At 39.5% G+C, this 72,089-nt stretch overlaps 3 protein-coding genes and 2 pseudogenes across 6 annotated transcripts; 1 reads left to right on the top strand and 4 right to left on the bottom strand.

Annotated features, from left to right (window-relative positions):
- Positions 1 to 11,728: 11,728 nt before the first annotated feature.
- Positions 11,729 to 16,559, bottom strand: LOC109864931 (uncharacterized). The gene is made up of 6 exons (XM_020453018.2): positions 15,924 to 16,559; positions 15,315 to 15,659; positions 14,472 to 14,813; positions 12,229 to 12,345; positions 12,039 to 12,091; positions 11,729 to 11,915 (listed from the first exon to the last, which is right to left on the bottom strand). The coding sequence occupies exons 1-6, from the start codon at positions 15,964 to 15,966 to the stop codon at positions 11,787 to 11,789; spliced, it is 1,029 nt and encodes a 342-aa protein (XP_020308607.1). The 5' UTR covers positions 15,967 to 16,559; the 3' UTR covers positions 11,729 to 11,786.
- Positions 16,560 to 23,109: 6,550 nt separating this feature from the next.
- On the bottom strand, positions 23,110 to 27,311 carry LOC109864930 (uncharacterized). 2 transcript variants are annotated; one of them, XM_020453014.2, is made up of 6 exons: positions 27,219 to 27,311; positions 26,560 to 26,907; positions 26,050 to 26,409; positions 25,752 to 25,868; positions 25,527 to 25,588; positions 23,110 to 24,737 (listed from the first exon to the last, which is right to left on the bottom strand). In XM_020453014.2, exons 1-6 carry the CDS (start codon positions 27,262 to 27,264, stop codon positions 24,606 to 24,608), a joined length of 1,065 nt encoding a protein of 354 aa, XP_020308603.1. In that variant the 5' UTR covers positions 27,265 to 27,311; the 3' UTR covers positions 23,110 to 24,605. The 2 variants fall into 2 exon arrangements, with proteins under 2 accessions (XP_020308603.1, XP_020308604.1); XM_020453015.2 differs by lacking the exon at positions 25,752 to 25,868 and having other exon boundaries at positions 23,113 to 24,737.
- Positions 27,312 to 43,385: 16,074 nt separating this feature from the next.
- LOC109864932 (uncharacterized) lies at positions 43,386 to 52,950 on the bottom strand (annotated as a pseudogene).
- A 12,455-nt stretch (positions 52,951 to 65,405) lies between these two features.
- LOC116355006 (uncharacterized) lies at positions 65,406 to 68,792 on the top strand. 3 transcript variants are annotated; one of them, XM_031797682.1, is made up of 6 exons: positions 65,406 to 65,588; positions 65,986 to 66,336; positions 66,572 to 66,931; positions 67,182 to 67,292; positions 67,876 to 67,934; positions 68,180 to 68,792. In XM_031797682.1, exons 1-6 carry the CDS (start codon positions 65,546 to 65,548, stop codon positions 68,255 to 68,257), a joined length of 1,002 nt encoding a protein of 333 aa, XP_031653542.1. In that variant the 5' UTR covers positions 65,406 to 65,545; the 3' UTR covers positions 68,258 to 68,792. The 3 variants fall into 3 exon arrangements, with proteins under 3 accessions (XP_031653542.1, XP_031653544.1, XP_031653543.1); XM_031797684.1 differs by having other exon boundaries at positions 65,438 to 65,588; positions 67,876 to 67,957; positions 68,180 to 68,753; XM_031797683.1 differs by having other exon boundaries at positions 65,438 to 65,588; positions 67,185 to 67,292; positions 68,180 to 68,752.
- A 507-nt stretch (positions 68,793 to 69,299) lies between these two features.
- Positions 69,300 to 71,828, bottom strand: LOC109910183 (Ig kappa chain V region K29-213-like; annotated as a pseudogene).
- Positions 71,829 to 72,089: the final 261 nt, after the last annotated feature.

Genomic DNA, 72,089 nt, shown 5'->3' with positions numbered 1-72,089 from the left:
AGTCTTGGAGTGTGGAGTCAGCTTGGTCGGACCAGCGTTGGACAGACCTCAGCGTGGGAGCTTCTTGTTTTAGTTTCTGTCTGTAGGCAGGGATCAACAAAATGGAGTCGTGGTCAGCTTTTCCGAAAGGGGGGCGGGGCAGGGCCTTATATGCGTCGCGGAAGTTAGAGTAACAATGATCCAGGGTCTTTCCACCCCTGGTTGCGCAATCGATATGCTGATAAAATTTAGGGAGTCTTGTTTTCAGATTAGCCTTGTTAAAATCCCCAGCTACAATGAATGCAGCCTCCGGATAAATCGTTTCCAGTTTGCAGAGAGTTAAATAAAGTTCATTCAGAGCCATCGATGTGTCTGCTTGGGTGGGGATATATACGGCTGTGATTATAATCGAAGAGAATTCTCTTGGTAGATAATGCGGTCTACATTTGATTGTGAGGAATTCTAAATCAGGTGAACAGAAGGATTTGAGTTCCTGTATGTTTCTTTCATCACACCATGTCACGTTGGCCATAAGGCATACGCCCCCGCCCCTCTTCTTACCAGAAAGATGTTCGTTTCTGTCCGCGCGATGCGTGGAGAAACCCGCTGGCTGCACCGCATCGGATTGCGTCTCTCCAGTGAGCCACGTTTCCGTGAAACAGAGAACGTTACAGTCTCTGATGTCCCTCTGGAATGCTACCCTTGCTCGGATTTCATCAACCTTGTTGTCAAGAGACTGGACATTGGCAAGAAGAATGCTAGGGAGTGGTGCACGATGTGCCCGTCTCCGGAGTCTGACCAGAAGACCGCTTCGTTTCCCTCTTTTTCTGAGTCGTTTTTTTGGGTCGCTGCATGGGAACCATCCCGTGGCGCTGGTTGTAAGGCAGAACACAGGTTCCGCATCGCGAAAAACATATTCTTGGTCGTACTGGTGGTGAGTTGACGCTGATCTTATATTCAGTAGTTCTTCTCGGCTGTATGTGATGAAACCTAAGATGACCTGGGGTACTAGTGTAAGAAATAACACGTAAAAAAACAAAAAACTGCATAGTTTCCTAGGAACGCGAAGCGAGGCGGCCATCTCTGTCGGCGCCGGAAGTTGTGAGTAGGTGATGGAGTTTGCAGGATGGAAATAAGTAGCTTTCTGTGTGTGTACCCATATTTGTATAAGTAGGTACACATTGGTATCAGTGAGACTGATCATGCATGTGTGTGTCCCTGTATGTTTGCTGTTGGTGTGTAGAAGTGTGTGTTGGTGTGTAGGCGTGTGTGTGTGTCAAGCATGTTCCAAGGTTGTAAGTTTTGTTTAAAGTGTAAATATGCAGTTCAAAGAATTACAAAGTGGTCACTCCACCACTGAGGGGTATCCTACAAAGCAGGTTTGAGGAGTTAGCGAGGTAACTTTGGTCAACTCTGAGGAATATCCCTGGTTAATATTCCTTCATCTCAGGATAGCCAGTGAAATGAAATTGCTCACCTTTTATCCAGGTAAATTTCTAACGCAACGAATCCTTCAGAACTAACTTGCTCGGGGTCAGTCTAACTCACGGTGAACTCCACTTACTCTAAATGAAATGACTGCGAGTTGAGCTGCGAGTTGAGGACCAATGAAATCAGATTCCCTCCCTCTTGCAAATATTGCTTCATCAGTCCCTTCATTTGAGGAAGAAAACGGATTAAATATTGTATTAATTACATTTCTAATCTCAGTAATTTAATCTGATTACTTTCCGTTACTTTTGGATCACTTTCCCTTTATTAAGAGGCATTAGAAGAAAACAAAAGGATCCTTCAAAGGTATTTAGTGTGTCATCATATTGGTCTCTTACCTGCGTTCAGACTCGCTCAGCTGGAATAAATGTAAAAAAAATTCAAAGCTGAATTGAACGTCATTGAGAAAACAGAAAGGTTTCAGTAATTTTTTTTCTCGCAAACATCCTTTCAGAATTTTTCATTCATCCAACAAGTAATCATCTTGTTCTATAAAAGTATCTGTAATCTGATTACAATATTTTTTAAGGTAACGTCACTGATTATAGTTACCCATTTTTATAACCAGATTACATGTAATCAGTTACTCACCAACCCTGTACAGAAGAGAACACGAACATGACTCATGTGGACTGTATGACCAAGCATCTGTAATGATCTGTAGGGCTTTGTAACATTTCCTTTGTTATTTATCTAAATAAAATAATGTTTGCCTTTGTACGAATGTGTGTATACCTGCATGCATGTGTTTGTGCATGCATGCATATGTGCATTAACAGTCATGAGGACCAGTCAATATGAATCAAACCTTGCTGGCCATTACAATATACTTTTGCTCTTTTGTTTTGCAGCAGTGTTGCTGGCATGTTTTGCACGCCCACGCTTGCCAAGTGGTGAGCCGGTTCACAGTGGTTTAGCTCGTAGGTGTAGGTTGTGGTGGGCCATCTCTGCACTTTGGACAGACCTCTGAGCTGTTTACTCACTACAGGCCTGTCTTCGCTGCCTGTGTGTGTAGCCACAAGATGCACAGCTATGTTTTGGCTGTGAGAGACTTTGACAAACAAGCTCATTTTAGCAAACTTGTTAACTTGAGAGTTGTAGGGCCAGCTTCACAGACATAGAATAAAGCTTGGAGTGAGCCTTGTTCTCACTCAGTAAATCTCTAACATTTACCCTCAACAAGCCCTGATCTAATGTAAGTCTAATGTTTTTACTTGAAGGCATACTTTACTGACAGTTAGTAAAAGTCCTCTAGGAGTCCATCTAAAACATGTTGCAGTGTTCAATGCAACATATGAAAAACTGGTCATGAGGTTCCTATACATACATGTTCGTTGATGTTTATGACATTGGAATGACATGTCTTACACTCAAGATGTGCTTTCAACTGATATTTGCAGTGTGCTTGGCCTAAGTATGGAACATTTACACAGGGAGGCTGTTACAGAAACACTGAACACTGAAAAGCCCCCCTCAGCTTCAGCTGCTTGGCCAGGATGACATGTCTGCTGAGGGAGTGTGATTGGGTTAATCAGTAACTCTCTGAGACTCACCACGTTGATGTGACCTATTTTCAGACAGTGCTGTTTCTATGACTTACCGGATGTAGAGACAGGCTCCCTGTTCCCTACTGTATGCGGTGCACTACATTTGACAAGGGCCATAGGGCTCAGGTCAAAAATAGAGCACTATATATGGAAAAGGGTGACATTTGAGACATCTGTTTTTAAATAAGCTAAAATCACACTGGCAGATGAAGTTAGACCCATTCAAATTAGCCCACAGTGTATATATAAAATGAGTGACTTCAGCATAGCCCCAATTTTTAACACCATCTCTTCAATTATTATTGGATAGTCTTATAACAAATTTGATTTTTTTATATTTGATGTCTTCAATTATTCTGGATTATGGTTCATCCTCATGTTGACAATTTTGAAGCACAGAGCAAAGGCTTTTTAGATGATCATGATGATATTGATGATGATGAGGATCATGATGATATTGATGATACTGATGATTTTGATGATGATGATAATAATAATGATGATGATGATGATGATCATAATAATGGTGATGATAATGATGATGATAATAATGGTGATGATAATGATAATGACAATACTGATGAGGATAATGATGATGGTGATGACAAGGATGATGATATTGATGATGATGATGATAATGGTGATAATAATGATGTTGATAATAATGATGATGATAATAATGGTGGTGATAATGATGATGATATTGATGATGATGATGATGATGATAATAACGGTGATAATAATGACGATGATGATAGTGATGATAATGATGATGATCACATTCAGAATGTTATTTTCTGAAATCAAGACTCTCATAGTTTATGCTAATATACCTAAATCCAATGACATGGTGACATTTGTTGTTGATTTCAAGTTGAATTCACGGTTAGTTGACAACTCAACCAAATGTAAATCAAAAGTACTTGTTAAACTGACCCAGTGGGTGAACCTGAATGTCTTTGTTGAGCCCCAATAAATTCCCCAATAGGTTCCAAAAGTATTGCTGCTACTCTACAGAATATCTGAATGACATGAAGTTGTGTTATGCCTCATACAAACACACAAGTACAGTCAATCAATCAATCAATCAATCAATCAATGTATTGTATTTATAAAGCCCTTCACAAAGTGCCGTACAGAAAGTCAACATCATGTGGTGTGCTCAATAAAATATAAATCCAGCGAATGATGTACAATGGCACATAATTGTTGTTTGTTAGCTGGACTCAAACTCATGTGAGAATGTGATGGTCTCTCTGATATTTTTCAGACACTGCATTGTTTGTCTCTGGACATTTTTTGTGTTTGTTGGTTTCATTGCGGATGGCTAAAGACACAGTGGAAAAAGTCATAGCCCTCTCATTCTGGAAGCTCTACCTCCTTATTCAAGCCAAACACAGATGGAACCTCTTGGTCTTATTCCCCTGAATGTGACACCTCACCCTTTTCACCATGTACTTCTCCCTATTAGGAATAAGAACTTCAATATACCTCAATACGCTTGCAGTTAACCTCAAACAATTGGATATGTTTGACTACAAGGTATTGGCTAAGGAGTGAGTTTCAGGCATTTGTGAAAGCACCCTTAGAATCAAGTATGTGTTTTTATTCATTGATCAATTTTCTCTGCTAGTCCACTCTACCACTAGTTTTGACAATAATGAGAACATTATAGGCCAAAATAGTAATTTGAGTTGCATGCACAAAGTGCAATATGCATGAAAAATATGGTTAACTGGGTTCACTTGTACCTTTCTTTTCAAGTTGTATTTTATTTGAATTTTGAGGGGTCAAGTCTCTCACTACTTTTCCAGCTGCTAGCTAAAACAGAATGAAACATTATCTCATGTTAGTAAAGGCATATTTGATGATTTAATTGTTTAATGAGATACAACAGCGAAGGCTAACAAAATCAATTCAATTAGTAGCATTAACTTTGACCAATAGACTACAGCATTTTAGCAGTATGAAGAGATTACACCTGAGAGAAAACATTGCCGTGGTTCATAATTGTATTTAACACCACATTGACCTATGGTCAGACTGTGAGACTGGTAAAATAATTATGTCCTAAACTAGTGAAACACCGCCATCTGGTGAAAGACTACCAGAGTACCGTCATGTAAAATGTTCCTTCCTGATGCTGTATCAATTGTAATGTCATTGACAGAACTGTGACCGTGTTCATGTTACACAACTCTGTTATGTCTTACAATAGTCAAGTGTGCTTTGTATCGCTCTATTCAGAGCTAATTTAACCAAGCTGTCAATAATTTTTTATTTTTTTAGAATTGGGATTTTGTTTCTTTTCAGAAAAGTAAATACACAACTTTAAGGACTGTAAAAGCAACATTTTGAAACCACTCCTATCACCACCCCATTCCATTCCTTTTTTTTACTAAGCCTTACTCAAACGATACAACCTACACACACATGCTGCTCCCAAACTATCAAGACTCCCAGGAACAATCTCTCCACGGGAGATGTCAAAGGCTGGTCCAGTGGTTCTCAAATACCCCTGGATAATATCTCTGGTTAATACCCCTGGATAATATCTCTGGTTAATACCCCTGGTTAATACCCCTGGATAATATCTCTGGTTAATATCTCTGGTTAATATTCCTGGATAATATCTGTGGTTAATATCTCTGGTTAATATCCCTGGATAATATCTCTGGTTAATATCTCTGGTTAATATCCCTGGATAATATCCCTGGTTAATATCTCTGGTTAATATCCCTGGTTAATATCCCTGGATAATATCCCTGGTTAATATCTATGGTTAATATCCCTGGTTAATATCCCTGGATAATATCTATGGTTAATATCCCCGGTCAATAGCCCTGGATAATATCTCTGGTTAATATCTCTGGTTAATATCCCTGGATAATATCTCTGGTTAATATCTCTGGTTAATATCCCTGGATAATATCTCTGGTTAATACCCCTGGATAATATCTCTGGTTAATACCCCTGGATAATATATCTGGTTAATACCCCTGGTTAATATCCCTGGTTAATACCCCTGGTTAATATCCCTGGTTAATATCCCTGGTTAATATCCCTGGTTAATATCCCTGGATAATATCCCTGGTTAATATCCCTGGTTAATATCCCTGGATAATATCCCTGGATAATATCCCTGGTTAATATCCCTGGATAATATCCCTGGTTAATATCCCTGGTTAATATCTCGCCTTCAAACGAAGACACATGAAAAGCATGTCCAATATAGTGGTGTGGTGAAGAGAAATTATTCAGTTAAAATGCTATTCTACTTTTTCAATTGTTTCAAGGACATGTCATCGCAAGCTTTCTGACAAAAACATTCACTCTCTTTCAGTGTTTTTTACGCATTAGTTTGTCTGGTTTGAAGGAACCCTAAACTGATGATAAGCAAATAATTCAACAATGAACTGGGCGACCGATGAAAAATGAAATGGACATTAACTTTACAAAATGCCATTGTTACAAGGAGGTTGTCATCTGAGATGCACATTCCATAGAAACCAGCAGACATAGGGGACCTCCAGGACCAGGAATTGGGTAAATACTGCCCCTAACACTTCCAATCAATTCCTGCATTGACATAAAACAACACTTATATCAATAAATACAATTAAATAATACAAAAAAATACAAATACATTGAAGGCATCCATAAATGAGGAATCACATGTCAACGCAGGCTCCACAAAATGGTGGTCTGCTCCAAATACATTCATAGTAAGACCCTGGCCTTACTGTTGACCTTTTCATTCCCTACAAGTTCTGTTATACCATCCATATCTGACTAGAAAATGTGTATAAGTTTTAACATTGAACATTAAGTAAAATATGTAGTCATCAGTTGGGACGCTGTAATGGCACTGATATTAAATTTATTTTTTATTAAATTGAGATTCAATTTTGTTTATGATGTTATGTAAAACAAAAGTTCAGAACTTGTGGGAATGACTTTTGGGATCTGAGGGGTTGGTGGTCCTGCTGGGTTGATTGTGATTGGACAATTTGCAAGGACTTTGATATGGGATAGCTAATCATAGAAAATGTGACTTCTCTTATGCTTGTATTTATTTCTGATTTCAACCACATGTAGGATTACATTTCTCTCTTTCTCTTCTGGAATAACCAAACACATCCACTGTCATTGTGATGATGATCAAATAGGAACACTACATCTTTGCTCAAAAGAAAACATGAATCATCAGCGTACAATGAAACCTTTGTTTTTAAGCCACGGATTTCTAATCCCTTAATATAGTTGTTGGATCTAATTTTAACAACTAACATTTCGATGGCAATAATAAATAGTTATGCCGATATAGGACAAGCTTGTTTTACTCCTCTTGACAGTTTAAAGCTTTCTGAGATGTAGCCATTATTTAATATTTTAAACCTAGGGTTACTATACATTACTTTAACTCATTTTATAAGAGATTCTCCAAAATTGAAATATTCTAGGCATTTCTATATGAACTCCAGTCACACTTTTTCAAAAGCCTTCAAAATCAGATATGAAAACAAGGCCTGGTATCCCCAATATCTCATAGTATTCTATTGTTTCCAGTACTTGTCTTATATGATCTCCAATGTATCGTCCAGCTAAAGTACCTGTCTGATTAGGATTAATAATATCTGAAAATACCTTTTTAATTCTATGCGCCAAGTATTTTGTTGGAATTTTTGCATCAAAACACTGAAGTGTAAGTGTAAATGGACTGGATCCTTATACAGTTGAAGTCGGAAGATTACATACACCTTAGCCAAATATATTTAAACTCCGTTTTTCACAATTCCTGACATTTAATCCAAGTAATAATTCCCTGTTTTAGGTCAGTTAGGATCACCACTATATTTTAAGAATGTGAAATGTCAAAATAATAGTAGAGATAATTATTTACTTCAGCTTCCATTTCTTTCATCACATTCCCAGTGGGTCAGAAGTTTACATACACTCAATTAGTATTTGCTAGCATTGTCTTAAATGTTTTTAACTTGAGTCAAACGCTTCATGTAGTCTTCCACAAGCTTCCCACAATAAGTTGGGTGAATTTTGGCCCATTCCTGGTGTAACTAAGTCAGGTTTCTAGGCCTCCTTGCTCACACACGCCTTTTCAGTTCTGCCCACACATTTTCTAAGAGATTGAGGCCAGGGCTTTGTGATGGCAACTCCAATACCTTGACTTTGATGTCCTTAAGCCATTTTGCCACAACTTTGGTAGTATGCTTAGGGTCATATTCCATTTGGAAGACCCATTTGTGACCAAGCTTTAACTTCCTGACAGATATCTTGAGATGTTGCTTCAATATATCCACAGAATTTCCCAACCTCATGAAGCCATCTATTTTCTGACTTGCACCAGTCCCTCCTGCAGCAAAGCACCCTCACAACATGATGCGGCCACCCCCGTGCTTCATGGTTGGGATGGTGTTCTTCGGCTTGCAAACCTCTCCTTTTTTCCTCTGAACATAACAATGGTCATTATGGCCAAACAGTTCTTTTTTTGTTTCATCAGACCAGAGGAAATTTCTCCAAAAAGTATGATCTATCTCCTCATGTGCAGTTGCAAACCGTAGTCTGGCTTTTTTATGGCGGTTTTTGAGCAGCGGCTTCTTCCTTGATGAGCGGCCTTTCATGTTATGTCGATATAGGACTTGTTTTACTGTGGATATAGATACTTCTCCCAAGAAGGAAACCAGACTTGTGTATGTCTACAATTGTTTTTCCGAGGTCTTGGCTGATTTCTTTTGATTTTCCCATGATGTCAAGCAAAGAGGAATTGAGTTTTAAAAAATAAACAATTTAGGTTCCAGTGGAAAGAGGTTTACCAAGATAACTCTGGAGCAGCAGCTAGTGTCTGAACCAGTCTATCCAGGAGACTCTGTGACTCTACAGTGTACAGTACTCTCTGAGACCGTAACAGGAGAACACAGTGTGTACTGGTTCAGAGGCGGATCAGGAGAATCCCACCCAGGAGTCATTTACACCTCTGGGAACTGGAGTGATAAGTGTGAGAAGAGCCCTGAGACTCCCTCTCCTACACAGAGCTGTGTCTACACCCTCTCCAAGAACATCTTCAGCCCCTCTGATGGGTTAGTGACAAATTAAACAATGTACCAGTAGCACTGTGTAGAATCATTAAACCAATGTATCATTAAATATTGTCTGATTAATCATATTATTTTAACATGTAGCTTTTAATAATGGTAAAAAATTTTGCTTTATGTTATGAGGGTTGATTTGTTTGTATGCAGTATCTGGCTTGTACTGTTTTGTTTCTTTGATTATTTCAGAATCAAGTATTAATACATGTGCATTATGTTTTATTTGTTGTCAATTTCGAAGTTTACACCTTTGAGGACAGTCACTCTTTGTACCATTATTAAAGCTCAATTTTAAATAATACGATACATCAGGCAATGTTTAATGATAAATTGGTTTAACAATTCGACACAGCACTACTGGTACATGCTGGTACATTATAGCTATAATTACAGTACGCTGTGTGAACTCAATAAATACTGTAGAACGTAATTAACCTACATTATATACAATATTATAATATAATAATATAATACCTCAATGTTTGTTTCATGGGTTACAGTAAATACCACAACAATAATACATTTAGCTAAAATTATTAAAACAATAAAAATAGAACCATAATACAATTATACATTATTGCAAATAGAAAAATGACTTCAAATGGGGGCTGATCAACTTTATGGGGGCTGATCAAACTTTACAATATAACATTAGGAAAGTAATTAATCCTTGTTCGAGACAGAATGCCTCATAGCGGCAGGAGCCTATCTCCCGATTCTATAGCGGTATGCAGCTTGATGTACAAGTACACCTCCTGGACAGGACACTTAACCCAATCCATCTCCTTTATACTGAGTGCCAAACAGAGAGGCATCCGGTCCCATTTTTAGAGTAATTGGTGTGACTCGATCGGGGATCAAACCCTCAACCTTCTAATCTCAGGGAGGACACTAAGCACACTGCCACTGAGTTGGCTCACAGTTAAACAGTATGTCTAAGCAAAGGGCTGATATACAAGAGATACAATACAAGAGGATGACATAGAATCACTAAGGAAGTCTAAAATAACAATACAATCACAGATTAAAGGCCAAACAAAAAAAACTGGGTTTCTCAGGAGTGATTTAAAGTCCTCAATGGTTTCTGGCCCTCTACCTGACAGGACAAGCCATTCCATTACAGTGTTACTCTGACAGAGAACGCTCCTAGAAGAATTAGCTTCCTACATCAGTGGAGGCTCCTCAGAGGAGGAAGGGGAGGACAGTTCTCAGTGAATTTCATAAAAAATGTAATAGTGAAACATTTAAAAAGTTATACTTTTTAGATTAAACGATACAAAATATATTAATGTCACCAAGTAATGGATTAAAACACACTGTTTTTTAATGAAGGTCTACAGTAGCCTCAACAGCACTCTCTAGGGAATGCATGATTGTGTAGCTGGAGGACAGCTAGCTTCCGTCTTCCTCTGGGTACATTGACTTCAATACAAACGTAGGACTCTCATGTTTAATTACATAGTAATTGTGACAGCTTCCGGGGGACATCTTCGAACTCATCAGAGCTCTTGTAGCATTAACTGAAATTTTGTCCACCCAACCAACGGATAAGATAATTAATCTATTACTGAAAGCATAAGCTACAGCTAGCTAGCACTGCACTGCATAACATGTGGTGAGTAGCTGACTCAAAGAGAGAGAAAGACAATAGTTTAACAGTTTTAAACAAATTACTTTCTTAAAAAATGAATGATGATTGGGAGAGAGAAAGAGAGATATATTTGTTTTTTGTTTTTCACTTTCACTTTCACTTACTTAGCTAGCAAATGCAGCTAGCTAGTTTTGCCTACTCAAACACCCAGCTCAAATAGAGGGATGCTATGTTAGATAGCTGGCTTTAACTATGCAAAATTGGAACTCTTTCAAGTAAAGGTAAGCTTTTGGTTTGACTAATTTGGTGTAAGTGCTAATCTGCTTACTGACTGTACATTGTACTGCATCATTGTAGCGGGTGAAATATCTTGTTAGTTCTATTAGCTATGCTGACTATGACGTTACTTTAACTAATATGATGACAACGATGTGTGAGGTATGTAGCGGTTATGACATGAATGATCGGTTTGGAAAGGTTTTTCACCTGGTCACAGACAGCTGATGTGTTGTGCATTGAAGTCCATAAGCGAAGCTAAAAGGTGAGAGGAGGAGAGAGCGTAGATGCGAGAAGGAATACAACAAGCTGTTTGTATGTGGTTATGAAAGTGAGCTGTTTGAGTGTGAACGGTGGTGTATTCATTCCTCAGATTCTGTTAAAACAAATCTTCAACGGATGCAAACGGAACGAAACTATAATAAATTCAGGTAATAAATATACCTGAATTTTTCCAGTTTGTAACTGTTGGACTAATGATGACACACTAGATCCGCTAGATGCAGGCAAAAGTGTGCAAGGCGGTATTGAATGTGTCCCTTTCTGTCCATGTGTCAGTGTCTGTCACCTCAAATCTTTATCTGGACTTGTGTGCACCTATTTTGTAAACTTTCATTCATAGGCTAGGTTGTAATAACCTCATGATGGGTATAGGGACAATTCTGCCACTGTCTTGCTTGACAGAAAATGTCACTGTATCATTAAGGGTAAAATATCATGACTGTTTAAATACATTATATATTAAGAAAAGTTTATTGCCCAAACTACATCCATTCCTCTGCACATAAACAACGTTCAGTCCCAGTCTACTCTGACATCAGAGTACACACTCTCCTGTTGTGTCTCTCTCTTCTTTCTTCCTCTTTTAGTTTTCCTCTCAGAGAAATGCAATGCAGCATAATTCAGGGTATCTGGGTCATGATCCTGTAAATAATGTTGTTGGTTTAAAAAATGTAGTCATAATAATAGTCAGAAAATTTGAGTATCAAGTATCATATCACAAATGATCTACCAACAGGCCAATATTATAACAATTGTATTTATTACCTGATCATATTCAGTGGTTGAGTTGTCATGTCTAATATGCTGAGCAACACTCACTGTTAACATGAATAAAAACAAGCATCAACATGACAAAAGGTAAAGACAGAGGTATTATACTTGATGACAAGTATTGTGCATTAATCGTAAAATGTATTACGTGTTCAACTACAGTTTGTAATACCAGAGGACTCACCTTTATAATGTTCAGAAATTGGCTTTGTAATTCTGCTGAAGATGAGTATAATGATCACAATCACACAGAAAACTGATGTCACTCCCAGTCCAATGACTACATGATCCAGTGATCTTTCTAAAAGGAATAAAAATGTAATAATGAGAGTCGATATACATGTATACCACCGTTATATTAATATCAAATAGGAAGAGAGATATAACTACCCTTGAATTATAATAAAATAGTAAGAGAAAAATACCGCCCTTATATGAAAATAAAACAGTAAGAGATATATATAAATATATATATACCACCCTTATATTAAAATATAATTATAAAAGAGATATATGCCACCATTAAATTAAAATAAAATAGTAGGAGAGATACATATCACCCTTATGTTAAAACAAAATAGTAAAATAAATATATACCACCCTTATTTTAAAATAAAATAGTATGAGAGATCTATTTCACCCTTATATTAAAATAATATAGATAGAGGCATATATACCAACCATATAGTAAGATAAAATAATAATAGAAATACATACCACCATTACATTAATATAAAATAGTAAGAAATATATAACACCATTTATATGACTAAAAAAATAGTAAGATATATATAGATACCACCCTTATATTAAAATAAAAATGTTTCTGAAGATGGCAGAGGAGGATCAGTGTCTGTTCCTAACAACTGTTGATTTCTGGTGACTTTCCCTGCACTTTCAGCAACAGTGGCAACACCCAGGTGGTTGCTACATTTTTTGTAATGGAGAACCAGTACCGACAGAAAGGAGCGGCTTCCATGGAGGAACTGAATGCAGGAGAAGTATGTGTGATGTTCTGATGAGGGGCTCTGTCTTTTGTCTCTATCCTGCCTTTCCAGCCCTACCTTCCTCAACACCCTTTTCCTAGTATGACTGAGGACATTCAATCTCCAACTGCATCATCCTAATCTGCCTAAGGACGTTCAATCTCCAACATCCTAATCTGCCTAAGGAAATTCAATCTCCAACATCCTAATCTGCCTAAGGACATTCAATCTCCAACATCCTAATCTGCCTAAGGACATTCAATCTCCAACATCCTAATCTGCCTAAGGACATTCAATCTCCAACATCCTAATCTGCCTAAGGACATTCAATCTCCAACATCCTAATCTGCCTAAGGACATTCAATCTCCAACATCCTAATCTGCCTAAGGACATTCAATCTCCAACATCCTAATCTGCCTAAGGACATTCAATCTCCATCTCCATCATTCAAATGTGACAACGGAAATTCAATCTCCATCTCCGTCATCCTAATCTACCTAAGGACATTCTATTCTATCTCCATCGTCTCAATTTATATTTGTTGTGTTTGTCATTTGATTTAGCTTTTTAACGCTTTGAGATGAATTTTGTAATGAAAAGCACTATACACATTCCATAAAATTGGTATTATTATCATATGAAAGATGTGGATTGATTGTAGCCACATTTTGAAGGAGAGATTTGTCAAAATATTAATTTTGTATTTCTTTAAATAAGTTATTAGCAGGTTGTATTTTGTTTACAGCATCTAAGAATTTTCAGCTGAACATTCATTTCTGGTCAATGATGAGAATATTGTTATAGCAAAAGGCACATTGACCTCAACCACTGTGCTGAACACTGACTGTATAAAACATTATGAGAAGATGTTCTTTCCTTGACAGACTGACCAGGTGAATCCAGGTGAAAGGTATGATTCCTTATTGATGTCACTTGTTAAATCCACTTCAATCGGTGTATATGAAGGGGAGGAGATAGGTTACCGAACGATTTTTAAGCCTTGAGACAATTGGATTGTGTATGTGTGCCATTCAGAGGGTGAATGGGCAAGACAAAATATTTAAGTGCCTTTGAACGGGTTATGGTAGTAGGTGCCAGGCGGACCGGTTTTAGTGTGTCAAGAACTGCAATGCTGCTGGGTTTTTCACGCTCAACAGTTTCACGTGTGGATCAAAAATGGTCCACCACCCAAAGGACATCCAGCCAAAATGACACAACTGTGGGAAGCATTGGAGTCAACATGTTCCAGCATCCCTGTGGAACACTTTCGACAACGTGTAGAGTCCATGCCCCAAAAAATTGAGGGCAAAAGGGGGTGCAACTCAATATTAGGAAGATGTTCTTAATGTTTTGTACACTCAATGTACATGCACCACTTTTAATATGACTAAACTTTCTTCTGTATTTTCAACATTATAACACATAATATTCATTACTTACCAATATTTAGGTTTGTTCCGTTGCCAAACAGGATCTCCCCACATGTGGCCACAGCACAGTAGTAAGTCCCAGCATCAGAGAGACTGAGGTTGTTCTTGGAGAGGCTGTAGACACAGCTCTGTGTAGGAGAGGGAGTCTCGGGGTTCTTCTTACACGCATCACTCAAGTTCCCAGGGGTGTAAATTACTCCTGGATGGGATTCTCCTGATCCGGCTCTGAACCAGTACACACTGTGTTCTCCTGTACAGGTCTGAGAGAGTACTGTACACTGTAGAATCACAGAGTCTCCTGGATGGACTGGATCAGAAACTAGTTGCTGCACCACTGTAGGGTGATTGTGTCCTATATTGTGTCATTGTATTGAGAACATAATCATTCATATGCTTGTAAAGTGGAGAGGTCATAGAGTTTTAAATAGCAAACATTCCTTTAGGCACACGGCAGTTTTGGAAACAGCGTTTTGCTTGCTAGTAAAGAGAGGTGCAGTTTCTATTTGTCAGTAATTATTCAAATGTATTCACCCCACAGTCAGCCAAGATGCTTAGCCAGGCATCTTAAGAGTTGTTTACAGTAAAAGTGAGTTAGCTACTGTTTCTACACTCTTTTGCTAGCTATACCATAACGATGTCATTTCAAAAACCTGTCTCCAAAAATGACAAGTTGTTTTTACATTTAACCATTATGACACGCATCCATGAATATCCACTTTCTATGCATACTGCAGCAAGATTGTTTATACTTTTCTGAACATCTACTGTACATGGCAGTGTACATCTACTGTATGTATAACAATACACAAAAACACTTGGTGAATATTGAAATGCACAATTTAAATTAAATTACCCTTCACAGCCAAAAATGTTGCATGTCCATAGTTCATCCCATATATTGTCCCCATTCCACAAAAGTATGTTGCCTCATCTAATGTGCTGATATTTCTGATAATGAGATTATACACATATTCAGATTCCTCCACTTTGAAACGTGGGTTCTTAAACTCTCCATTAAGTACAGGTCCTGATGCATAGGATACAGATGCGACAAGATGGGGCAGTTGGCCAACAGTTTGTCTGTACCAGTACAGGAATTGTTGAGATTCTGCTTTAGGACATGGCAAAGATATATTGTCTCCAAATAGACGAGTAGTCACTGGTATTGGTTGAGGAGCATCTTCAGTCTGAATCAGGTCTGCCAAAATGTGAATGTAATCAGATGTCAAATTTAAATGAAAATGGACATTGTTCAACCTTTGAGTAACAGTGTTTTTTCTTAGTTAAGACATCAAACTACTGCAATTTAAAATGTCTGAAGATATATCGGTCACATTGCTGTCCAAACTGAATATATTTCATTACCTTCAGATATGACTTTCCAATATGAGAGTCTTATTCTTTTCGATTTTCAATTTTACTGTTCAGTAAAATACTATGTGAGATTAGGACATGCACTTACACACTTGAGAGAGAAGTCCCCAAAGAAGGCAGATTCTGATCATCCTGATATGGACTAACTGTAGCTTTAACAACTGTTTTTCTTTGTTACTATGAATGACTGACTGACAAAATGAAAAGAATTGTGGGATGTTTAAAATCTAAGAATGACTTGATTGGTTAGGGGAAAGACATGCATCACTTCCTGTTGAACGTTTCCATCCGTATTCAGCCATGTACTGTAGGCAATCTAAAGATTTATGGTGTGCACTAATTTGTTGGCCTACATTACAACCAGATATTGCTCAGTGATGCAATATATCCAAGACTCAGATTAAGCCAAGATCACGATTCAAAACATTCTCAGTAGAGTTTTTACATTGAATGTGTAACGAAGACACTGTGAGTTGAGAAGCAGGTGCAGGTGAAACGTTTAATAAAACAACAAACATGGAACGAAACAACATAACAGCAGCATCTACGCATGAACACAGGAACAATACAGACTGGGGAAGGAACCTAAGGGAGTGCCAGGTATAGGAGAGGTACTTGTGTGCCTCATGATAGACGTACAGGTGCGCTTCCGTGGCCTCCAACTGCTCTTAAACGCTAGTAAAACCAAATGCATGCTTTTCAACCGTTCGCTGCCTGCACCCGCACGCCTGACCAGCATCACCACCCTGGATGGTTCCGAACTTGAATATGTGGACATCTATAAGTACCTAGGTGTCTGGCTAGACTGTAAACTCTCCTTCCGGACTCATATCAAACATCTCCAATCGAAAATCAAATCTAGAGTCGGCTTTCTATTCCGCAACAAAGCCTCCTTCACTCACGCCGCCAAACTTACCCTAGTAAAACTGACTATCCTACCGATCCTCGACTTCGGCGATGTCATCTACAAAATTGCTTCCAACACTCTACTCAGCAAACTGGATGCAGCTTATCACAGTGCCATCCGTTTTGTCACTAAAGCACCTTATACCACCCACCACTGCGACTTGTATGCTCTAGTCGGCTGGCCCTCACTACATATTCGTCGCCAGACCCACTGGCTCCAGGTCATCTAGAAGTCCATGCTAGGTAAAGCTCCGCCTTATCTCAGTTCACTGGTCACGATGGCAACACCCATCCGTAGCACGCGCTCCAGCAGGTGTATCTCACTGATCATCCCTAAAGCCAACACCTCATTTGGCCGCCTTTCGTTCCAGTTCTCTGCTGCCTGTGACTGGAACGAATTGCAAAAATCGCTGAAGTTGGAGACTTTTATCTCCCTCACCAACTTCAAACATCTGCTATCTGAGCAGTTAACCGATCGCTGCAGCTGTACATAGTCTATCGGTAAATAGCCCACCCATTTTTACGTACCTCATCCCTATACTGTTTTTATTTATTTACTTTTCTGCTCTTTTGCACACCAATATCTCTACCTGTACATGACCATCTGATCATTTATCACTCCAGTGTTATTAATCTACAAAATTGTAATTATTCGCCTACCTCCTCATGCCTTTTGCACATAATGTATATAGACTCCCCTTTTTTTCTACTGTGTTATTGACTTGTTAATTGTTTACTCCATGTGTAACTCTGTGTTGTCTGTTCACACTGCTATGCTTTATCTTGGCCAGGTCGCAGTTGCAAATGAGAACTTGTTCTCAACTAGCCTACCTGGTTAAATAAAGGTGTTCTCAACTAGCCTACCTGGTTAAATAAAGGTGAAATCAAAAAAATCAAAAAAATAAATAAAAGATTGATGTCAGGTGTGCGTAATAATGGATCCCAGGACCGGTGTTATGTATACCAGCGACGGCGAACACAGGAGTAGACGTGACAGAAAGAGCTTAGTCCATGACTAGGCTTAATCTACATTCGGAAACTATTCAGACCCCTTGAATTTTATTCCATTCTAAAAATGGATTAAATAGTTTTTCCCCCTCATCAATCTACACACAATACCCCATAATGACAAAGCAAAAACAGGTTTTCAGACATTTTTGCAGATGTATAAAAAATGTAAAAGTATTCAGACCTTGTACTCAGTACTTTGTAGAAGCACCTTTTGCAGCGATTACAGCCTTGAGTCTTCTTGGTACGACGCTACAACCTTGTCACACCTGTATTTGGGGAGTTTCTCCCACTCTTCTCTACATATCCTCCCAAGCGTTGTCAGGTTGGATGATGAGCGTTGCTGCATAGCTATTTTCAGGTCTCCCAGAGATGTTCCATCAGGTTCAAGTATTGGTCCTGGCTGGGCCATTCAAGGACATTCAGAGACTTGTTACAAAGCCACTCCTGCGTTGTCTTGTCTGTGTGCTTAGGGTCGTTGTCCTGTTGGAAGGTAAACCTTAACCCAAGTCTGAGATCCTGAGGGCTCTGGAGCAGGTTTTCATCAAGGATCTCTCTTTACTTTGCTCCTTTCATCTTTACCTCAAACCTGACCAGTCTATCAGTCCCTGCTGCTGAAAAACATCACCACAGCACGATGGTGCTACCACCGTGCTTCATTGTAGGGATGGTGCCAGGTTTCCTCCAGACTTGACAATTGGCATTCAGGCCAAAGAGTTCAGTCTTGGTTTCATCAGACCAGAGAATCTTGTTTCTCATGATCTGAGAGTCTTTAGGTGCCTTTTGGCAAACTCCAAGCGGGCTGTCTTTTGCCTTTTACTGAGGAGTGGCTGCATAGCAGAGAAGGTATGGTGGGATTCTAAATGTTCGGTAATCTGTATGTTAACTTGGCTTTCAAAGATCTTTGAAAGGCAGGGCAGAATAGATATAGGTCTGTAGCCGTTTGGGTATAGAGTGTCTCACCCTTTAAAGAAGGGGATGACCGCGGCAACTTTACAGTCTGTGGGAACCACAGATGATACGAAAGAGAGGTTGAACATTTTAGTAATAGGGGCTGCAACAATTTCGGCAGATATTTTTAAGAAAGAGTGGGTCCAGATTGTCTAGCCCGGCTGATTTGTAGGGGTCAATATTTTGCAGCTCTTTCAGAGCATCAGCTGTCTGGATTTGGGTGAAGGAGAAGTGGGAGAGGCTTAGGCGAGTTGCTGTGGGGGGTGAAGGGCTTTTGATCGGGGTAGGGATAGCCAGGTGGAAAGCATGGCCAGCCGTAGAAAAATTATTATTGAAATTCTCAATTATAGTGGATTTATTGGTGGTGACTGTGTTGCCCAGCCTCAGTGCAGTGGGCAGCTGGGAGGAGGTGCTCTTATTCTCCATGGACTTTACAGTGTCCCAGAACTTTTTTGAGTTTGTGATACTGGATGCAAATTTCTGCTTGAAAAAGTTAGCCTTTGCTTTCCTAACTGCCTGTGAATATTTGTTCCTAACTTCCCTGAAAAATTGCATATCACAGGGGCTGTTCAATGCTAATGCAGAATGCCACAGGATGTTATTGTGCTGGATAAGGGCAGTCAGGTCTGGAGAGAATCAAGAGCTATATCTGTTCCTGGTTCTACAGTTTTTGAATGGGGCACGCTTATTTAAGATGGTGAGGAAGGCACTTTTGAAGAATAACCAGGCATCCTGTACTGACGGAATGAAGACAATATCCTTCCAGGATATCCGGGCCAGGTCGATTAGAAAGGCCTGCTCGCTGAAGTGTTTCAGGTAGTGTTTGACAGTGATGAGGGGTGATCATTTGACCGCAGACCCATTACAGATGCAGGGAATGAGGCAGTGATCGCTGAGATCTTGTTTGAAAACAGAAGAGGTGTATTTGGAGGACAAGTTGGTTAGGATGATATCTATGAGGGTGCCCGTGTTTACGGATTTGGGGTTGTACCTGGTGGATTCATTGATAATTTGTGTGAGATTGAGGGCATCAATCTTAGTTTGTAGCATGGCCAGGGTGTTAAGCATGTCACAGTTTAGTTCACCTAGCAGCATGAGCTCTGAAGATAGATGGGGGGCAATCAATTCACGTATGGGGTCCAGGGCACAGCTGGGGGCAGAGGATGGTCTATAGCAAGCGGCAACGATGAGAGACTTGTTTCTGGAAAGGTGGATTTTTAAAAGTAGAAGCCCGAATTGTTTGGGTACAGACCTGTATAGTAAGACAGAACTCTGCATGCTATCTCTGCAGTAAATTGCAACACCGCCCCCTTTGGCAGTTCTATCTTGTCGGAAAATGTTAATGTTAGGGATGGAATTTTCTGGGTTTTTGGTGGTATTCCTAATCCAGGATTCAGACATAGCTAGAACATCAGGGTTGGCAGAGTGTGCTAAAGCAGTGAATAAAACAAACTTGGGGAGGAGGCTTATAATGTTAACATGCATGAAACCAAGGCTTTTACGGTTAAAGAAGTTTAAAAATGAGAGCACCTGAGGAGTAGGAGTGGAGCTGCAGGGCCTGGATTAACCTCTGCATCACCATCATCAACAGAGGAGGAGTAGGATAAGGGTACGGCTAAAGGCTATCAGGACTGGTCGTCTAGTGCGTTCAGAGCAGAGAGTAAAAGGAGCAGGTTTCTGGGCGCGAGATAATAGATTCAAGGCATAAAGTACAGAAAGAGGTATGGTAGGATGTGAGTACATTGGAAGTAAACCTAGGCATTGAGTAATGATGAGATTGTCTCTAGAGATGTTTAACCTGTCTAGGAATTCCCACCCCCGCAACAGCCAGTGAAAGTGCAGGGCAAAACAACAAAAATCTCAGAATTAAAATTCCTCAAGCATACAAGTATTTTACACCATTTGAAAGATAAAATTCTCGTTAATCCACAGTGTCAGATTTCAAAAAGGATTTACAGCGAAAGCACCACAAACGATTATGTTAGGGCACCACCAAGCCACAGAAAAACACAGCCATTTTTTCCAGTTAAAAAAAGCAGAAATAGAGATAAAATTAATCACTAACCTTTGATGATCTTCATCAGATGACACTCATAGGACTTCATGTTACACAATACATGTATGTTTTGTTTGATAAAGTTCATATTTACATAAAAAAAATGAGTTTTCAGTTCCTACCGCTTCCACTGGATGTCACCAGTCTTTGGAATTTGGTTGAGGTTATTCCTTTGTGCAATGAAGAAGTCTGGCCATCTAGGAACTGCGTAACACTGTTGAGAGTTGCACAAGACTTGAAAAGTTGCTTGGTTTGTTGTCTTCCAGTATTGAACACAGATAGACCCGTCTTCAATTTGATCGATTATTAACATTTAAAAATGTGATTTTCATATAATTTTATTTGAATTTGCCGTGCTGCATTTTCCCTGGCTTTTGGCCAAGTGGGATGCAAGCTACTTTTCAAGTCTTGGCCAACTCTCAACAGCGTTACCCTTTTCCAGGATGGCCCTACTTCTTCATTGCACAAATGAATAACCTCAACCAAATTCCAAAGACTGGTGACATCCAGTGGAAGCGGTAGGAACTGAAAACAAGTTTATAAGAAATATTGTTTGCAAATGAGAACTCACTGAACAGACAGAGACCTAAAATAAAAAATCTGAATGGTTAGTCTTCGGGGTTTTGCCTGCTACAAAAGTTCTGTTATACTCACAGACATGGTTCAAACAATTTTAGAAACTTCAGAGTATTTTCTATCCAAATCTACTAATATGCATATCTTATATTCTTGGCAGGAGTAGCAGGAAGTTGAAATTGGGCACGCTATTCATCCAAAAGTGAAAATGCTGCCCCCTATACCTTAAGAAGTTAAGCAATGCCACTGTATATAATGTTTACATACACTACATTACTCATCTCATCTACTGCATCTTTCCTATGCCTTTCGGCCATCGCTCATTAATGTATTTATATGTACATATTCTTATTCATTCCTTTACACTTGTGTGTATAAGGTAATTGTTGTGAAATTGTTAGATTACTTGTTAGATATTACTGCACGGTCGGAACTAGAAGCACAAGCATTTCGCTACACTTGCATTAACATCTGCTAACCATGTGTATGTGACCAATAAAATTAGATTTGATTTGATTAATCAGAAATTTGGTGACCAACAATTGGCAATATTATAGACCTCCCCTTTACAATGTTCACATTCTGTCTCTGTATTTCTGTTGCAGATGATAATGATCACAATCACACAGACACACAAACTTATGTCACTCCCAGTGCAATTACTACAGGATGTGCCGGCACTGATGTTTTATATTATACAAAATAAAATAATTAAATATTGATGATATAGTTTTAACAGGGCAATCCAGGATTAGAAAAAAAAACAAATCAACCACCCCACCACCACTTATGTTGATAAACAGATAAAGGTTAGGGCTGAAGAAATGTAAGCCGGAGTGCATAAGAAGCCTTGGTTACGAAATGATCATTAGACCAGAAAAGCATGGAGCAGTCACTACACTTGAAATTGTTGGAACTTTGAAACTCGACACGAGGGGAAGAAAATTAACCCACCTACTACACCAGGAAACATGACGCGGAGAACTACATGTTTGAAATGGTTGAAACTTTGAACGACAACACGAGGTGAAAAAGATAACCTCACCATTCAGACCAGGACATTGCCAGTCTGCAGCTGCTTGTGTAAAGTGGTTTGGAACTTTGAATACCAACACAAGGTGGAAGAAGAAAACTCCCCTCTCAGACAATAACTGGGACAGCTAAGTAGATGTTCTGAGACCGGACAAAAAAGAGGAAGGACATTGTGACCTCTGGTGGACAATCAGAACATGTACAAGTGGGCCACGGAAAGGCCCAACAAAACCCTTTCAAAAAAGGCTTGGTGCCGACAGAGATTAACGGCGAACAAAGGCATTCACACCTAAATACTTACTCCAAATGTCTTACTCCAAATGGGCGGTGGTTCATGTGCAAAGTATTATGATTACTGTGAGGGTAGTTCCCAAATGTATCAATGATAAGTGTTTCTTTCCCTCCCCTGCCCTCTCTCTCTACCCCTCCCTCTTTTGGTAACAAGCCATCATATTTTGTCAGACCACTAGGGACCGTTGTCTCATGTAGAGACATGTAGAGACATGTAGAGGTGTATGCTTATTCTGTGTTATTACTTAGTTAGCTAGTCAAAAAAGAATTCAACCAATTTGTGTAGTACTGAATTATGAGCAAGGCTGGGGATTTTGCAGATCCAAGAAGGTTACGACTGGTCAGAATGATGATATGATAAGATGTCACGATTAATATGTTGACTGTTTTATGGATGTTATACTGTTGTTATATAAATATTAATTTGGGAGATGGTAACTCTTTAAACAACTTATTCTGTGGTGCTACATTGTTTATTTTATCGGGTAACAATTAAACATAGTTAGTGGATTAAATAAATACAGTCATAAGAATAATGAAAGTAAAGTCACAACACCATATTTTGAGTCTAAGCAGTGTGTGTTTACAATAACACTATTTACAAACAATGGAGTAAAACAAGCTCATGTTACTTCTATAAGCTACAAAATGTTATTTAATAATCCATTTCTATATCATTAACTTGAATTGAATTCCAGACTGTCCCCTTTAACACAATGTGTTTCTGTATGCTATAAGCACTCTCCTACATGAGACATAATTATTTGAATATAACAACTCACAATATAATATTCAGGAACTACCCATATCAATTTTTTTTCCTTTGCCAAACAGGATCTCTGTGGAAACAGTTAAACATGTCCTATTCCATTTCCAACTAATAAGCAGTTAGCGCAATCAAAAGACCAGTGATGTGTATCTGGGCCAACAGTTATATAATGTTTCCCAGTCTGTCTGTTGAATGCTTTAGGCCTACTAATTGATACATTGTTATCTATTCGACCGATACATATGTCTATTTGACCATAATGCCCTTTACATGGTTTACTAGACCTACCTCTATGAGGAGTAGCCCACTCATCCTAGTTGCCTCTCCACAGTAAGAGTTTAGCATAATCTCATATGTAAATTGACTTCATAAAGTTAAATTATTACCTTAAAGAGATATTATACAAAAATATGAATGTACATGATGGTACAAAAAAGCTTCTTATGACTTGAAAAGCTTGAATAATCATGAATGAAATGGTTATGTCCATAATTTAACTATGACAGTAAGAATTTGACCTCTTGTGAAATGAATAACAAACCAAAGACACTATACTAGAAATATTCAGTGATATTAAATGACAATGATAATTCTACAACATTCATTTATTGCTATAATTAGATACGTGATAATGTATGGAACAAAAACTATTCTGCACATATCAACCCAATATGATATTGTTCCATTCGACATTTTACACAATGTTATGAACATATGTGCAAAGGTTTCATCAAAGCAAAGGGTGGCTATTTGAAGAATCTCAAATCTCAATATATTTTGATTTGTTTAACACTTCTTTGTTTACTACATGATTCCATATGCTTTATTTCATAGTTTTGATGTCTTCACTATTATTCTACAATGTAAAATGTTTTTTTACAAATAAAGTCAAACCCTTGAATGAGTAAGTGTTCTAAAACTTTTTACCAATAGTGTACATAGACATTTAAAGATGAAAACCCAGCTAGCTCAGAATAAGTTGACCACTCCAGAAGATATTTTGAGCAGAAACATGGTTGTAATTCCATTGTCTATGGTATTGTATTTGGATATTGTATTGTACTATTGTGAAAGTTCATCCGAAAGCAATGTCCTGCGATTGTTTTACCAAAACGCTTAAATTGTGTCTAAATAGAGACACTTGACTGAGATAATTTTGTCTATGCTGTATCTGAAACAGTTCAATCCCAGTCTGAGTACCTGACATCAGAGTACACACTCTCCTGTGGTGTCTCTCTCTTCTTTCTTCCTCTTTTAGTTTTCTTCTCAGAGAAATGCAATGCAGCATAATTCAAAATATCTGTGTTTGGCACCTAAGGAATAGAGTACAGTAAATAATAACTCCACTGTGCACAACAACAGAGAAGTCAAATAATAACATTAACGATAATACGGTAAGGGGAATGTTCATGCGGAAGCTAGGATTCAAATCTTAGCAGAGGGCGCAGGACTGCCAACACTGCAGCTTTTAAAGTCATTTTCTCTGCGATTTAAGGATATCGCATTCATGGTAAACACTCCAGATGTCAGCTCAGAAACTATTATTTTTTAATTTCAAGCTTGTTATAACACGGATCTAACTTGGATCAGATTGAATCTGGTCTTAGTGTCAGATTGTTTCATACTAGTTAATTACAGGCTACGGCATTAAAGACAAATGAAACAAAAACATTTCTAAATCATTTACTTTGTAATAACCAAAACCTAAACTGATGTTCAAAGCATGTTGACATTGTTAAATATAATATTTACACTACAGATTTACGCTACAGATTTCTGAACAATAAATAAGCTAGCGGATATGAGGGTAATTTAATATCTTAAAGCCCGACATCTAAAATGTAACTAAACATTTTATTAAAACTATCAACAACATTTTTGATCAACTGAGAGCTTGCCAAATTATAGCTGCAGGTTATAATTAACTATATTTAAATACAGGTTTTCTCTATGACAAACAACTCTGATGCAACATCTCATGGGGTACTGCTGTACTTAGTGATTTATTCACAAATATACACATATACACTAATATAGACACTCCTGTGTAACAGGCAATGTACCTCTTGTTTCACACATTGGATAATATAGATGTTACATACCTGACCACTTGACTGCTCTGATGAGAGGTTTTCATCATGGTGAATATGCTGAGAGACACTTGCTGTATCAACAGATAGATATCCAAGCATGAAAATGGAGACGGAATATACAGTATACCATTCAACGGTGTCAGCCCATGAGGTGAGATTTTACTTTTAAATGATCATTGCTAACACATTTGACACAAAACAATAGATATGTTCTGCATGTCTAAAATGACTTACCTTTACAATGATCACATGTTTGTCTCTTGTTTTTGGTACAAGCGAGAATAAAAATGACAATAACACACACAGCCACTGCTGCTCCCAAGATGAGGACAATGGGATCCACTGTGTTTCCTGGTATTAAAATACATTCAACATGCTTGCTATGTTTTATGTTAAGGATGCATAGTTGACAACACAATTTTTTTCTCACTTTGACCCATTTTAACTACTAAATAATCATATCATTAAAATATGCTTAAATGTTTAGATAAAGAAGTGTAAGGTGCTTTATCAATTTAACAAGAAGTTGTACCTTTAATGGTGTTAAGTTTGGTTCCGTCTCCAAACAGGATCTCTCTGCATGTGACCACAGCACAGTAGTAAATCCCAGCATCAGAAGGGCTGAGGTTGTTCTTGGATAGGCTGTAGACACAGCTCTGTGTAGGAGAGGGAGTTTCAGGGCTCTTCTCACACTCATCACTCCTGTTCCCAGGGGTGTAAATTACTCCTGGATGAGATTCTCCTGATCCAGCTCTGAACCAGTACACATTGTGTTCTCCTGTACAGGTCTCAGAGAGTACAGTACACTGCAGAGTCACAGAGTCTCCTGGATGGACTGGGTCAGACTCTGGCTGCTGTTCCACTATCTGGTTGTCAGACCTCTGACCGTTTCCTAAATTAATCAGAACATAGAGTAATTATCAGACATTCAAATAATTTCAGATTAACATATTTTTCTGTGCTAATTTTTTTGTCTTATTACTTATTAAAAAGTTATTGTCCAATTGACATAACTTAAAAATAGAAAGTACAATTATTTTACCTTTTAAAGACAGAAATGTGCCATCTCTAAACTTCACAGTCATCACTCTTCCAATTGCACAATAGTACATGGCTTCATCTTCTGGGATCGACTTCATGATAGTAAGGCGAAACATCCTTTGAGCCAAAGTTACGCTGAAGTGTGAATTGTTAAATCCAGAGTGAAACACAGGCTCTGTTAAATATTTATGCATCGATGAGACAAGTTGTGGAATACCTCCCATAGTTTGCTTGTACCAGTGCATTTGCTCATCGTTGAATTCCTCTTCTGGGAAAACACATAGCAGGGTTACAGGATCACCAAGTTGAACAGTGGTCACTGGACTTAGCAGCTTAACATGGTCAACATCTAAATCAAATGGAAACAGAAACACAAGGATACTGTAGTTATCACACAGACAAGGACAAATGTTAAGAGAAAACAAGTCTGTGAAAATATTTCAAATAATTGAAAATCAAGTTGTGAAAATCATTCCAGATGTTTTACTTTTCTTCTGCTTACTTTGTTTATAATTTATTTTTAGATGGTATGTGTGTGGTTGAACGTTCTAAATGTCCATTTATCCTACCCTTCAAGAAGCTTGAACTATATTGAATTGCACGGCACAGGAAAAACAATATGTTTTATGTATTATGATGAAGTGATGAAATTGTACTTACACACTGCACTGAGAATAATCACAGCAACCCCTAATCTGACCATCATGGTATGTAACCTCTAGACTGGTAGTGTTGATTTGGTCTGTGCTTAAATGAGAACCCAAGACCAAGTATTCAAACTTGAAAACATACCTCATTGGCTGGAACATAGTGTTCAATACTTCCTGTAAAATGTTCCAACCTGTGACCCATTTCTTCTGTGAACCTGACATGTCTGTTATGTCATAAGGTCACAACCTTAGCTTTCATGTTACTGTATACTACAGTGCCTCATATATGTTGTATGTTTTGGACTGTTTAATTGTCCTTTTATCCACTGTACTTTTTTGTTGTATGAATACATGTGTATAGATGCCGTAATGTGCTATAGATGTTGCTTGTACCATGTTTGACCATGATTGTTTTTAGTATCTCAAATGTGGTCTCAATGTGATTTGCAAAGTCTGAATTGTGCATTATTGTATTATTGTGGACAGACACAAATACATTTGTCTAACTAACTATATCAATGCATTTCTGTCTGCACAGTACAATTGCTATATTTTGCCTGTCCTTTTTACTTGTCCTGTTTCATTTAATTATTTTTGGCATGAAAAGATCTCACTGAAAATGCACTTAGACTTTAACATTACGTTTTTGTTAACCGTACGAGTCTAAGCTAAGTAGTACCAGGGGCTAAGTAGTACCAAGCCTTATGGCATATTTTTAAGACCCTTTGAAGTATCCCAAAATATGTTTAAAAAAATATATATATATATATATTTGATGAAAATGTATTTTTGGCCTCTGCTATTAGCCCATACAAATGCATTGAAAGGTGTCTATCCTACATCTGAGAGATATAAGAATGCTTTATACATTGATTTTACCCCTTGTTCTTGTCCATAAACAGTCTCCTCCACAGGAGGTTGGTGGCTCCTTAATAACTGGGGAAGATGGACTCGTGGAGAGGAAGCAGTGGAATGGTATCAAATATATCAAACACATGGTTTGATGCCATTCCAGTCGCTCCATTCCAGCCATTTAAATGAGCCGTCCTCCCTCAGCACCCTCCACTGGTCTCAACATATAGTTCCATACATTTTTTCAAATGGTACCGGGGGAGCTTCAGACAAGTCTTATGATGCCTGTAGGCATCCTATAGCAAAACAACTGAATTGTATGAGTTCGTGAGAGTCTCATCTTTAAACAGAGGGGTCAAACCAGTATGTAGCCCAAACTACAGACAGAAGTTGTCAGATCGGCTGTACTAACTTCAGACAAGTCCCCAGATGCTTGTGGGGGTCGTAGAGCAAAACGGAGAACACCATAGTGTTTGTGAGAATCTCATCATTTCATAATAGTTAATATAGGCCAAACCGTTCGGATGCTACAGACAATTTTGTGAGAAGACGAATTTGCGGGATGTCTCGTGGTCTGACAAACACTGCTGTAGCTCTGTCACCTTTCACTGTAGATGCTGAAGTATTACATAGGCGGATGCGGTGGATTGAGATGCATTCAGTACAAAAAAAACATATATCTCTAGCTTAAATTGACAGATTTTTATGGGAAAATTTTTATTGAGTTAATTAGATTTCCGCGAGGGCATGGACATCGTCCTTAGGATATTTTTGTTAAGTGGTTCTGTGAGGTACAGTAGACTACGGGTAATATATTCCTCCTCCATGTACAGTAGGCTACAGGCAATACGTTCCTCCTCCATGTACAGTAGACTACGGGCAATACGTTCCTCCTCCATGTACAGTAGACTACAGGCAATACGTTCCTTCTCCATGTATAGTAGACTACAGGTAATATATTCCTCCTCCATGTACAGTAGACTACAGGCAATACGTTCCTCCTCCATGTACAGTAGACTACAGGCAATACGTTCCTCCTCCATGTACAGTAGACTACAGGCAATACGTTCCTCCGCCATGTACAGTAGACTACAGGCAATACGTTCCTCCTCCATGTATAGTAGACTACAGGTAATATATTCCTCCTCCATGTACAGTAGACTACAGGTAATATATTCCTCCTCCATGTACAGTAGACTACAGGTAATATATTCCTCCTCCATGTACAGTAGACTACAGGTAATATATTCCTCCTCCATGTATAGTAGACTACAGGTAATATATTCCTCCTCCATGTACAGTAGACTACAGGTAATATATTCCTCCTCCATGTACAGTAGACTACAGGCAATACGTTCCTCCTCCATGTATAGTAGACTACAGGTAATACGTTCCTCCTCCATGTACAGTAGACTACAGGTAATACGTTCCTCCTCCATGTACAGTAGGCTACAGGTAATACGTTCGTCCTCAATGTACAGTAGACTACAGGCAATACGTTCCTCCTCCATGTACAGTAGGCAACAGGCAATACGTTCGTCCTCAATGTACAGTAGACTACAGGCAATACGTTCCTCCTCCATGTACAGTAGACTACAGGCAATACGTTCCTCCTCCATGTACAGTAGACTACAGGTAATATATTCCTCCTCCATGTACAGTAGGCTACAGGTAATACGTTCCTCCTCCATGTACAGTAGACTACAGGTAATATATTCCTCCTCCATGTACAGTAGACTACAGGCAATACGTTCCTCGTCCATGTATAGTAGGCTACAGGTAATACGTTGCTCCTCCATGTACAGTAGACTACAGGTAATACGTTCCTCCTCCATGTACAGTAGACTACAGGTAATATATTCCTCCTCCATGTACAGTAGACTACAGGTAATATATTCCTCCTCCATGTACAGTAGACTACAGGTAATATATTCCTCCTCCATGTACAGTAGACTACAGGCAATATGTTCCTCCTCCATGTACAGTAGACTACAGGTAATATATTCCTCCTCCATGTACAGTAGACTACAGGCAATATGTTCCTCCTCCATGTACAGTAGACTACAGGTAATATATTCCTCCTCCATGTACAGTAGGCTACAGGCAATACGTTCCTCCTCCATGTACAATAGGCAACAGGCAATATATTCCTTAATCATGTACAGTAGGCTACAGGCAATATATTCCTTAATCATGTACAGCAGGCAACAGGCAATGTACAGTAGGCTCTATGTAGTTGGCTTGCTACGTGGCCAGCATTTGCTTGGGTATTCTAAACCTAATCATCTATCTAATCAGCTAGCTTTAACAGGTGATACATTTATTACATCCATTTTTTATTATAAAGTGGCTAGAGATTTATATGGGAACAGCAAACTTGGATAGGGATTGATTGAATATGTCCGTAAACACACCAGCCAGCTGTTCTGCGCATGCTCTGGGGACGCGGCTTGGGATGCCATCTGGGCAGCAGCCTTGCGAGGGTTAACATGTTTAAATATGCACTACCAAAATATGCACTATATATAAAATGACAACCCTTCAAATTAGTGGATTCAGCTATTTCAGCCACACCCGTTGCTGACAAGTGTGTAAATAACGCACACAGCCATGCTATCTCCATAGACAAACATTGGCAGTAAAATGGCTTTACTGAAGAGCTCAGTGACTTTCAACATGGCACTGTCATAGGATTTCTGCCCTGCTAGAGCTGCCCCGGTAAACTGTAAGTGCTGTCATTTTAAAGTGGAAACGTCAAAGAACAACGGCTTAGCCTGCGAAATGGTAGGCTACACAAGGTCACAGAACTGGGCGCAGAGTGCTGAAGTGCATAGCGTAAAAATCGTCTTTCCTCGGTTGCAACACTGACTACCAAGTTCCAAACTGGATCTGGAAGCAATGTCAGCACTGTTAGTCGGGAGCTTCATGAAATGGGTTTCTATGGCCGAGCAGTCACACACAAGCCTAAGATCACCATGCGCAAAGCCAAGCGTCGGCTGGAGTGGTGTAAATCTCACCACAATTGGACTCTAGCAGAGTGGAAACATGTTCTATGAAGTGATGAATCACGCTTCACCATCTTGCAGTCCGACAGACAAATCTGGGTTTGGGGGATAGCAAGAGAATGCTACCTGCCCCAATGCGTAGTGCCAACTGTAAGGTTTGGTGGAAGAGGAATAATGGTCTTGGGCTGTTTTTCATGGTTTGGGCTGAGCCCATTAGTTCTAGTGATGGGAAGTCTTAACATTACTGCATACAATGGCATTCTAGACGATTTTGTGCTTCCAAACTTTGTGGCAACAGTTTGGGGAAGTCTCTTTCCTGTTTCAGCATGCCAATTTCTTTATTTTTTATTTCACCTTTATTTAACCAGGTAAGCTAGTTGAGAACAAGTTCTCATTTACAACTGCGACCTGGCCAAGATAAAGCAAAGCAGTGCGACAGAAATAACACAGTTCCTACCGCTTCCACTGGATGTCGCCAGTCTTTGGAATATGGTTGAGGTTATTCCTTTGTGCTATGAATAAGTAGGCCAACTTGGAACTGGGGACACTTTTGTAAGTTGCGCAAGACGTGAAAAGACGTTTCTTTTCTTTCCTGTATTGAATACAGATTGCCCCGTCTACAATTTGATTGATTATTAACGTTTAAAAATACCTAACGTTGTATTACAAATGTAGTTTGAAATATTTTGGCAAAGTTTATAGGCATCTTTTGAAATATTTTGTAGTGACGTTGCGTTTTTGTAAGCTGTTTTTCTCTGGATCAAACGCGCTTTATAAATGGAAATTTTTACATATATATGGACAGAATTAATTGAACAAAAGGACCAATTGTGATGTTTATGGGACATATTGGAGTGCCAACAAAAGAAGCTCGTCCAAGGTAATGCATATTTTATATTTTATTTCAGCGTTTTGTGTAGCGCCTGCTATTTTAGCTCCTTTGTTTACTGCTGGTGCAGATGATGCAGGCTATCAGATAATAGCTTCTTATGCTTTCGCCGAAAAGCATTTTAAAAATCTGACATGTTGGCTGGATTCACAACGAGTGTAGCTTTAATTGAGTATCTTACATGTGGGATTTAATGAAAGTTTGAGTTTTATAGCATTTTATTTGAATCTGGCGCTCTGCATTTCCCCTGGCAATTGGCCAGTTGAGACGCTAGCGTCTACCCTATCCATACGAGGTTAAATACATTTGTCTGACTCTAACTATATCAATTAAGCTTATTTCTCTCATATTTTGTACACAATATTGTTTCCATCCCTGTTAGTGAGCTTAATCTCCTTCGCCAAGATAATCTATCCACGTGACAGGTGTGGCATATCAAGATGCTTATGAAACAGCATGATCATTAAACAGGTGCACCTTATGCTGGGGACCAGAAAAGGCCATTCTAAAATGTGCAGTTTTGTCACACAACACAATGCCGCACGCCTCAAGTTTGAGAGAGCGTACAATTGGCATGCTCACCGAAGGAATGTCCACGAGAGCTTTTGCCAGAAAATTGAATGTTCATTTCTCTACCATAAGCTGCCTCCAGTGCCGTTTTAGAGAATTTGGCAATACGTCCAACCGGCCTCACAACAAATCAAATCAAATCAAATGTATTTATATAGCCCTTCGTACATCAGCTGATATCTCAAAGTGCTGTACAGAAACCCAGCCTAAAACCCCAAACAGCAAGCAATGCAGGTGTAGAAGCACGGTGGCTAGGAAAAACTCCCTAGAAAGGCCAAAACCTAGGAAGAAACCTAGAGAGGAACCAGGCTATGTGGGGTGACCAGTCCTCTTCTGGCTGTGCCGGGTGGAGATTATAACAGAACATGGCCAAGATGTTCAAATGTTCATAAACGACCAGCATGGTCGAATAATAATAAGGCAGAACAGTTGAAACTGGAGCAGCAGCACGGCCAGGTGGACTGGGGACAGCAAGGAGTCATCATGTCAGGTAGTCCTGGGGCATGGTCCTAGGGCTCAGGTCCTCCGAGAGAGAGAAAGAAAGAGAGAAGGAGAGAATTAGAGAACGCACACTTAGATTCACACAGGACACCGAATAGGACAGGAGAAGTACTCCAGATATAACAAACTGACCCTAGCCCCCCGACACATAAACTACTGCAGCATAAATACTGGAGGCTGAGACAGGAGGGTTTAGGAGACACTGTGGCCCCATCCGAGGACACCCCCGTACAGGGCCAAACAGGAAGGATATAACCCCACCCACTTTGCCAAAGCACAGCCCCCACACCACTAGAGGGATATCTTCAACCACCAACTTACCATCCTGAGACAAGGCTGAGTATAGCCCACAAAGATCTCTGCCACGGCACAACCCAAGGGGGGGGCGCCAACCCAGACAGGATCACCACATCAGTGGATCAACCCACTCAGGTGACGCACCCCTTCCAGGGACGGCATGAGAGAGCCCCAGTAAGCCAGTGACTCAGCCCCTGTAATAGGGTTAGAGGCAGAGAATCCCAGTGGAAAGAGGGGAACCGGCCAGGCAGAGACAGCAAGGGCGGTTCGTTGCTCCAGAGCCTTTCCGTTCACCTTCCCACTCCTGAGCCAGACTACACTCAATCATATGACCCACTGAAGAGATGAGTCTTCAGTAAAGACTTAAAGGTTGAGACCGAGTTTGCGTCGCTGACATGGGTAGGCAGACCGTTCCATAAAAATGGAGCTCTATAGGAGAAAGCCCTGCCTCCAGCTGTTTGCTTAGAAATTCTAGGGACAATTAGGAGGCCTGCGTCTTGTGACCGTAGCGTACGTGTAGGTATGTACGGCAGGACCAAATCAGAGAGATAGGTAGGAGCAAGCCCATGTAATGCTTTGTAGGTTAGCAGTAAAACCTTGAAATCAGCCCTTGCTTTGACAGGAAGCCAGTGTAGAGAGGCTAGCACTGGAGTAATATGATCACATTTTTTGGTTCTAGTCAGGATTCTAGCAGCCGTATTTAGCACTAACTGAAGTTTATTTAGTGCTTTATCTGGGTAGCCGGAAAGTAGAGTGAGCTTAACAGCAGACCACATGTAACCACACAAGCCCAGGACCTCCATATCCGTTTTTTTTTTACCTGCGGGTTCGTCAGAGACCAGTCACCCAGACAGCTGATGAATCTGTGGGTTTGCACAACTGAATAATTTCTTCTTAAACAGTCAGAAGCCGTCTTAGGGAAGCTCATCTGTATTCTCGTTGTCCTCATCAGGGTTTTGACCTGACTGCAGTTCGGTGTCGTAACCAACTTCAGTGGTGAAATGCTCACATTGACGTCAATGTCGTGAACAGAGTGCCACATGGTGGTGGTGGGTATATAGTATTGGCAGGCACAAGCTATGGACAACGAACACAATTGCATTTAGCGATTTGAATGCACAGAGATATCTTCTCCGGGCTAGTGGGCAGTTTTCGGAAGTTTGGATGAATGAGGTACCCAAAATAATCTTCCTGTTACTCAGGCCCAGAATCTAGGATATGCATGTAATTGGTAGTATTGGATAGAAAACACTCTAAAGTTTCCAAAATTGTTACAATTATGTCTGTGAGTATAACAGAACTGATATAGCCGGTGAAAACCCGAGGAGAATCCATCCTGGAATTTTTTGGGGTGAGGTGACATCATTTAAAATGCCTGTCTATGGGGAAATCAATGGAATACCCCCCAGATTGCAGTTCCTAGGGCTCCCAGTAGATGTCAACAGTCTTTAGAATGAGTTTCAGGCTTGTTTTTTTTAAATTAGCTAGAATTTGTAGTTTTTCGAAGTGGCACCCATTTTGGCTGTTGTGTTTTGATGCGCGTGGATGAGAGCGCGCACGTCGTTATTTATCTCCGGAAATGAACATACTATTCTCCGTCTTAAATTTGATTGTTTATTTACATATTAGGATACCTGAGGATTGATTAGAAATTATGTTTGACTTCTATGGACAAGTTTATTGGTAACGTTTGGGACTCATTTTGTACGCACATAGTGTCTATGGAGTCAAGTTGCACTTCCTACGGCTTCCACTAGATGTCAACCTTCTTTGGAAACTTGAAAGAGGATTCTACTATAAAGGAGAGGCTCATGAGACCTCTAAGTCAGTGGTCTGGCATAATGCCTTGGTCTCATGAAGCGCACTCCCGACAGAGTTAGCTCTCGATCCAGTGCTTTTCTTCAGAAATAGGAATTCTCCGGTTGGAACATTATGGATATTTTATGTTAAAAACATCCTAAAAATTGATTTCGTACATCTTTTGACATGTTTCTAAAGGACTGTAACAGAACTTTCGAGTTTTTGTCTAGACGAAGTGCCTGCGCCTCATGAAGATGGATTACTCGGCTGAACACACTAACAACAAGTGGCTATTTGGACATAAATGATGGACTTTATGGAACAAATCAGTCATTTAATGTCGACCTGGGATTCCTGGTGTCTTATAATGAAGATCATCAAAGGTAAGTTAATATTTATGGTGCTATTTCTAACTTCTGTTGACTCAAAAATGGCGGATATTTCTCTGGCTGTTTTGGGCTCTGAGCGCCATTCTCAGATTATGCTTTTTCCATAAAGTTTTTTAGAAATCTGACACAGCGGTTGCATTAAGGAGAAGTCTCTTTACTTCTGTGAATAACAGTTGTATCTTTTATCAATGTTTATTATGAGTATTTCTGCAAAATCCCCGGATGTTTTAGAATCAAAACATTACTGCACGTAACGCGCCAATGTAAACAGAGATTTTTGGATATAAATATGCACATTATTGAACAAAACATTCATGTATTGTGTAACATGATGTCCTATGAGTGTCATCTGATGCAGATCATCAAAGGTTAGTGAATCATTTGATCGATATTTCTGCTTTTTGTGACTCCTATCTTTGGCTGGAAAAATGGCTGTGTGTTTTTTGACTTGGCGGTGATCTAACATAATCATATGTTGTGCTTTAGCTGTAAAGCATTTTTCAAATCGGACACGATGGGTAGAGTAACAAGATGTTTGTCTTTCATTTTCTGTATTGGACTTGATAATGTGTGAAAGTTAACATATTTCTAAAAAATATTTTTGAATTTCGCCCACTGCCTTTTCAGCAGAACACCTGCCCTAGAAAGGTTAACAAGAAGTTAAGCTTTTAACCGATGTATAACACTTGTATTTTCATGAATGTTTAATATTACTGATTTTGTATTTGAATTTCGCAATTTCCCCCGGATGTTGTCGAGGCCGGGCGCTAGCGGTACGCTTTTCCCAAAGAGGATATTGTGACAAGATCCTGAGGCCCATTGTCTTGCCATTCATCTGCCGCCATCACCTCATGTTTCAGCATGATAATGCACGGCCCCATATCGTAAGGATCTGTACACAATTCCTGGAAACTGAAAATGTCCCAATTCTTCCATGTCCTGCATACTCATCAGACATGTCACCCATTGATCATGTTTGGGATGTTCTAGATCAACGTGTACGACAGTGTGTTCCAGTTCCCCCCAATATCAAGAAACTTCGCAAAGCCATTGAAAAGGAGTGGGACAACATTTCACAGGCCACAATCAACAGCCTAAAGAACTCTATGCGAAGGAGATGTGTCACGCTGTGTGAGGCAAATGGTGGTCACACCAGATACTGACTGGTTTTCTGATCCATGCCCCTACCTTATTTTAAAGGTATCTGTGACCGACAGATGCGTATCTGTATTCCCAGTCATTTGAAATACATAGATTAGTGCCTAATGAATGTGTGTCCTTATATGAACTGTAACTCAATCAAATCTTTGAAATTGTTGGATGTTGTATTTATATCTTTTTTAATTGTAATTCATCAATCAAGTACAAGTGTGGAGCGAAAACCCACAGACACTCAGCCCTCTATGTAATGAGTTTGACATATGTGGCCTACATGCACTGTATCTACTAGCTGTTTGCTAGAGCCTATGTGCCATGACCAGAGAAGGCATATTTGCTATTTAACGCAACAGTTTTTGGGACAAAATTATTGGTTGATTTTAAAATGCGATGGAAACACATTGAACTTAAGCGAAAAAGTAACTTTTGTGTGCACTACGTCATCAAGAACTGGTTTTAATCTGCAAAATATACATTTGGTGGAAACACACCTCTGTTGGGAAAATGTGCACACTTTTTTTATTCGTTCATACCTGCTCCTACAACCTAAGACATAAACTACTGCATTTTAAGACAATTCATAGGACTTGCTACACTCCTGCCAGAATGAATGTAATGCACCCAGAAATGTCACATCTCTGTTGGAGATGCAAAAAGCACAAAGGAACCCTATTATATATGCTGTGGTCCTGTGGTAAACTGACACCATTTGGGGAAAAATGTATGACCCATCATTCCATTGTGTCTAGGAATTTATATCAATCCATAAACATGATTTTGTCTGTTGGGAAATGTAAATGTTGGTGATTAACTTTTTGCGTGTAGGGGGGAGTATTTTCGTTTTTGGCTAAAACATACCCATTTGAAACTGCCTATTTCTCAGCCCCAGAAAATACGATATGCATATAATCAGATTAGGATAGAAAACAGTCTAAGTTTCAAAAACTGTCAAAATATTGTCTGTGAGTATAACAGAACTGATGTTGCAGGCGAAAACCTGAGGAAAATCCAATCAGGAAGTGCCTCTTATTTTGAAACCTCTCTGTTCCTATGCCTATCCTCCATTTAAAGGGATATCAACCAGATTCCTTTTTCTATTGCTTCTCTAAGGTGTCAACAGTCTTTAGACATAGTTTCAGGCTTTTGTTTTGAAAAAATGAGCGAGAAAGATCACATTGCGTAAGTGGATAGGTGGGGGCTCTCAGAGTGAGTTTTGCACAACAGAGTAAAGCAGCTATTTTTTTCTCCATGTCCTATTGAAAAACCTACACTCCCGGTTGATATATTATCAAATATATATTTTAAAAACAACCTGAGGATTGATTATAAAAAAACGTTTGACATGTTTCTGTGGACATTATGGATATTATTTGGAAATTTAGTCTGCGTTGTCGTGACCGCTCTTTCCTGTGGATTTCTGAACATAACGCGACAAACAAAAGGAGGTATTTTGGATATAAAAAATAATCTTTATGGAACAAAAGGAACATTTGTTGTGTAACTGGGAGTCTCGTGAGTGAAAACATCCAAAGATCATCAAAGGTAAACGATTAATCTGATAGCTTTTTCTGATTTTCGTGACCTAGCTACTTAATGCTTAGTGTACATAATGTTTTGTCATGCTATCGATAAACTTACACGAACGCTTGGATTGCTTTCGCTGTAAAGTATAATAAAAAAATCTGAGACGACAGGTGGATTAAAAACCTCTTACACCCCCACCCCTACTTCCGCCTATTTCCGCCTGAAGACTTACCCAAATCTAACAGCCTGTAACTCAGGCACAAAACCAAGGATATGCATATTCTTGGAACCATTTGAAAGAAAACACTCTGAAGTTTGTGTACATGTGAATTGAATGTAAGAGAATATAACACAATAGATCTGGATTAGATAAAACAATGAAAAAAAAACAATACGTTTTTTTTGTATCATCATCTTTCAAATGAACGAGGTAAAAACAAACATACAGATAGGATGATGGGGACAATTTCAGTGAAAAATATAAGAGGGCAACGGTACTTGTGAAAAGTTTCAGAATGATAACTTCCAAAATGCTACATGACATTTATCATGAAGTCACCCAGGTGTCCCACACAAGTAGCTCAAATGTACCCAAGTGGCCAAATTTGTGAAGGTATACATTTTGAAACAAATAACTATATACAAAATACCAAAATGGTATTTTAACACACCCCCCCCAAAAAAATAAACCTAGGAAGTAACCTAGAGAGGAACCAGGCTATGAGGGGTGGCCAGTCCTCTACTGGCTGTGCCGGGTGGAGATCACAGTGGTTGTAGAGGGTGCAACAGGACAGCACCTCAAGAGTAAAAATGAACAGTTTAGGGTTCCATAGCCACAGGCAGAACAGTTGAAACTGGAACAGCGGCAAGGCCAGGTGGACTGGGGACAGCAAGGAGTCATCATGCCACGTAGTCCTGACGCATGGTCCTAGGGCTCAGGTCCTCCGAGAGAGAGAAAGAGAGAATTAGAGAGAGCATACTTAAATTCACAAAGGAAACCGGATAAGACTCACATTCGGAGTCAGTGTCACTGTGAAAGAAAATGTTCAGTTAGAATAGTTTCACATATGAGCCCTGTATCAACAGGTATAATAAACATAAATATAGAGAGAGTAAATGGAACATAAGGTTGAATATATTATTACGACCTGCTACATCTACTGTCTCTTTTATATTATGACATTTCAGCTAGATCTACTGTCTCTATTATATTTTGACAGACGAGCTAGATCTACTGTCTTTATTATATTACAACAGACCAGCTGTATCTACTGTCTCCATTTCACTTTGGCCATTGATGTTGTCCTGACCTCTCCTCAACAGCCTCAAATAGGCTATTTCATGTGGTTTGGGGTGGGGCGGCAGACACACGCATCTCACATTTCATGACATTACATGTTTATATATTGCTTCAAAAAATTTTTTTTTATCACAAATTATATTTTTGATTATTAATTTCAAACAAGGGCATTAGCATGAGAAGAACTTACCAGTCCAAAACAATGTCCTCTCCCGTTCAAAAAATATTTCTCCACAATCGCTAAATGAATCGTCGTACAACAATCTCTGTCTCACCTTCCCAATCAATTTTTTCTAAAATTCTGTGTACATCTGTATATCTAGACTTAGATTTAGCTTTCCCTGACTTAGTCGCCATAATGATTGATATATAAAACAGCTGAATCTGCGCGTTCACCAAACAATGCAGTGCATAATATGTGCTTCTCCTTCTGGTATGAAACTTCAATAGCGAATGACTCACATTACGCTGGAGCTTACTACATGGGTTGGTCTTGCAACACATAAACATGGCGTATTGCCGTTTAGCTCAGCTCATTGGCTATCTACCCAGCTAGATTTCAAGACGATCAGTGGTCATTGGGTTAAAAGACAGTCAATCAACGAAACAGCGGGCAAATCATTGGTGCACAATGATGTCATGACTTGTTGTCTTCAAATCGGTTTCTTTCAGTCAATACGTCCCACGAAATCGCCCATCAGGTTTGATTGTGTTACAAACGAACCAGTTGATGTAAGTGAAACAAAACATGACTGGAAAAGTCACGTTCTGTGTGGGTTATTTGCCTGGAATGTGTCGTCGAAAATGGAATGAGACGGAATTCACGACACAAGCGGTTCACAAAATGTTTCGTGTTAGGCTATAAAAACGGATTTTATCAAACAAAAGTTCATTCATTGTGTAACAATGAGCATTGGAATTGCAAACGGACGAAGATCATCAAAGGTAAACAATTTATTTTAATGCTGTTTGTGATTATGTTACGCCTGTGCTGGTTAAAAAAAAAGAATTATGGGGCTCTATGCTCAGATAATCGCATCGTATTCTTTCGCAGTAAATCCTTTTTTAAATCTGACAACGCAGTTGGATTAGCAAGATTCTAGGCTTTCGATACATGTGAGACACTTGTATTTTCATGAATGTTTAATATGACTATTTATGTAGCGATCACCGTATGTTGTGGAATTTCAGCCCACTAGCAGGTTCCGTGCGCAGGGGGGTTAACTTCTTGACCCTACCCATCCCTTAAGCGGGATGATTGTCATCAGCAACCGCTGAATAGCATAGCGCCACAATCAAATAATATTACAAAAAAATATTCATATTCATGAAATCACAAGTGCAATATTGCAAAACACAGCTTAGCCTTTTGTTAAGTTATAAAACCGACCCAACTCCCCCTCCCCTCTCCTGTGGGAGACTGGGGGTTTGGGCTATCTGTCCGCCATGTGCCAAACTGATCTGGCACCTTTGAACCTCAACAAGGAGAGAGAGTCACGACACTAGCATACAAAATATATGTGACTACTATTCAATTCAATTCAAGGGGCTTTATTGGCATGGTTAACATGTGTTAACATTGCCAAAGCAAGTGAGGTAGATAATATACAAAAGATATAGCATATACTATCTTACTTAATGATCAACATCAATGCTTTATTTTTCACTGAGACCAGCAATTTCGGATGTCTGCTATGCCACTCTACTATTCTGTTACAAAGACTTGTGGAAAGGATTCGCTCATCTTGTGAATTGTTTTTTTTTCTCTCCATGTTTCTTCTCAGGGATTCAGTGGTGACCTGCCTCAATACACTGGAGTGACCTTTACCACCAAGACAACTGGAACCAGGAGAAAGAAATGAAAGAACGGGGAGCATCCAGTCAGTCAACCATTTTAAGTTGCAACCTGACAGAAACAAGCAATCTTTTTTATAGGCATCGATTACGGTTTGTCTTCTACAGTTTAAAGGTGTGCAATTTCCAGAGATACTAACCAATCCTATATACTGTATATTGTTTGGTTTGTGCTTTTTTATTTCTTTGATGATTTCTGAAATGAAGTGTGAATGCATGTGCATATGTTGATTTAGTAGTCCATTTCAAAGAGTTGAACTTTGAGGACAGTTGTGTGAATCATCCTATGTACCATTATTAAAAGCTACATTTTAAATAATGTGATGAATCAGACAATGTTTTATTCATTTTTTTGGTTTGATGATTCGACACAGCCCTACTGGTACATGCTGGTACATTATAGCTATAATTACAGTACGCTGTTTGGAGAACGTAATAAACCTACATTATATACAATGTTTAAGAAGTCATGCTATCTTATTGGTGGTTTCATGGGTTACAATAAATACCACACCAATAATACATTTAGCAAAAATTATTTAAAAAAAATATTTTTTAACCATACTGCAATTATACATGATTGAAAATAGAGTAAAATTAATTATTGTCTGAAAAAAGAGAAAAATGCCTCATAGTGGCAGGAGCCTATCTCCCGATTCTATAGCGGTATGCAGCTTGATGTACAAGTACACCTCCTGGACAGGACACTTAACCCAATCCATCTCCTTTACGCTGAGTGCAAGGCAGAGAGGCATCCAGTCCCATTTTTAGAGTAATTGGTGTGACTCAACCAGGGATCAAACCCTCAACCATCTTATCTCAGGGAGGAAGGACACTAGCACAAGGCCAATGAGTTGTCTCACAGTTAAACAGTATGTCTAAACAATGGACTGAGATACAAGAGATACGATACAAGAGGAGGACTTAGAATCACTAAGCAAGTCTAAAATAACAATACACAGATTAAAGGTCAAACTTTTCAGGAGTGATTTAAAGACCTCAATGGTATTTGGCCCTCTACCTGACAGGACAAGCCGTCCCATAACCGTGTTGCTCTGATCAGCTAGATGCAGGCAAAAGTGTGCAATGTGTCCCTGTCTGTCCATGTGTCACTGTCTGTCACCTCAAATCTTTCTCTCGACCTGTGTGCACTGTAGTGGAAAATCGATTCAAACATGACACGACCAAGAACTTTGAATTCAATGATAGACTTTTAATACACCCGCATCATAAGCCGGAGAGCCCCGCAGGACCCACACCCTCCAGAGCTCTCTCTCTCCTTTTTATCTCCATGCATACATCATCAGTTCATCCCCCAATGCAAATACAGTTACATTCCAATCCATGCATCCTGCTTGTTCAGCCCAGTAACGCCCACATCTGCTTTCCATTGGATCCTAATGGTTACCAGCCCCTTGCTTTGACCCTTCACTCAGCTTACTGCGTTCTCCTGTTTGTGTGTTATCTAGGGTCAGCAGACTATGTGTCTCTTCTGTTTTTAGTATGCTCAGTTATACTAAAAATACTATACATTCCTCTATGCTATAGGCTTGCTTTATCTCTGTAATTAACTATATGTGTCCCTTTTGGTGTCTTTCATCTCCTTTAGCTTTAGAGTGCCTAGCTGTTCTGGTCGCCTTCTCTTCATATGTTTGTATAAGATTAAACAGACTTGTGTCTCCCCTGTGATGTAACTGATATCTGTAATTCATCTGGGGTCATTTGGCTGACCCCCTCCTTCGTATATCACTCTGACCTTTGTATGTCCAGTCATTTCTAGGCGTCTATGTGTCTGCATTCCTTTAGTGTTCCCGGCTGTTCCATACTCCCATGGTCTTTCTCGGCTTTCTGTCCTATACAATAGACAATGCATTTTACCAGAACAGGAAATTAACCCATACATGTATCTTTTCTTGTATTACTAAAATCATGTATATGATTTTCTCCCACAGCACCTATATTGTAAACTTTCATTCATAGGCTAGGTTGTGGCAACCTCATGATGGGTATAGTGAAAATTTTGCCACTGTCTTACTTGATAGAAAATATCACTGTATCAGTAAGGCTAAAATGTCATGACTGTTTAAACACATTGTACAGTATATTAAGAACAGTTTATTTACCAAACTACATCCATTCCTCTGCACATAAACAATGTTCAGTCTCAATCTGAGTACCTGACATTAGAGTACACACTCTCCTGTTATGTCTGTCTCTTCTTTGTTCCTCTTTTAGTTTTCCTCTCAGAGAAATGCAATGCAGCATAATTCAGAGTCTCTGGGTCTTGTTCCTGTGAATAATCATCATGGTGTTGGTTTTTGATACAAATGTAGTCATAATAATAGCCAGATAATTAGAGTATCTAGTATCATATTGGATATCACCTACCAACAGGCCAGTACTATAACAATTGTATTTATTTACCTGATCACATTCGGTGGTTGAGTTGTCATGTCCAATATGCTGAGCAACACTCACTGCTAACATGAATAAAAACAAGCATGAACATGACAAAAGTCAAGATAGGTAATAGACAGAGATATTTTACTTGATAACAAGTATTGTGTAAAATGTATTAGGTGTTCATCTACAGTTTGTAATACCAGAGAGCTCACCTTTATAATGTTCACAAATTGTCTTTTTATTTCTGCTGAAAACGAGTATAATGATCACAATCACACAGAAAACTGATGTCACTCCCAGTCCAATGACAACATGATCCAGAGATCTTCCTAAAAGGAAGAAAAAATGTAATAAATAGAGTCGACATATTCCTTATATTAAAATAAAATGGTAGGACAGATATACAGCCCTTATATTAAAATAATATAGTAAGGGAGATATACCACCCTTATATTAAAATAAAATAGTAAGCAACATATATACCACACTTATATTAAAGTAAAAACATTTTTTAAAATATACCACCCGTACATTAAAATAACACATTAAGAGAGATATTTATACCACCTGTATATCAAAATAAAATAATAAGAGAGATATATACCACCATTATATTAAAATAAAATTGTAAAATAGATATATACCACCCGTATATTAAAATAAAATATGAAGAAATATGTACTATCCTTATATTAAAATAAAATATGAAGAAATATGTACTATCCTTATATTAAAATAAAATAGTAAGAGAGATATATACCACCCTTATATTAAAATAAAACAGTAAGAGGGATATATACCACCATGTATATTACAATAAAATAGTAAGAAATATATACATATATTCGTTTCTGGCTGCTGGCTGCTGGAGAGAGAGGTCATTAGCAGATGAGCTCCCGCATTTTTCAGCATGTTTTTACAAAAATATTTTATTTAGAGTTAGATAAACTTTGTCCTGCTAGGTGACCTAAGCTGGGACATGCTGTAACCACCTGACCAAGTCCTAAAGATGTGGGACTCCCTAAACCTTTCTCAGATTATCACCAATCCCACAAGGTATGACTCCAAACACCCAGAAAAGGCTTCTCTTATTGATGTTATCCTCACAAATAATCCTGTAGGTGTCAGTCTGGTGTTTTCGTGATCACTGTTTTACAGCCTTGTGTTCGTAATGGCTGCTCAGTAAAACGACCTGTCCTGATTTGTCATAGACGCTTGCTAAAAACATTTAATGAGCAAGCCTTCCTTCATGAACTGGCCTCTGTAAAATGGTATAGAATCAGCTTGATCCTCTCCATCAAAGACGCTTGGACCTTCTTTTTTTATATTTTCAGTGGTATTGTTAACAAACACAACCCCATAAAGAAAATAAATTAGAATTAAAAACTGTTTCAGCCCCTGGTTCGACCGTGATCTTGCAGAGTTACTCCACCTCAAGAATTACATTTGGTGAAAGGCTCGACACATGCATACTCAGGCTGACTGGCTCTCGTTCAGGCAAATGAGAAATAAGTGCACTCAGGCTAGGTAGGCCAAAGTTAGTTACTTTAAGGAGCAGTTCTCTCTCTGTGGGTCTAACCCCAAGAAGTTCTGGAAAAAGGTTAAAGAACTGGAGAATAAACCCTCCTCCTCACAGCTGCCCATGTCCCTTAATATGGATAGGGTAGACGCTAGCATCTCAACTGGCCAATTGCTGGGGGAAATGCAGAGCGCCAGATTCAAATAAAATGCTATAAAACTCAAACTTTCATTAAATCACACATGTAAAATACTCAATTAAAGCTACACTCGTTATGAATCTAGCTAACATGTCAGATTTAAAAAATGCTTTTCGGCGAAAGCATAAGAAGCTATTATCTGATAGCATGCATCGTCTGCACCAGCAGTAAACAAAGGAGCTAGCGTAGCAGGCGCTACACAAAACGCTGAAATGAAATATAAAATATGCATTACCTTTGACAAGCTTCTTTTGTTGGCACTCCAATATGTCCCATAAACATCACAATTGGTTATTTTGTTCGATTAATTCTGTCCATATATATTGAAAATGTCCATTTCTAAAGCGCGTTTGATCCAGAAAAAAACAGCTTACCAAAACACGTCACTACAAAATATTTCAAAAGTTGCCTATAAACTTTGCCAAAATATTTCTAACTACTTTTGTAATACAACGTTAGGTATTTTTAAACGTTAATAATCAATCAAATTGTAGACGGGCAATCTGTATTCAATACAGGAATGAAACCAAACCTGCACTGCTGTTCACGTCTTGCGCAACTCACAAATGTGTCCCCAGTTCCGGGTTGACCTACTTATTCAATGCACAAAGGAATAACCTCAACCATATTCTGAAGACTGGCGACATCGTGTGGAAGCGGTAGGAACTGAAAATGGGTGCCTATTAAATATCCAATGGCAAAGACAATGTTGTCAACAGAGAATGGAAAAAAATCTGAACAGTTAGTCCTCGGTGTTTTGCCTGCTACATAGGTTATGTTATACTCACAGACATGATTCAAACATATTTAGAAACTTCAGAGTGTTTTCTATCCAAATCTACTAATAATATGCATATCGTATATTCTTGGCATGAGTAGCAGGAAGTTGAAATTGGGCACGCTATTTATCCAAAAGTGAAAATTCTGCCCCCTATCCCCAAGAGGTTTTAAAGTTGATGATGTGGTTGTTACTGACAAGAAGCACATGGCTGAGCTCTTTAATCACCACGTCATTAACGTCTTTGGGACTGAAGGGCAGTATTGAGTAGCTTGGAAAAAAAGGTGCCCAGGGTAAACTGCCTGCTACTCAGTCCTAAAATCCCAGAAGCTAAGATATGCATATAATTAGTAGAGGTGGATAGAAAACACTCTGACGTTTCTAAAACTGTTTGAATGATGTCTGTGAGTATAACAGAACTCATATGGCAGGCAAAAACCTGAGAAAAAATCCAACCAAGAAGTGGGAAATCTGAGGTTTGTAGTTTTTCAAGTCAATGCCTATCGAATATACAGTGTCTATGGGGTCATATTGCACTTCCTAAGGTGCGTTTGATCCTAGGCTTCCACTAGATCCTTTTTTTATGCTTCTAATGTGAAGGAGGGGGGAACGAGAGCTGAATGCGTCATGGGTCTGGCAGAGTGGCATGACCTGATCACGTGAGAGTTAGCTGCGTTCCATCGTATTTCTACATACAAAGGAATTCTCCGGTTGAAACATTATTGAAGATTTATTTTAAAAACATCCTAAAGATTGATTCTATACTTCATTTGACATGTTTCTACGAACTGTAATATGATTTTTTGTCTGAACTTTCGCCTAGACTTGCCCACGCATTGTGAGTTTGGATTGTGTACTAAACGCGCGAACGAAAAGGAGGTATTTGGACATAAATGACGGACGTTATCAAACAAATCAAAAATGTATTGTGGAACTGGGATTCCTGGGAGTGCATTCTGATGAAGATCAAGCGTGTTCAGCCCAGTAATCCATCCTCATGAGGTGCGAGCACGACGGCCAGACATAAACTCGAAAAGTTCCGTTACAGGTCGTAGAAACATTAAAAACAATGTATGCAATCAATCTTTAGGGTGTTTTTAACATAAATCATCAATAAGGCTCCAAACGGAGAATTCCATTGTCTGTAGAAAAGCACTGGAATGACAGCTAACTCTGTCGGGACCACGCGTCACGAGCCTGAGACACTCTGCCAGACCCATGACTCATTCAGCTCCCATTCCCCCCTCCTTTATAGCAGAAGCCTGAAACAAGTTTCTATAGATGGTTGACATCTAGTGGAAGCCTTAGGAAGTGCAACTTGACCCCATAGACACTGTGTATTCAGTAGGCCAAGCTTTGAAAAACTACAAACCTCAGACCTCAGGTTTTCGCCTGTCATATGAGTTCTGTTATTCTCAAAGACATCATTCAAACTGTTTTAGAAGCTTCAGATTGTTTCTATGAAATGCTAATAATAATATGCATATATTAGCATCTGGGTCTGAGTAGGAGACAGTTCACTCTGGGCACGCTATTTCATCCAAAAAATGCTGCCCCCTATCCCAAACAAGTTTTAAGTCAGGATTCCAATTTGAGTCTCCCACCCCTTCTAATGTGACTATCCCTGATGCTTCTCCCTCTTTTTCCTTTGCCCCGCTACAAGGTTTCTCCCTGCAGGCAGTCACTGAGTCCGAGGTGCTTAATGCAAAAAAACTTTACGGAAAAAACAAACCATGCAATAATCGGAGACGGTGCTCAAAAAATAAATAACATTTTCCGCCATGTTGGAGTCAACAGAAACCACAAGTAACATTATGAATTTTCCCTTACCTTTGATGATCTTCATCAGAATGCTCTCCCAGGAATCCTAGTGCCACAATAAATGCTTGTTTATGTTCGATAATGTCCATTATTTATGTTCAAGTAGCTACTTTTGTTAGCGCGTTAGGTACACAAATCCAAACGCTCGTGCAGGTCCCACATAACTTCGGACAAAAACCTCAGAAAGTTATATTACAGGCCGAAGAAACATTTCAAACTAACTATAGAATCAATCTTTAGGGTGTTGTTATGAAAAAATGTTATAAAGTTCCAACCGGAGAGTTCCTGTGTGTCTAGAAAAGCAATGGAACGTAGGTCGATATCATGTGAAATGCCCGTGACCAGGAAATGGCTCTCTGCCAGTAACCTGACTCATTCAGCTCTTATTCAGGCCCACAACACAGTAGAAGCCTCATTAAAGTTTTTAAAGATGCTTGACATCTAGTGGAAGCCCTAGGAAGTGCAACTTCATCCATATCCCACTGTGAATTCAATAGGGCCTGGGTTGAAAATCGACCAACCTCAGATTTCTCACTTCCTGTTTGGATTATGAGTTATGTTATACTCACCAACAACATTCAAACAGTTTTAGAAACTCCAGAGTGTTTTCCATCCAATACTAATAATAATATGCATATATTAGCAACTGAGACTGAGGAGCAGGCCGTTTACTCTAGGCACCTCTGGGCACCTTTCATCCAAGCTTCTCAATACTGCCCCTGCAGCCATAAGAAGTTAAATGCTCTACAACAAAGCTTTCTTAGTGTCCAACAAGCTTTCTCTACATTTAAACTTGTTCTGAACACCTCCAAAACAAAGGTAATGTGGTTTGGTAAGAAGAATACCCCTCTCCCCACAGGTGTGATTACTACCTCTGAGGGTTTAGAGCTTCAGATAGTCACCTCATACAAGTACTTGGGAGTATGGCTAGATGGTACACTGTTCTTCTCTCAGCACATATCGAAGCTGCAGGCTAAAGTTAGAGGAATCCAATTCTAGATTTATCGTAATCGCTCCTCTTTCACCCCAGCTGCCAAACTAAGCCTGATTCAGATGACCATCGTACCCATGCTAGTTTACGGATACTAGATCCTACCCATGCTAGATTAGATCGGTAGGTAAGGGTGCTCTCGAGCAGCTAGGGCCATCAGATTTGCCACCATTGCTCCTTATAGGACACATCACTGCACTTTATTCTCCTCTGTAAACTGGTCACTCACATCCCCGGGTTGCTCGTCTTTTCAGTTCACTGCAGCTAGCGACTGGAATGAGCTGCAACAAACACTCAAACTGGACAGTTTTATCTCTTCTCTTCTCTTCTCTTCATTCAAAGACTCAATCATGGACACTCTTGCTGACAGTTGTGGCTGCTTTGCGTGATGTATTGTTGTCTCTGCCTTCTTGCCCTTTGTGCTGTTGTCTGTGCCCAATAATGTTTTGTGCTGCTACTGTGTTGTGCTGCTACCATGATGTTGTCATGTTGTGTTGCTACCATACTGTGTTGTCATGTGTTGCTGCCTAGCTATGTCATTGTCTTAGGTCTTTCTTTATGTAGTGTTGTGTTGTCTCTCTAAATCGTAATGTGTGTTTTGTCCTATATTTATATCTATATACATTATATATATATTTTAAATATTTTTATTTGTCCCCGCAGGAGGCCTTTTGCCTTTTGGTAAGCCGTCATTGTAAGTCATTTTTTCTTAACTGACTTGCCTAATTAAATAAAGGTTAAACAAAAAATATTAAAATAAAAATATTAAAATAAGAAGAGCGTCTGGAAATCACAGAGGAGGATCAGGACTGTTCCTGGCAACTGTTGATTTCTGGTGACTTTTCCTGCCCTTTCAGTAGCCGTGGCATCAACCAGGTGGTTGCTACATTTTTGGTAATGTACGACCAGTACCTACAGAAAGGAGTGGCTTCTATGAAGGAATTGAATGCAGGAAAAGCAGCTGTAGTGCTATGATGAGGGGCTCTCTCTTTCGTCTCTATCCTGCCTTTTCAACCCAAACTTCCTCAACTCCCTTTCCTTAGCATCAAATAAAATAAAATAAAATCAAATTTATTTATATAGCCCTTCGTACATCAGCTGATATCTCAAAGTGCTGTACAGAAACCCAGCCTAAAACCCCAAACAGCAAGCAATGCAGGTGTAGAAGCACGGTGGCTAGGAAAAACTCCCTAGAAAGGCCAATACCTAGGAAGAAACCTAGAGAGGAACCAGGCTATGTGGGGTGGCCAGTCCTCTTCTGGCTGTGCCGGGTGGAGATTATAACAGAACATGGCCAAGATTTTCAAATGTTCATAAATGACCAGCATGGTCGAATAATAATAAGGCAGAACAGTTGAAACTAGAGCAGCAGCACAGTCAGGTGGAAGTTGAAACTGGAGCAGCAGCATGGCCAGGTGGACTGGGGACAGCAAGGAGTCATCATGTCAGGTAGTCCTGGGGCATGGTCCTAGGGCTCAGGTCCTCAGAGAGAGAGAAAGAAAGAGAGAAGGAGAGAATTAGAGAACGCACACTTAGATTAGCATGTCTAGAGACATTCAATATCCTTCTCCATCATCTCAATTCACATTTGTTGTGTTTGTCATTTTGTTTTGCTTTTTAAAGCGTTGAGATTATTTATTATCTAAGAATTTACAGCTGAATTTACAGCTCATTCATTTCTGGTCAATGATGTGAATATTGTTATTGGAAAAGGCACATAGACCTCAACCACTGTGCTGTACACTGACTGTACAAAACATTGTCCATGACAGACTGACCAGGTGAATCCAGGTGAACGCTATGATCCCTTGTTGATGTCACTTGCTTAATACACCAGTGTATATGAAGGGGAGGAGACAGGTTACAGAAGGATTTTTAAGCCTTGAGACAATTGAGACATGGATTGTGTATGTGTGACATTCAGAGGGTTAATGAACAAGACAAAATATTTAAGTGCCTTTGAACGGGGTATGGTAGTAGGTGCCAGGCGTACTGGTTTTAGTGTGTCAAGAACTGCAACGTAGCTGGGGTTTTCACGCTCAACAGTTTCACATGTGTATCAAGAATGGTCCACCACCCAAAGGACATCCAGACAACTCGACACAACTGTGGGAAGCATTGGAATCAACATGGGCCAGCATCCCTATGGAATGCTTTCGACACCTTGTATAGTTCATGCCCCAATGAATTGAGGCTGTTCTGGGGCAAAAGGGGGTTCAACTCAATATTAGGGAAATGTTCTTAATGTTTTGTACACTCTGTATACGCACCACATAAATATTACAAACCTTCTATAATTTATACACTATAACACATAATATTCATTACTTACCAATATTTAGGTTTGTTCCATTGCCAAACAGGATCTCCCCACATGTGGCCACAGCACAGTAGTAAGTGCCAGCATCAGAGAGACTGAGGTTGTTCTTGGAGAGGCTGTAGACACAGGTCTGTGTAGGAGAGGGAGTCTCAGGGCTCTTCTCACACTCTTCTCCCAGGGGTGTAAATAACTCCTGGATGGGATTCTCCTGATCCGGCTCTGAACCAGTACACACTGTGTTCTCCTGTACAGGTCTGAGAGAGTACTGTACACTGTAGAATCACAGAGTCTCCTGGATGGACTGGATCAGAAACTAGGTTGCTGCACCAATGTAGGGTGATTGTGTCCTATAATGTGTAATTGTATTTAGAAAATGATTCATATGCTTGTAAAGTGGAGATGTCATAGAATTTTAAATAGTAAACATTCTTTTAGGCACACGGCAGTTTTGGAAACAGTGCTTTGCTTGCTAGAAAATAGTGATGCGGTTGCTAATTAACTGTAAACCTTTTTTTATTTGTCAGTAATTATTCAAATGTATTCACCCCACAGTCAGCCAAGATGCTTAGCTAGGCATCTTAAGAGTTGTTTACAGTAAAAGTTAGTTAGCTACCATTTCTACACTCTTTTGCTAGCTATACCGTAACGTTGTCATTTCAAAAACCTGTCAAAAATGACAAGTGTCTTTACATTTGACCATTATGACACGCATCCATGAATATCCACTTTCTATGCATACTGCAGCAAGATTGTTAATACTTTCTCGGAACATCAACAGTATAAAGCAGTGTACATCTACTGTATGTATAAAAATACACAAAAACCTTTGGTGAATATTGAAATATGTAATTTAAATCAAATTACCCTTCACAGCCAAAAATGTTGCATTTCCATAGTTCATCCCATACATTGTCCCAATTCCACAAAAGTATGTTGCCTCATCTAATGTGCTGATATTTCTGATAATGAGATTATACCCATATTGAGATTCCTCCACTTTGAAACGTGGGTTCTTAAACTCTCCTTTAAGTACAGGTTCTGATGCATAGGACACAGATGCGACAAGATGGGGCAGTTGGCCAACAGTTTGTCTGTACCAGTACAGGAATTGTTCAGATTCTGCTTTAGGACATGGCAAAGATATATTGTCTCCAAATAGACGAGTAGTCACTGGTATTGGTTGAGGAGCATCTTCAGTCTGAATCAGGTCTGCCAAAATGTGAATGTAATCAGATGTCAATTTTAAATGGAAATGGACCATGTTATACCTTTGAATAACAGTGTATATTCTAGATTAAGTCATCAAACTACTGCAATTCAAATTGTCTGAAGATATATCGGTCACATTGCTGTCCAAACTGAATATATTTAATTACCTTTAGATATGACTTTCCAATATGATATTGTTATTCTTTTAGATTTTCAATTTTACTGTTCAGTAAAGTACTATGTGAGATTAGGACATGCACTTACACACTTGAGAGAGAAGTCCCCAAAGAAGGCAGATTCTGATCATCCTGATATGGACTAACTGTAGCTTTAACAACTGTTTTTCTTTGTTACTATGAATGACTGACTGACAAAATGAAAAGAATTGTGGGATGTTTAAGATCTCAGAAATACTTGATTGGTTAGGGGAAAGACATGCATCCCTTCCTGTGCAACATTTTCACCCATTTTCAGCCATGTACTGTATGCAATGTAAAGATTTATGTTGTGCATAATTTCTTGGGGCCTATATAGAGCTATATAGTCCAGGACTAATCTGTGTCTGGAAAACAAATTCACGCTAAATTTAGCCACCGATAGCTAACTATCAATGGAAGTGATAAGTCAATTGTGCAGTGTTTTTTTATGGAACGATCACTTTTAAGTAACATCAAACCAAATAGAGTTTTTTTGGCAATGAGAATTGCATGATTGTTGCATGATGTTAGCAAATTTATTTACATAAGTATTCAGACACTTTGCTATGAGACTAGAAATTGAACTCAGGTGCATTCTGTTTCCATTGATCATCCTCGAGATGTTTCTACAACTTGATTGGAGTCCACCTTTGGTAAATTCAATTAATTAGACATGATTTGGAAAGGCAAAAACCTGTCTATATAAAGTCCCACAGTTTACAGTGCATGTCAGAGCAAAAACCAAGTCATGAGGTAAACGGAATTGTCCTTATAGCTCCGTGACATGATTTTGTCAAGGCACAGATCTGGGGAAGGGTACCAAACAAAAGTTTGTAACCACCAAGAACCTTCTTAAAGCTGTCTGCCCAGCCAAACTGAGCAATCAGGCCTTGGTCACTGACAGAGTTCCTCTGTGGAGATGGGAGAACCTTCCAGAAGGACAACCATTTCTGCATCACTCTACCAATCAGGCCTTTATGGTAGAGTGGCCAGACGGAAGCCAGTCCTCAGTAAAAGGCACATGACAGCCCGCTTGGACTTTGCCAAAAGGCACCTAAAGGATTCTCAGACCTTGAGAAACCAGATTCTCTGGTCTGATGAATCCAAGATTGAACTATTTGGCCTGAATGTCAAACGTCACATCTTGAGGAAACCTAGCACCATCCCTACGGTGAAGCATGGTTGTTGGAGCATCATGCTGTGGGAATATTTTTCAGTGGCAGGGACTGGGAGACTAGTCAGGATCGAGGGAAAGATGAACGGAGCAAAGTACTGTGATATCCTTGATGAAAACCTGCTCCAGATCGCTCAGGACCTCAGACTGGGGCAAAGGTTCACATTCCAACAGGACAACGACCATAAGCACACAGCCAAGACAATGCAGGAGTGGCTTCGGTACAAGTCTCTGAGTCTCCTTGCCAAAGCCCGGACATGAACCCGAACGATCATCTCTGGAGAGACCTGAAAATATCTTTGCAGTGACGATCCCCATTCTACCTGACAGAGCTTGCAGAGAGGAATGGGAGAAAGTCGCCAAATACAGGTGCCACACCCAAGAAGACTCGAGGATGTAATCGCTGACAAAGGTACTTCAACAAAGTACTAAGTAAAGCATCTGAACACTTATTAAATGGTTGCTTTTTGATTTTTTAAAACAACTTCTACACATCTGTTTTTTCTTTGTCATTATGGGGTATTGTGTGTAGATTGATGAGGGGGGAAACTATTTAATCGATTATAGAATAAGGCTGTAACGTAACACAATGTGGAAAAAGTCAAGAGCTCTGAATACTTTCTGAATGCACTGTACGTGGACATTTAAAGACTAATTCCCTACTGCTACTTGTTGACATCAGCTAGCTCAAAGTAAGTGGACCACTCCAGAATACATTTTGAGCAGAAACATGGATGTAATTCCATTGTCTATGGTATTGCATCAGGATATTGTATTGTAATATTGTAAAAGTTAATTCGAAAGCAATGTCCTGAGATTATTTAACCAAAACGCTTACATTTTGTCAAAATAGAGATGCTTGAATGAGATAATTTTGTCTATGCTGTATCTGAATCTAAGTTCTCTCCCAGTCTCAGTACTTGACATCAGAGTACACACTCTCCTGTGGTGTCTCTCTCTTCTTTCTTCCTCTTTTAGTTTTCTTCTCAGAGAAATACAATGCAGCGTAATTTAACATATCTGTGTTTGGCACCTAAGTAAGAGAGTACAGTAAATAAAAACTCAATTGTGCACAATAGCAGAAAAGTCTAAATAATAACATTATCAATAATATGTTCAAAGGAAATGTGCATTCTGAGTCTAAGATTCAATTACCTACATAGGGAGCTGGACTGCCAACAATGTAGCTTTTAGAGTTATTTTCCCTGACATTTGAGGATATCGCTTTCACGGTGAACACTGCAGACATCAGCTCAGAAATTATCTTTGAAATTTCAAGCGTGCTATAACACCGATCTAACGTGGATCTGAGTGAATCTCGGTCGTAGTGTTATATTTTTTCTTACTAGTTAATGACAGGCTATGGCTATGCAAATTAATGTTTAACTAGCAAGAAGGTAGCAAACTGGAAGAAGTAGTGCTCTCTTGTGGATATCTGATCTGCCTCAAAACACGAAGAGGATTAAGTAAGTTCAGTAGCAAAATTGGCTTTCCATCTTGTTCATGTACAGCACCCCGGCTGACTGGGTGTTACCAGTAGCTTTTCTAGCATGTATGATGATTAGCTAGGTATTTTTTCACATGAAAGCAGCCAGATATAGCCTCTTTTGTCGTGCTAGGTATCTAGCATTAGCTTACGTTATCTAAATGTAATCACCTGTCTAATCAGCTAGCTAGAAATGTACCAATCAAAATTATTCTGTGACTTACTCAGAAAATGCATTGCAGAAATAGCTACCAAAGGGGACTCGATTCAGGGAACTAGGCATATGACCCACATCACTACTTCACAGGAGAGGCATTTGAATGTAATGCTTTTTTTCCCCAGAAATGCCTTCTGGAATAAGTGAACGTTCATGTGCCTTAATAACTAACTTGTATACCACCTGTAAATACAAATAAAATGGTTGTATTACGTTGGTTTAGCCACACAAAAAGTCCAGAACGTTGCCGCTACCCATGATTGGCTGAGATAATGGATAGGTTGGACATGCCGAGAGACGAGTTTGGATTGGTCTACCATGTTGCATGCTTCTGTCTATAACATGAGCGGCTCAGTATATGATATATAATCCTTTTTACTATGGCTTTTTTGAAAGATATCATGATGAACTCCAAAAGTGTTGCTACTGCTATCGACTTTCTGGAGAACGATTGTGCCATGCTGACTCTGAAAATGTGTTATTGACTTGTTAATTGTTTACTCCATGTGTAACTCTGTGTTGTCTGTTCACACTGCTATGCTTTATCTTGGCCAGGTCGCAGTTGCAAATGAGAACTTGTTCTCAACTAGCCTACCTGGTTAAATAAAGGTGTTCTCAACTAGCCTACCTGGTTAAATAAAGGTGAAATAAAAAAATATAAAAAAATAGCTGCCATTTGATTGTAAATATGCAGAGGGAGTCTAAAAGAGAACATAGAAGGCTGTTGTATAAAACACCTGTCTCCGGATTACAGCTTCAAACTAAGGGCAACCATGGCGTCCGTGACAGAGAGGGACAAGCATTTATCCATGTATACAGGTAAGAGGCTAGCTAGGTACATTTTCAGATATTATAATTCTAATTTAGTCAGGAAGTCGCTCTCATAGCAAGCTATTGCGTATTGTTAGCTGTGTAGTACTATTATTCGTATCTCAGAAAGCCATTTGCATTGCTAGTTCTAGCCTAAAGTGAAGGGCTCCCGAGTGGCACAGCGGTCTAAGGTACTGCATCTCAGTGCTAGAGGTGTCGCTACAGGCCCTGGTTCGATTCCAGGCTGTATCACAACTGGCCATGATTGGGAGTCCCATAGGGCGGTGCACAATTGGCTTAGCGTTGTCTATGTTAGAGTTTGGCCCATGTAGGCAGTCATTGTAAATTAGAATGTGTTCTTAACTGGCTTGCCAAGTTAAATAAAATTTTAAAAAATGATACCTAGTTGGTTAGCTTTAGCTACCTGCAGATTCATGCATGGTAGCTAGCTATGACAATTAATTTGGGTTGGCATTATTGCCGCATTGAAAAGAATTGGGAACTCGGGAAATCTTCCGACTTCAGTGCTTTCAAGACATCTGAAAACGGAAAAAACCTCTCTCTGACTGGCAAAATATGTTTGAACAGTCATCCAACTCGGAATTCCAACTTGGGAACACAGGCCTCTTTCTAGAGCACTGATTTTCTGACCTGAAGTGCACTGACATCATGACTTGGCCTCGTATTTTTCCAAGTTTCCAGTTGTCTTGGAGCCACCATTAGCTTCAGCTAAACAATTAATTTTTTTCCAAAAGGTGGGGTTACAAGTTAATCAACTTTCAAAGCAGAATTAATTTCTCGTTGTTCCTAAACTGTAATGTATGATATACCATTTTTCTAGCTCTGAGTGTTTACTTTTATCCAATGTAAAAAACAACATTTCAAATGTTGCTACATATGACCAAATCAGCTGATTGATCTACCTTTGTTGTCTATTGGCTATTGCCATGTTGTCAAGTACCTCAGTACACATTTTGGTCATGTAACCTACATAATTGATACATTGACATGTACAGTTGCTTTAACACTAAAAAATATTGACCTAAAGGAAACACCAGATCGAAATTTACTGGGGGGTAGAGGTTTCCAAAATAGGGGAGGGTTGTCAAACTTTTTTTTTTGCTTTGGGGAGGGTCGTGGGTTTTTTGGAGGAGCACAGGGGAGGGTAGTGTGTTTTTTCTCTGGTTTACATTTGCTCTTCTGCTCGTATTTTCCTTATAAACAATGGCTTGACTTACTTTTGAGATCACCCTAATAAAGTTTAGAATCGTTTGTGATGGTTTGGTATGGTGTGGCTATTATTAAGCTTTCGCTACTGCAGCCCTATGATATGAAGGCAGTGTGCCCCGATGCCCCAACTGTCTCCGACAGTTGAACTTGAGGTGAGGAAAACTGCCTACCAGCATTACTCCTATAATCTAACAATATAATGCTTATCTTTATACAAAATATTCTGATCGGAAATTTACAAATGACCCTCCCTCTGTATGTTTATATCTGTATAGCAGATACAGTAGCCATTTGACATAAAGAAATGCATGTCGTAGGATGCCACCAGCATATCTCTATATCTCTGAGGTTAGGCCAAAGCTTCTCTTCCTTTCATATATATATATATATATATATATATATATATATATATATATATTACTCAAATCTCTGACAGCAGAACCGTTAGGTGGATCTGAATGCATATGGATGTCCATACAATTTATCAAGCAACCTCTGACATGGCATATTGTTTTTATGAAGATTTTAGAATATTCACTGAAAAATGAGGGAGTAAGAGCAGTCTGAATGAGTGGACCCTGCCGTGTCACAGAGCTTTTTCATTTTTTATGTACACGACTGAGAGAATGCCTTACTTGTTTATCTTTTATATTGACAACGTTATTGTCCGTTTGAAATATGTTTTATTTATTTTTTTATTTCACCTTTATTTAACCAGGTAGGCTAGTTGAGAACAAGTTCTCATTTGCAACTGCGACCTGGCCAAGATAAAGCATAGCAGTGTGAGCAGACAACAAAGAGTTACACATGGAGTAAACAATTAACAAGTCAATAACACAGTAGAAACCAAAGGGGGAGTCTATATACAATGTGTGCAAAAGGCATGACAATAACAATTTTGCAGATTAACACTGGAGTGATGAATGATCAGATGGTCATGTACAGGTAGAGATATTGGTGTGCAAAAGAGCAGAAAAGTAAATAAATAAAAACAGTATGGGGATGAGGTAGGTGAAAAAGGGTGGGCTATTTACCAATAGACTATGTACAGCTGCAGCGATCGGTTAGCTGCTCAGATAGCTGATGTTTGAAGTTGGTGAGGGAGATAAAAGTCTCCAACTTCAGCGATTTTTGCAATTCGTTCCAGTCACAGGCAGCAGAGTACTGGAACGAAAGGCGGCCAAATGAGGTGTTGGCTTTAGGGATGATCAGTGAGATACACCTGCTGGAGCGCATGCTACGGATGGGTGTTGCCATCGTGACCAGTGACTGCATCCAGTTTGCTGAGTAGAGTGTTGGAAGCCATTTTGTAGATGACATCGCCGAAGTCGAGGATCGGTAGGATAGTCAGTTTTACTAGGGTAAGCTTGGCGGCGTGAGTGAAGGAGGCTTTGTTGCGGAATAGAAAGCCGACTCTTGATTTGATTTTCGATTGGAGATGTTTGATATGAGTCTGGAAGGAGAGTTTGCAGTCTAGCCAGACACCTAGGTACTTATAGACGTCCACATATTCTAGGTCGGAACCATCCAGGGTGGTGATGCTAGTCGGGCATGCGGGTGCAGGCAGCGACCGGTTGAAAAGCATGCATTTGGTTTTACTAGAGTTTAAGAGCAGTTGGAGGCCACGGAAGGAGTGTTGTATGGCATTGAAGCTTGTTTGGAGGTTAGATAGCACAGTGTCCAAAGACGGGCCGAAGGTATATAGAATGGTGTCGTCTGCGTAGAGGTGGATCAGGGAATCGCCCGCAGCAAGAGCAACATCATTGATATACACAGAGAAAAGAGTCGGCCCGAGAATTGAACCCTATGGCACCCCCATAGAGACTGCCAGAGGACCAGACAGCATGCCCTCCGATTTGACGCACTGAAGTCTGTCTGCAAAGTAATTGGTGAACCAGGCAAGGCAGTCATCCGAAAAACCGAGGCTCCTGAGTCTGCCGATAAGAATATGGTGATTGACAGAGTCGAAAGCCTTGGCAAGGTCGATGAAGACGGCTGCACAGTACTGTCTTTTATCGATGGCGGTTATGATATCGTTGAGTACCTTGAGTGTGGCTGAGGTGCACCCATGACCGGCTTGGAAACCAGATTGCACAGCGGAGAAGGTGCGGTGGGATTCGAAATGGTCAGTGACCTGTTTGTTGACTTGGCTTTCGAAGACCTTAGATAGGCAGGGCAGGATGGATATAGGTCTGTAACAGTTTGGGTCCAGGGTGTCTCCCCCTTTGAAGAGGGGGATGACTGCGGCAGCTTTCCAATCCTTGGGGATCTCAGACGATATGAAAGAGAGGTTGAACAGGCTGGTAATAGGGGTTGCGACAATGGTGGCAGATAGTTTCAGAAATAGAGGGTCCAGATTGTCAAGCCCAGCTGATTTGTACGGGTCCAGGTTTTGCAGCTCTTTCAGAACATCTGCTATCTGGATTTGGTTAAAGGAGAACCTGGAGAGGCTTGGGCGAGGAGCTGCGGGGGGGGCGGAGCTGTTGGCCGAGGTTGAAGTAGCCAGGCGGAAGGCATGGCCAGCCGTTGAGAAATGCTTATTGAAGTTTTCGATAATCATGGATTTATCAGTGGTGACCGTGTTACCTAGCCTCAGTGCAGTGGGCAGCTGGGAGGAGGTGCTCTTGTTCTCCATGGACTTCACGGTGTCCCAGAACTTTTTGGAGTTGGAGCTACAGGATGCAAACTTCTGCCTGAAGAAGCTGGCCTTAGCTTTCCTGACTGACTGCGTGTATTGGTTCCGGACTTCCCTGAACAGTTGCATATCACGGGGACTATTCGATGCTATTGCAGTCCGCCACAGGATGTTTTTGTGCTGGTCGAGGGCAGTCAGGTCTGGGGTGAACCAAGGGCTGTATCTGTTCTTAGTTCTGCATTTTTTGAACGGAGCATACTTATCTAAAATGGTGAGGAAGTTACTTTTAAAGAATGACCAGGCATCCTCAACTGACGGGATGAGGTCAATGTCCTTCCAGGATACCCGGGCCAGGTCGATTAGAAAGGCCTGCTCACAGAAGTGTTTTAGGGAGCGTTTGACAGTGATGAGGGGTGGTCGTTTGACTGCGGCTCCGTAGCGGATACAGGCAATGAGGCAGTGATCGCTGAGATCCTGGTTGAAGACAGCGGAGGTGTATTTGGAGGGCCAGTTGGTCAGGATGACGTCTATGAGGGTGCCCTTGTTTACAGAGTTAGGGTTGTACCTGGTGGGTTCCTTGATGATTTGTGTGAGATTGAGGGCATCTAGCTTAGATTGTAGGACTGGCGAGGTGTTAAGCATATCCCAGTTTAGGTCACCTAACAGAACAAACTCTGAAGCTAGATGGGGGGCGATCAATTCACAAATGGTGTCCAGGGCACAGCTGGGAGCTGAGGGGGGTCGGTAGCAGGCGGCAACCGTGAGAGACTTATTTCTGGAGAGAGTAATTTTCAAAATTAGAAGTTCGAACTGTTTGGGTATGGACCTGGAAAGTATGACATTACTTTGCAGGCTATCTCTGCAGTAAACTGCAACTCCGCCCCCTTTGGCAGTTCTATCTTGACGGAAGATGTTATAGTTGGGTATGGAAATCTCTGAATTTTTGTTGGCCTTCCTGAGCCAGGATTCAGACACAGCAAGGACATCAGGGTTAGCAGAGTGTGCTAAAGCAGTGAGTAAAACAAACTTAGGGAGGAGGCTTCTGATGTTGACATGCATGAAACCAAGGCTTTTTCGATCACAGAAGTCAACAAATGAGGGTGCCTGGGGACATGCAGGGCCTGGGTTTACCTCCACATCACCCGCGGAACAGAGAAGGAGTAGTATGAGGGTGCGGCTAAAGGCTATCAAAACTGGTCGCCTAGAGCGTTGGGGACAGAGAATAAGAGGAGCAGGTTTCTGGGCATGGTAGAATATATTCAGGGCATAATGCGCAGACAGGGGTATGGTGGGGTGCGGGTACAGCGGAGGTAAGCCCAGGCACTGGGTGATGATGAGGGAGGTTGTATCTCTGGACATGCTGGTAGTAATGGGTGAGGTCACCGCATGTGTGGGAGGTGGGACAAAGGAGTTATCAGGGGCGTGAAGAGTGGAACTAGGGGCTCCATTGTGAACTAAAACAATGATAACTAACCTGAACAACAGTATACAAGGCATATTGACATTTGAGAGAGACACACGGTCATTATCAATTATTTAGGCTAAACACAACCTGATGGTTGAATATAAACATTGTTTGACATGTTTCTATGAACTTTACAGATACAATTTGGATGTTTTTTGTCTGCCTGTTGTGACTGCTGGATTACTGAAGGAAACGCACAAACAAAACGGAGGTTTTCGGATATAAAGAGAGACTTTAAAAGAACAAAAGGAACATTTATTGAATAAATTAATGTCTTCTGAGTGCAAACATAGGAAGATCATCAAAGGTAAGTGATTCATTGTATCTCTATTTCTGAATTGTGTAACTCCTCTACTTGGCTGGTTACTGTTTGTAATGATTTGTCTGCTGTCTGATGTTTTGTCTGATGTTCTCAAATAATTGTAAGGTATGCTTTCACCGTAATGCATTTTTGAAATCTGACACCGTGGTTGAATTCACAAGAAGTGAATCTTTAAACCTATGTAAAATAGTTGTATCTTTTCTGAATTTTTATAATGAGTGTTTCTGTATTTGAATTTGGCGCTCTGCAATCTCACTGGATGTTGGCCAGGTGGGACGCTAGCGTCCCACATACCCTAGAGAGGTTAAGGAATCACATCTGACGCCATGTACGAAACAACCAAAGCTTTCAAGACTAAAGGCTTGTTTATACTACAGGTGTGTTCGTAAATTTAATCAGGAGTGCCAGAGTGTGCTCCGAGTGCACTCTGGGAGTTCATGAACTCAGAGCGTTGTCAAATTGTCCATTTGTAAATTCGGAGCTAGCTAACAGTATACTTTAACTTGAAATGAAAACGACTTTCTGACTAAATTAGAAACATGTAATATCTGAAAATCTAGCTAGCTACACTCTCTTACCTGTATACATGGATGGACGCTTCTCCCTCTCTATCACGGATGCCACGGTTACGCTTAATTTGAAGATGTAATCCGGAGACGGGTATTTTATACAACAGCTGTTCTCTCTTTCACTCCGTCAGCATATTTGCAATCAAAAGCCAGAATTTTCTCCAGAAAAGCCATTAGAAAGGATTACCCACACATACTAACCAGCTCATGTTATAGACAGAAGCATGCTACATGGCAGATCAATCCAAACTCATCTCTCATTATGTTCAGCCCACTCATAGGGGGGACATTCTGGTCTTTTTCTGTTGCTGAACCAACTAGACTAGTAATTTAACAATTGTATTCATATTTTCAGTTGACATACACGTTTCTTATTAATAACCACTTCCAGTTGCTCAGGAAGCTTAGAATTGACACAGGTAGACCTCATAGTGGTCTGATGGACTGTCATAGAAGACAGGTTCATAAGACATTCATAACCCACATAGGCTTCAGGATGAATTTAGGGGTGCAGGGAATGTATTCCTATGGGGAGAGAAGTCAATGCAAATTGTTAAACACCTTCTTTTAACTGTTAAGGGTTAATGCCACACGGTCAAGGTTAGGCTTGCACGGATCGGGAGGACCTCAGGAACGTACCTGAGGTCGAATTGTGCTTCTCATCCTAACAGTTCTCTCACTGTCACCAAAAGCAAATGACATTTAGGGCCAGGCTTCATTTTGGGCCTTCTCTTTTTCAAGGTCGCTGCACTCAGAGCGAGCTACGGTCAAGCGGGGCATCTCGTTGAACTCGGCACAGTCTGGAGACTATAGTGATGCCATTTTTTGTGTTGATTTCAGAATGCCATTTTGGTGATGGTCCCTCTCTGTTTAAACATATTGCAAATGTACAAAAGTCACCTAGCAGGTCAGTGTCCTTCAGTCAATTAGATGTCATTCTGACACCAAACTGATACCAATTGACACCAAACCCACTTTTTCCAACTCATTTAGAAGCCAACTATCACATATTTCAGAGCAGGCCCATAATTCACAGCGCCTTCAGTTTAAAACATAATAAAAACATAAAACACATAGTTACGTTCTAGCTGCGGGTCCAGTTCGGACATTATGTGTAGGCCTATGTGAGGCGACCCCAAATCCCGAGTTTCAGCTCGATAGGTCATTCGGTGCCTGAGCAAGGCCCTAATTGGTGCTGAAAATCCACTTTTTTCCATTCCTTGCTACGGGGTCCTTGAATGAGCTATCGGACAGGAACATTGGGGTCCGTCTCTCTGGGCCGAGCCGGTTTCAATGCACCTAGTCTTGCGTCTCTGAGACTTTTCTAAATGTCGTCATTTTCGTAATGGTCAAAATGAATTGAAATCATTGCAAATGTACGAGGCCACGCACTATCAACCTGAGGTCTAGAACAGTTTTCTAAAGTTTCAGAACTCTAGGTCTGACGGTTCTTTTTTAGCTCGAACAACGGTAACTATTGCAGGCACTGTCTGTCTTTACGCACCCCAATGGGTCCCTCCTGCCAAGCTGTGTGTGTGATTTAGTTTTTCTTTGAAATTTTATGGGAATCATGACTGATTTACAGTTCATGGGGGTTGCCTAATCACACATATGAAGCTTTGAAAAGGTCTGACCATTTTAACCCTTCAAAACAGCCACTATGACACCATTTAAGGCACTTCCGGTTGGCACAGGAAGCTATAAATAAACTAATATCCTGATTGGGGTATGCCTTTACAGAATCCTGAGTTTTAAGTCTTTAGGTTAAGAACTGAGTTATTTACGGAGGGTTTAGTGAATGTGTGTTATTTCAGAAAATCAGAAGTTTTTTTTGAACATCACCAATTTGACATTGTACGATTTCTCTTAAATGATGATAGATAAATGGCTGGTTCTTTTTTTATTGACACCGGAGGCTCCTTGACTTTAACGTGAAGCGGAAACATTATTGCTCTATTTTTCATTTTGGACCTTTAATGCCAGAAAAATGGCCATAACTCAAAAAGGCCTAGATGCCATCTTGTTCGGGGCCAATTGCCCATTATGCCAAACCTATGCTCACCAAGTTTCGGCTTCGAAATATTTTCCATTTAGGAAATAAGGCCACGTCGTGATTCGTGATGTTTTGTACATTTGCAATATGATTGCTTATGCCCTCTTATGGGATTTACCAGGACAGCGGAAAAATGAACAAAATTTGATTATTTTATAAAACGGAAACCGAATGTCAGAGAGAGTTCGTTTGATGACTTGCCCTGCCGCACGGCCCGACGCTGTCCGCAAATTTTACAAACGTTTTCGGACGTCTGGTAAGGGGCCGTACATTTGCAATATGGACTTTCTCACTAACCATATGGCGAATGTCAAAATGTTCCCTTAATGTATGGTAAGCCTACAATGTAGGAAGGGATGTATTTTCTATTTGTCTAGTTATTGTGGTGTTGAAACTGCAAACCATGATATAGAAGTGACTGAAGTCAGTATGCTTTGTTTATTGGTTGTGTGGTGCATTGGCACAGAAACCTCTTGGTGGAAAATGTATTGCATGTGTTATTTGTGGTTGTAAACATTATTTTGAGTTAATTTTATGAAGAGGGAGCATGTTGAATTTTTTTATAGTTGAAGGGGAGGGTCATGTGAAAATATTTGTAACTTTGGGGAGGGGGTGCTTTTTTTAATGACACTTTGAGTTGGACAAGTCCCTCCCCCCAATACATTAAGATCTGTCCCTTAAGTGTAGCATGATTTAGTTTTCTCCAGCCTATCAGATAGGTCTGTGAGTATAGACTTGCCATTTTTGCATTTCATGGGCAGAGGACAACTGCACCAGACGTGTAAGAGCTACTCACCAAGATGATCAAAATTGGAGTGATTGTGGTACTTCTCAATTTGATGTGTAAGTGAAATTCCAAACTTAACCTATTTTTCGAATAATTAATCATGAATCATCAATGGCTTATTTCCTAGACCCTAGTTCTGGACTAAAAGTATTCTTAATGGAGATGGCCTAATCTGTGTCTAGGAAAGCAGCCGTTTATCATGTATTTCTAATATGCAGTTCATGATACTAATTGGAAGTCTTAAAGGAAACATGTTGTATATGGATAAAGACTGTGAACGTTAAATAAATTGTTAAACGTTTCACCTCAAACACAATTCAAGGTGTCACAGAAAATAAATACATATTTTCCCATTTAAGTTGAGTGCTTCTTGTAAATGCATTGCATTATCAATTTCTAACATAGGCAATAGTTGTATTTTAATTTGCATGGTTCTAAAATGTGTTTTTACAGATGTGACAAAATGCAATGATGTTCAGTATCAAACTCAAGTTCGGGAGGTTCATCCTGGGGACCCAGTGACACTATACTGTGTTTTTTCAAAGGAAGATCTCAATATGTTCTGGTACAAACAAATGGTGGGGCAAAAGCCTCAAACTATTGTAACAATGACAAAATATGATATGCCTGTATGGCACAAGGACTTTAACCATTCACGTGTCAATGTGGAGAAGGCTGATGCTGATGGGATGTATCGACTTGCTATTACAAACACGGACCCAACAGATGAAGCCGTTTACTATTGTGCAGTGAGAACAGCCTATGAAGTCAACTTTATCAATGGGACTCTTTTACTATTAAAAGGTAATCATAGTGCCTAAATACTATTAACATTAGTACATTTACATGTTATTCACACAGCTCGCATCGTACCCACTGTGATGTTGATTTTTTTAAATGCCAGTAGTATCATACACATATGTGTTATTACAAAAGAAAAACCCTCTTTAATGTATACAATTAGCTGACAAAACTGAACTCTTCGAATCTTTGTGAAGCATGTGATACATTAGAGAATCAAAACATGTATCCCATTTAGGTAAGAATCACCAGAGGTCACACTACCATACCGTGGTGCAGAGGCCAGTGTCTGACCCAGTCCATCCAGGACACTCTGTGACTCTGCTGTGTACAGTACTCTCTGAGACCTGTACAGGAGAAAGCAGTGTGTACTGGTTCAGAGCCAGATCAGGAGAATCCCATCCAGGAGTCATTTACACCTCTGGGAACAAGAGTGATGAGTGTAAGAAGAGCCCTGAGACTCCCTCTCCTACACAGAGCTGTGTCTACAGCCTCTCCAAGAACAACCTCAGCCCCTCTGATGCTGGGTCTTACTACTGTGCTGTGGCCACATGTGGTGAGATCCTGTTTGGCAATGGAACAAAACTGGATGTCAAAGGTAATTTTATGTATGTAAATGATCAGAAGGGAAGATGCCACGTAACCTTAGAACTGATTAACATTGCACCATAATAGCAAACTGAGGTCAACAATCAATTAAAATGCCTACTAAGATATATGGAACTTAATATGCAGTCTTTTAAAAGTATGGACAAAGATGTTCCTGTTGTTCATTATTATTATTTTGTTTTTAGATCATAAAAAGCGTTTTTCATTGTATTGTTATTATGTTCACCATGTATTTGTAGTAGGGATGGACTGTAATGCACTGGTTCCAGTTGGTATTAGTCTGTGTGGAGCATTGATGTTGAATGCTGTGTTACTGTTCTTCATCCACTCAAGTCAAAAGGAAACAAACGGTGAGTATTAAACTGGTGCTGGAATTTAATAACTTTTGTCATAATTAAATAACTGGTGCTATAATTTGCCATTTTCTTGACTACATGAAACATTGAATTTTAAAAAATTAAATAATTTAATTATATTTATCCAAATCATCATGTTGGGAGGCTATTCAAAGTTGGACTTAAAAAATTATAATGTAGTTCCTATGTACACAATTCGGTTGGAAAAAATACTTACTTGTTTGAATATTTTCCTGTAGTCTAATCAGAGTTAGTGTGATTTATTAGTGTCCTCAGCAACCAGTCTAGAGACAATAATCTCAGAGCAGCTATTCAAAGAGTGTGAGCTGGTTACAAGTCAAGTGCTCTAATTTCCTATTTATCTTTATATATCTCTGACATTGTGTCACAGTGTCAACTTGCTCACACACTCCCAACATGCTGGCAGGATACTGTTATGCAGGCACCATTCTTGGTATTTTTCTCTATCATGTGCACTTTTACTAATCCAGCTGTTACTGGAAAAATCACACTGTTGTTGCTGTTGTTTTTTCTAATGATTTTGTCATAATTTCAATGACTTATGCTGTGGAAACAGATGACACATCTCTACAAATCTGTGATGCCATTCTCAGTGCTGACCAGTTGGGTCAACAGGTACAAATCCTAGCTTTCAAAAAGTATGTCCTCCTCCGAGGGGGGGGGGGGGATGGGGTTAATACATTTTTTTTAAAGTATGTGACTACTATCTTACTTAATGAATAACATAAATGCTATATTTTTTACTGAGGCCAGCAATTTGAGATGCCTGCTCTGCCACTCTACTATTCTGTAACAAAGCCTTGTGGAAGTGATTCACTCATCTCAGGGATTGTTGTTTTTCTCTCCATGTTTCTTCTCAGGGATTCAGTGGTGACTGGCTACAATACACTGCAGTGACCTTTACGACCAAGACAACTGGAACCAGGAGAAAGAAATGAAAGAACAGGGGGAGCATCCAATCGGTCAACCAGTTGCAACTTGACAGAAACAAGCAATCTTTTTTTACAGACATAGATTACAGTTTGTTTTCTATAGTTTAAAGGGGTGTAAATCCCAGAGTTACTAACCAATCCTGCTTGTGCTTTCTTGTTTCTTTGATGATTTCTGAAATGAAGTGTGAATGCATGTGCAGTATGTTTAATTAGTCCATTTCAAAGAGTTGAACTTTGATGACAATTGTGTAAATCAACTTTGTAATTTTATTAAAAGCTCCATTTTAAATAATGTGATGAATCAGACAATGTTTAAATATAAAGTGGTTTGATGATCCTACACAGTCCTACTGGTACATGCTGGTGCATTATAGCTATACACATGCTGTTGGAACTCAAGAAATACTGTAGAACAGTACATTAAATACAATGTTTAAGAAGGTATGCTATCTTATTGTTTGTTTCATGGGTTACAGTAAATACCACAACAATAATACATTTAGGAAGAATTATTAAAACAATAAAAATATAACTATTATACAATTATGCATTATTGCATTATTGCAAATAGAGAAAAATGACTTCAAATGGGGAAAAAATGTGAAATACTTTTAAATTGCAACAAACTTTACTGTCGATAAAATAGTTAAGTAATCCTTGTCTGATCCAGAACGGCTCATAGGTTCAATATTTAATAATGGAATGCAGCTTGATGTACAAGTATACCTCCTGGACAGGATACTTAACCCAATCCATCTCCTTTATACTGAGTGCCGAGCAGAGAGGCATCCAGTCCCATTTTTAGAGTAATTGGAGTGACTTGACCAGGGATCAAACCCTCAACCTTCTAATCTCACGGTGAACAATAAGCACAAGGCAACTGAGTTGACTCACAGTTAAACAGTATGTCTATACAAAAGGCTAAGACACAAGAGATATGATACAAGAGAAGAACATAGAATCACTAAAGATGTCTAAAATAACAATACAATCACAGATTAAGATTAAAGACCAGATTTTAGATTAAAGATAGATTTTACTGCATGATTTAAAGACCTCAATGGTTTCTGGCCCTCTACCTCACAGGACAAGCCATTCCATAACAGTGGTGCTCTGACAGAGAACTCTCCTAGAATAACAAGTTAATTCTATGATACATTATAGTACCAGCGAGGCAAAAATGTCATGACTGTCTGAATACATTATATACATCTATACTAATAAGAGTTTCTTGACCAAACTACACCCATTCCTCTGCACATGAACAAAGGTCAGTCCCAGTCTGAACACCTGACATCAGAGTACACACTCTCCTGTGGTGTCTCTCTTCTTTCTTCCTCTTTTAGTTTTCCTCTCAGAGAAATTCAATGTAGCATAATTCAACGTAACTCCATCTTGATCCTGTGAACCTTCATGTTTTTTTATAAATAAATGTAGTCATAATAATAGTAATAGTCGGGCAACTGGAGTTTCTAGAATCATATTAAAAATCTTCCACAAACAGCCAAACCAAAAATGTCTACCAACAGGCCAATATTATAACAGTATTTATTTATCTGCTCACATTCTGGGCTTGAGTTGTCATGTCCAATATGCTGAGCAACACTCACTGCTAACATAAATAAAAACAAGCATCAACATGACAAAAGTCAAGAAAGGTAAAAGACAAAAGGTTTTATAGTTGACGGCAAATATTGTGTATTAATCATAAAGTGTATTAGGTGATCAACTACAGTTTGTAATACCAAAGAGCTCAACTTTATAATCTTCACAAATTGTTTTTTGTTTTTCTGGTGAAGACGAGGACAATGATTACAATCACACAGAAAACAGATGTCACTCCCAGTCCAATGACGACATAATCCAGCGATCTTTCTAAAGGGAAGGAAAAATGTAACAGTAAGATGGCTGACTAAATACTTTTTTGCCCCACTGTATACTGTATATACCTCCCTTATATTAAAATATAACAAAGTAAAGTAGTAGTATAGAGATACTGTATATAGCACCCTTAAATAAAAATACAATTATAAGAGCGATATACCAACCTTGTATTAAAATAAAATATTATAAGAGAAATACCACCCTTAATTAAAATAAAACAGTAAGAGAAATAGATACCACCCTCAAGATTGGCTCTTCCATATCGACTATGGCGCTATAAGGTCACCTAGGTAGAGAGCTCTGTAAATATTGTAGATATTTTCATTATTTTAAAGTGTTTTGTTTTTGCTTATTTTTTTATTAATGTTTTGGTTTTGAATGTTCTAGGGTTTGATCACTTATTTTTTGTGGTCTTGACTCACAAGGTTACTGGACGGAGATGAAAAGTCTGTTCGGCTTCATAGCTAGCTAGCTGGAATGATACAGCAGCATCAGCTTATTTTGTTTCATCTGCCAGGAAAGATAACAAGGACATAAAAAAGTGTCTGGAGATGGCAGAGGAGATTCAGGGACTGTTCCTAACCACCTTTGATGTGTGAACGCATTTCCAGAAGACATGGCAACACCCAGGTGGTTTCTACATTTTTGGTAATGGAGAACCAGTACCGACAGAGTGGCTTCTATGGAGGAACTGAATGCAGGAGAAGCAGGTGTGGTGCTCTGATGAAGAGCCACTGGCCTGTTTGTCAGACTGTCTATGTCTCTCTCTTTCTGTACCATCGATGCCCCCTCTGCTCCATCCCCCCCAGCTAACTTTTAATTTAATTTACCTTTATTTAACTAGGCAAGTCAGTTAAGAATTTTTATTTATTTTCAATGACGGCCTAGGAACAGTGGGTTAACTGCCTGTTCAGGGGCAGAACAACAGATTTGTACCTTGTCACCTCGGGGGTTTGAACTTGCAACCTTTCGGTTGGCTACCTGCCAATCTCCATCCCCATCATCTTAATTTGAATTTGTTGTGTTGAATGTTCATTTGATTACATGCTAGATAAATTATTATTTTTATCATATTAAAGAAATGGACTGACTGAAGCCACCTATTGAAGGAGATATTTGATTAAATCGTTTTTTTTACACCAAATGTTTAAAGTTAAGTTTAACTATAAATAGCTTGTATGTTTGTAGCATTTAATAAATTAAACACAGACATTCATTTCTGGTCAATTATGAGAATATTATCATAGCAAAATGTACTTCAACCCCTGTGCTATATATGCACCACTTATAGAGCACTATTTTCTACACTACAACTCATAATATTCATTACCTACCAATATTTAGGTTAGTTGCATTGCCAAACAGGATCTCCCCACATGTGGCAACAGCACAGTAGTAAGTCCCAGCATCAGAGGGGCTGAGGTTGTTCTTGGAGAGGCTGTAGACATGGCTCTGTGTAGGAGAGGGCCTCAGGGCTCTTCTCACACTCATCACTCCTGTTCCCATGGGTGTAAATTACTCCTGGATGAGATTCTCCTGATCCGGCTCTGAACCAGTACACACTATGTTCTCCTGTACAGGTCTCAGAGAGTACTGTACACTGTAGAGTCACAGAGTCTTCTGGCTGGACTGGGTCAGACACTGGCTGTTGCTCTACAGTCTGGTAGTGTGACCTTTTCTGACTGAGACCTAATTGATGTTGTTTTCATGAAAGAAATGTCAGTGTCACGTGAATACAAAATTATTGCAGTTTGGCTCTCTAGAATCATATGTATGTAGCACCCTCAGCATCTATAACTATGGATAACTTAACAAACAAAACTGTTGTGATAAACATTGAAATAAGAGTCTCCTGGATGGACTGGGTCAGACTCTGGCTGCTGGTCCACTGTCTTGTAGTCAGTCTTCTAACCATTTCCTAAATTAATCAGAACATAATGAGCAATTATCAGAC

Source organism: Oncorhynchus kisutch, linkage group LG19, assembly GCF_002021735.2.
Source record: "Oncorhynchus kisutch isolate 150728-3 linkage group LG19, Okis_V2, whole genome shotgun sequence".
NCBI lineage: Eukaryota > Metazoa > Chordata > Actinopteri > Salmoniformes > Salmonidae > Oncorhynchus > Oncorhynchus kisutch.
This window is presented reverse-complemented; position numbering and strand designations above follow the sequence as displayed.

Coding starts and splice junctions, on each gene's coding strand:
- LOC109864931 (XM_020453018.2), bottom strand. CDS start 15,966: ATGATCAGAATCTGCCTTCTTTGGGGACTTCTCTCTCAAGTGT. Junction 12,092..12,228: donor AATTTCTGAACATTATAAAG/GTGAGTCCTCTG, acceptor TCATGTTAACAG/TGAGTGTTGCTCAGCATATT. Junction 11,916..12,038: donor CAACCACTGAATATGATCAG/GTAATAAATACA, acceptor CATTATTTACAG/GATCATGACCCAGATACCCT.
- LOC109864930 (XM_020453014.2), bottom strand. CDS start 27,264: ATGATGGTCAGATTAGGGGTTGCTGTGATTATTCTCAGTGCAGTGT. Junction 26,908..27,218: donor GATTATTCTCAGTGCAGTGT/GTAAGTACAATT, acceptor CATTTGATTTAG/ATGTTGACCATGTTAAGCTG. Junction 25,589..25,751: donor AACATGTGATCATTGTAAAG/GTAAGTCATTTT, acceptor CTGTTGATACAG/CAAGTGTCTCTCAGCATATT.
- LOC116355006 (XM_031797682.1), top strand. CDS start 65,546: ATGATCAAAATTGGAGTGATTGTGGTACTTCTCAATTTGATGT. Junction 66,932..67,181: donor AACAAAACTGGATGTCAAAG/GTAATTTTATGT, acceptor ATGTATTTGTAG/TAGGGATGGACTGTAATGCA. Junction 67,293..67,875: donor AAGTCAAAAGGAAACAAACG/GTGAGTATTAAA, acceptor CTGTGGAAACAG/ATGACACATCTCTACAAATC.